The following is a 72,089-nucleotide window of genomic DNA, read 5'->3' on the forward strand; positions in this document are numbered from 1 at the left end:
ACCACAGGCACATAGACATAGGCAACAGAGCGTGCACAATGTCGGCACTAGTACAGTGTATATCCACCTTTCGCAGCAATGCAGGCTGCTATTCTCCCATGGAGACGATCGTAGAGATGCTGGATGTAGTCCTGTGGAACGGCTTGCCATGCCATTTCCACCTGGCGCCTCAGTTGGACCAGCGTTCGTGCTGGACGTGCAGACCGCGTGAGACGACGCTTCATCCAGTCCCAAACATGCTCAATGGGGGACAGATCCGGAGATCTTGCTGGCCAGGGTAGTTGACTTACACCTTCTAGAGCACGTTGGGTGGCACGGGATACATGCGGACGTGCATTGTCCTGTTGGAACAGCAAGTTCCCTTGCCGGTCTAGGAATGGTAGAACGATGGGTTCGATGACGGTTTGGATGTACCGTGCACTATTCAGTGTCCCCTCGACGATCACCAGTGGTGTACGGCCAGTGTAGGAGATCGCTCCCCACACCATGATGCCGGGTGTTGGCCCCGTGTGCCTCGGTCGTATGCAGTCCTGATTGTGGCGCTCACCTGCACTGCGCCAAACACGCATACGACCATCATTGGCACCAAGGCAGAAGCGACTCTCATCGCTGAAGACGACACGTCTCCATTCGTCCGTCCATTCACGCCTGTCGCGACACCACTGGAGGCGGGCTGCACGATGTTGGGGCGTGAGCGGAAGACGGCCTAACGGTGTGCGGGACCGTAGCCCAGCTTCATGGAGACGGTTGCGAATGGTCCTCGCCGATACCCCAGGTTCAACAGTGTCCCTAATTTGCTGGGAAGTGGCGGTGCGGTCCCCTACGGCACTGCGTAGGATCCTACGGTCTTGGCGTGCATCCGTGCGTCGCTGCAGTCCGGTCCCAGGTCGACGGGCACGAGCACCTTCCGCCGACCACTGGCGATAACATCGATGTACTGTGGAGACCTCACGCCCCACGTGTTGAGCAATTCGGCGGTACGTCCCCCCGGTCTCCCGCATGCCCACTATACGCCCTCGCTCAAAGTCCGTCAACTGCACATACGGTTCACGTCCACGCTGTCGCGGCATGCTACCAGTGTTAAAGACTGCGATGGAGCTCCGTATGCCACGGCAAACTGGCTGACACTGACGGCGGCGGTGCACAAATGCTGCGCAGCTAGCGCCATTCGACGGCCAACACCGCGGTTCCTGGTGTGTCCGCTGTGCCGTGCGTGTGATCATTGCTTGTACAGCCCTCTCGCAGTGTCCGGAGCAAGTATGGTGGGTCTGACACACCGGTGTCAATGTGTTCTTTTTTCCATTTCCAGGAGTGTATCTCTGGAACAACTATAGACACTGAAAACCGAACTTCACAGGTATGAATGTAAGGCAGTAACTCCTTAAAGTAAATACTACATGACATTCTATAAAGTAAGCAAATATTATTTTCAAAACTAACTCTCGCTCTTTCTTAAAGAGACGCACTGAATTATTTCTTACGCACTTAGTAACATGAAAAGTCATCAATGGTGGTAGTTGCTTCGCAATGCATCACTTACATCCCGATAAATTTCAAAGTGAAGTTGGTGCTTGAAATAAAGGAAACGCTCGACTATTGCACATCTCGATATGCAAGCGGAAACGCCACGTTGCTCGCAAACTTGATGTGATTGACGTACTACGACACAACAAACGTTGTACTTCTTGCTGTTTATACAGTTATTAATTGGACTGCAAATTATACATATGTCCCGTTCTTTTAAAACCGCTGACCGCGCTATTGCCCTTACGGCCACGGATACTCAAGACGACAGAGACGTTGATCGGTGGCAAAGAGCTATAACATGTGGATGAAATTAGATCTGTGGCTGATCGATCTATCCACAACGTGATATCGACGTATCACTGCGAGCTGCACCGTCGAGGCGTCTTTTTGAGTTTATAACGGAAAGTATCGGATTCCATGATTTTACCAAGCTGAAGCCGCTATCGTAATTAATGAAATTCACCGCCAACCGAATTTCTATTCCTCCTTTCACTACTGAGCCACAGAAAGATGAGATCAACGCTAAAATTTGGACACCATCGAACACAGTAGACTGCCCCGTGTCAATACAGTGCTGTGCCACCGCCTATTTATTAGGTAGAAAGATCCGAGTGTACCTGCGGTGCTCTGTTCATCTCTCATTGACTGTACATGTCATCTGTCAGATGTATGAATGGCCACACTCACAAGTGTTGTAAGCCCCAGGCTTCCTAGGCACCAAATCGTCTTTGACGGAACCCAGGAGAGCTGCTGTGGAATGGAAAAAGTTTCTTTCACTTCGTGTTTGCTGATGATCTGTCCTAACTTTGAAGAGAGGCTCCCAACGTATGGCAGGAATGCCATGGATTTAAAACTTTCCGTGTCTTCTTCTGCATTCCTTACGCCCACGGTTGGTTTCACTTGTAATGCCTTATGTACCTGCTGTGAAGAGTACGCTTTCGCTTAAAAACCTCTTCTTAAGCATGTAAATATAAATCCGTATAGGTCGGCTTTCTATATACTGCATGTCCCAAAGTGCCATCATCTTTGCGTCGTACCAAATCATCCAAAAATGGAAGGCACCCATCTTTTTCGATTTACATCGCGAACCGAATTTGTCTACGAACGGAATACACAGGATTTAAAAATTCTTTTAATTTATCTTCACCATGGGGCCACACTACAAACGTGTCATCAACACACCTCCAAAATACTGTGGGCTTCAAGATAGCAGATTCCAGCGCCACTTCGTCAAAGCCACCAAGAGCGACAAAGGACTGCCCATGGCGACACTGCCAGTCTGTTGATAAAATTCGTTTTTGAATAAAAAATATGTCGAGGTCAAAAGATGTTCAAAGAAAGCTAAAATCTATCAAAGATTTTGCCAATGAGAAATAATTATTCTGAAAGAGCAACCTTTGCGAACAACGACAGTACATCGATACTGACCAAACGTATCAGAAGTGTTTGGTTTGAGTTATTTTAGTTTGCCAAAGAAGTACACAGAGTTACGTGTGTGATAAGCGCATTTACCCACCACAGGCGTTAATACCATCGCTAAGTGTTTGGCACAGCCATAGGTTGGAGAGCCAATGTTACTCACTAACGGACGCAGAGGAACACTATTCTTATGGAGCTTTGAAAGTCGATAGAGCCTCGGAGGAACCGCACAACTTGGTTTCAATCTCCGCGCCACTTCTGGTGGAAAAGGGGAGGTCTTCAGAACCAAGCAGTCATCCTTACCACCTGGTTGGTGGGATCTTTACTGATCCTCCGGTACGTGCCGTCACTTAGTTCGTTTAGTTCCTTGTCGCCCTTGGTGGCCAACTTTTTTTTTTGGAGGATTTCGATTTCGAGAAGTCACTCCAATCTGCTAGCTTCAAGCCCTCAGTATTTTGGAGATATGTTGATGACACGATGGTAGTGTGGCCGCATGGTGAAGGCAAATTAAAAGAACTTTTTAATCATTTGTATTCCATGTGTATTCATGTTTTGCTAAGACGCATGGATTATGGCACTTTGGGGCATGCGGTATATCTAAAACCAACCATACGGATTTATATTTACATGCAGATAGCTGCAACCGTACTTCATAGACGATGAGTGTCCTCAGAACTCTGGTACACAGATCACACGTCACTGCTATCGAGAGCAGTCTGGAGGACGAGCTTCTTCACTTGCGAAGAGTTTTTGAAGCCAACGCGTACCCTCCACAGCAGATACGTAAGGCATTACATATGAAAGCAACAGTGCGCATGAGGAATGCAAATGAAGACACAGAAAGTTTTAGCTCCACGGCTTTTCTGCAATACATTGGTAGCCTCTCGTCAAAGATAGAACGGATAATTAGCAAACGGTAGGTGAAAGCGATTTTTCGCCCTCCACAGCTGCACTCCTGGTTTCCATCAAAGATGGTCTTGTGCTTAGAAAGCCTGGGGTTTGCAAGATCCCCTGTGAGTGTGGCCGTTCATACATCGGGCAAACGACATGTACAGCCCATGAGAGATGCACAGAGAATCTCAGGTACGCTCGGCTCTTCAACCTAACAAATCTGCGGTGGCACAGCAATGTATTGACACTGGGCACTATGTGATGTACGGTAGTGTCGAAATTAACTGCCTCTACTTCATATATCTAGGAGAAGAAGCAATTGAAATTCGGTTGGCGACGAATTTAATCAATGGAGATAGCGGCATCACCTTGAAAACTCACGGAATCCGGCGCTTTCTGTGATAAAATCAAAAAGACGTCGCGACGGTGCAGCTCGCAGTGATACAACGATATCACCGTGTCGATCGATCGCTCAGCCACAGATCTAATATCATGCACATGTCATAGTTCTTTGCCACCGATCAACGTATCTGGCGGCGTATGTATCCGTGGCCGCAAGCGCAGCTGCGCTGTCCATAGCTTTAAGAGGACGGAGCAAGTGCTGGAGCGTCAGTTACCGCGGCTCACTCTGAAGATGGCTGGAAGATAAACAGCTGAAATATTAGAAGAAGAAGTGCTGCTCGCCCGAAATTTTATGGGTCGTTGCACCGAAAAATATGAAGATGCACAATACAGTTGTGCAGTCACACACAATGAAAAATAAGGGAAGGGTGTACTCGTTCTAGCTTTATGGAGATACGGTACTAGAACGGACATAACAGTAACGAAAATGCCAGTGTCACTGGATGCGGTAAACACAATTAATGGCTGGCCAAGGATCAACCAGAGGTGTAAATGATAGCTGTAAGTAGTTTTGTGACACGACATCTGTAGTGTTTCCAGTCCACTTGATAACAGTGTAAACAGCAAGAGGTACATCATTTGTTGCATTATAATACGTCAGTTACATCACTATTACGAGCAACCTGTGGTTCAAGCTTGCATCTCTGGATGTGCAATAGCTGCGCATATCCTTTATTTCGAGGGTCACATTCACTTAGCCTCTTCTCAGGATGTAATTGACGTACCGCGATGCAACCAACGCCATTCATTTTGTGATTTTTCATGTAATTGATTGCATAAGAAACAAATCAGGGTGTCCTTGAAAAAAGATCCGTGAGTTGATACTGAAAATAGTATTTGGTAACGTTTTAGAATGTCTCACAGTAAGCCCCCGCCTTACATTCATAGCAGTCAAAATCGGTTCACAATACCTGTTGTTCTTCCACAAATATTTATGCAGAAACGCTTAAGTGGACCACCCTGTAAATATTTCAGTATTTCTATCCTTAATGCAAAAATATACGCAGCATAAATTTAGAAACTATCGTGTATGATAAAGCACTGAAACATATCATCATACGATTGTAGTGTACATAACAAAGTATGTTCTAGTATTACACACTGTTTCTTTCGTTTTAATTTTTGTACAGATACGGGCTCTGTGGTACACTTTACTGATTGCGCTCGTTCTATCCTCTACATAGATAATAACTACACTGCCAGAAGAAATGCAACACCCTCAAGGACAAGGCCATTTTCATTGTCAAATGGTATGACAGCTAGTTGTATGTGATAGCAAATTCAGACCTAATGAAACACACATGTCACATTTAAAGGTGACTATGCAATTGCAGTGTACAGACCACTGGTGGAAATGCACGTGCGTATTCTTAGATGCAAAATTTCGTTAACTTGCCGAATTCCATCCTGTGATACACTGCCCCAGGCACCTTGCACCTTTTGTAGCAAGGTCACAGTGAATCTTGAAGGCACTGAAGGACATGTTCGACTGGCGAGAGGTCCAATGATCTTGCTGACCAGGACAGAAACGCTGTGTTGTGGCAGCTGTACGTGGACGAACTTCGTCCTGCTGACGATGCGCATTATCTTCCTGTTGAAAAAATGGAAATAGCACAGGGGTTTGAACCTGTGCAATGTAACGGGCGCTGGCTACTTTACCCTGCAGAAACACCAAATGCGAGCATGAGCTTTAACTGGTAGCCCCATACCGCTTGACTTCTGGGATGGGACCTGGGTGTCGTGAGAAAATTGACCCCGGTACAGGCCACTCACAGTATACGCTTTACACGTGTGCGTCCATCACTCACGTACAGAAAGAGCGCAGTCTGATAGCTAATGACAGCAGAGTCTCATTCCACTCTCCAGTTGATTATTTCACAACACTGGAGTGGCCATGCTATGCGGTGTCATGGTATGAATCAGAAGTTCGCCGGATGCAAGCAGACGGTTCCTTGTGGTCCTTAGTGACATCCCAGGTTCAACATGTGCCCATATATCTTGCGTGGACGATGTATCATCGTCCACTGCCGCTCTTAGAATACGTCCATCTTGATGTGTGTCTGTACTACACGAACCTCCAGAACGTGATATGCATGATGGGTATGGGAATGTTCCACAGACCACAGCGTAAACCAGTGGTACACCACTGTTACCCTGTGAATGCCGATACCTCCATCAAGCTTCACAAAGCGACCTAGCTTGCGACGCTGTTCAAATGGCAGAAGATGATGTTCAGCTGCTGGACGCACTCGTTGGCGAGACACTGTTGTGCTCTAAAATGAATGCTGAGAACATTGTTATTGCTTGCATTGAAAAAAAAAGGGCGCAGAGACAGACCTCCAGAGCGCCATCTGATCGCCGCTGACCACGACAAACGCATCAGTTACATTACAGCCTCCCAGTATGTAGATATTTTTTCTGATGCCACTGAAATTTGGCAATGGCCGCCGCAATGGTAACACCGGATCCGTCAGATCACCGAGAATAAGCACTGTCGTGCTTGGCCAGCACGTCCGGGTCTACCGAGCGCTGTTGCCAAGCGCAGTGCTTTCAGCCCGTGTGGGACCAATTGAGGGACGACTTGATTAGGAAGTAGCGACCCCAGTCGAGAAAACTGACAACGTACAGGAGAGCGATGTGCTGACCATACGCCCCTCCATACCCTCAGCCAGTGACGCCTACAGGCTAAGGAAGATACGGTTGGTCAGTACCGTTTGGTCATATACGAGTTGTGTCTTAATTAATAGCGAAAACAAACACTGATGAAAATGTGATTCTTGAGTTTCTCCCGGCGTATTTGGTAATCAAAATATCCACGGGTATGCTGCCGGTCTATAGTGTCCAACGGGCACAATATTTCGGCGATCAAACATGTCGCCATCATCAGGTGAACTGACGGACTGAGCTCCTGTGAACGTGCCGGCACGGAGATCCGTACGCTATGGCTGCTCAGCGGGAACTGGGTTCGGTCGCGGCGGCAGCCGATTTAAATACCCTCCGCCCGCGGCGCGCTCCCTCCGCCGTCCGCGCCCAGCGCCACGGTCGCGCGGTGGAACAGATTGCGACGGCGTCTGAGATGACGTCGGTGTGATGGCTCTGTCCGCCGTGGTCGTCACAACTATACGTCTGCTCGATTTACTCTTGATTAACCCGATCGCTGGTTCCCAAGCCTTGCTAAGATTATAGCCACAGTCACGGTTTATGAGGTCGTCATTGGTGCGAATTTCGATGGCCTCTCTAACAACGCTGTCCCAGTATCTCGACGTCTGTACCAGAATCCTCGTGCGGTCATACTCCATGGCGTGATTTTCCGACAAACAATGTTCAGCGACCGCCGACTTGCTCGGATACATCAGTCGAGTGTGCCTCTGGTGTTCACGGCATCGATCCTCGACGGTACGCATCGTCTGACCAATATACGACTTGCCGCACTGACACGGAATCTGGTACACGCCGGCCTTCCTCAAACCGAGGTCATCTTTGGCGCTCCCCACCAGTGCACGAGTTTTATTTGGAGGACAAAACACAGTTCCGACCCGGTGTTTCTTCAGAATGCGGGCGATTTTCCCCGAGAGTGCGCCTGTGTATGGAATAAATGCAGTGCCTACCTCCTCCCTCGTGACTTCATCCATCTCAACAGGTTGTGCTGCAGTGGTTGGGCGGAGAGCACGTTGAATCTGCCACTCTGAGTACCCATTTTTCGAAATACAGTTCTCAGATGTTCCAATTCCTGGGGTAGACTCTCTGCGTCAGAGATAGTGCGCGCCCTATGTACTAGAGTTTTAAGTACCCCATTCCTCTGTGAAGGGTGGTGGCAGCTGTCTGCATGCAAATACAGATCAGTGTGCGTAGCTTTCCGATACACCCCATGACCTAGGGTGCCGTCAGCCCTTCTCTTGACCAAGACGTCAAGGAAAGGTAATTTACCCTCCGTTTCAGTCTCCATAGTGAATTTGATGTTGGGGTGTATGGAGTTTAGATGTGTAAGGAAGTCAAGGAGTTTATCCATACCATGTGGCCAGATGACGAACGTGTCGTCCACGTAACGGAAAAAGCAAGTGGGTTTCCATACGGATGACGACAGGGCTTCCTCCTCGAAGTTCTCCATGTATAAATTCGCTACCACCGGTGAGAGTGGGCTACCCATGTCGACTCCCTCCGTTTGTTCGTAGTATTCTCCATTAAAAAGAAAATACGTGGAAGTCAAGACATGCCTAAAAAGTTCAGTGGTCTTCTCGTCAAACTTCTGACTAATCAATTCTAGTGACTCTCGCAGGGGTACCCTCGTAAACAAGGAAACGACGTCAAAACTCACCATGATATCTGACTCATCCAACCTGAAGCTATCAAGGCGTTTAACAAAATCCACGGAATTACGGATGTGATGAGGGCATTTACCCACATAAGGACTTAATATTCCCGTCAGGAATTTGGCCAACAAATATGTAGGTGCCCTGATGTTGCTGTCAATGGGGCGTAATGGTACCCCCTCTTTGTGAACCTTCGGCAGTCCATATAGTCTAGGCGGTACCGGACCTTGGGGTAACAATTTCTTAGCGTCACCCTCCGGTAAATCTGCGTCCTTGAGAAGCGCCCTCGTCTTGTTCTCCACCTTCTTTGTAGGGTCAACGTTGATCTTCCGGTAGGAATCGTCATTTAGCAGGCTCTGCATCTTATCAGTGTAGTCCTTATGGGAGACAACAACTGTAGCATTGCCTTTGTCAGCCGGTAAGACAACAATTTCAGAGCGCTCCCTCAGATCACGAATGGCCGCCCTCTCTTTACTGCTGATATTTGACTTCATCGGCTTGGATTTCGTCAACGCACGACAAGTTTCACGACGTATTTCCTCGGCTGATTCTGGCGGAAGTCGAGCTGCAACCTGTTCAACAGCACTAACAATTTCTGCGACCGGAGTGAACTTGGGGGTGGGAGCGAAGTTGAGACCTTTCTGCAAAACCGACACCGCATCATCACTCAACACCGTGCCACTCAAATTGATGACAGTCTTGCACGGAACCTGCAGGGATGGTTTGTCAAGGAGACGTGAGAACTTAGCTGTTTGACGTCCTGTAGCCTTCTTATGGGCGCAATCAGCTGACACCCAGGTGACACCATCAATCCAATCCCAGGAACAAGAAGTGAACTTACTAGCCAGTTGTAAATGTAGTTTGAGTAATTCCTGTGAGATAAACTCAAGGCTCCGGCGGGTGAATTGCACTCTCTCACGTACCAATGCGAGGCTGGCACGTTTCTTGATTCTCTTAGCTGCTGCAGAATCGATGTGATGCATAACCTTAGCAAAATTTGGAACAACATTCTCGGAACGACATCTCTTTAGAAAGGCAAGAGTACTTAGCAAACGACATCTACGGCGGCGCAACTTTTCAAATTTCTTCATGCTGCGATACATCTCCTCCCCGTAAAGGTGTATGATGTGATTCTTGAGTTTCTCCCGGCGTATTTGGTAATCAAAATATCCACGGGTATGCTGCCGGTCTATAGTGTCCAACGGGCACAATATTTCGGCGATCAAACATGTCGCCATCATCAGGTGAACTGACGGACTGAGCTCCTGTGAACGTGCCGGCACGGAGATCCGTACGCTATGGCTGCTCAGCGGGAACTCCTTGACTTCCTTACACATCTAAACTCCATACACCCCAACATCAAATTCACTATGGAGACTGAAACGGAGGGTAAATTACCTTTCCTTGACGTCTTGGTCAAGAGAAGGGCTGACGGCACCCTAGGTCATGGGGTGTATCGGAAAGCTACGCACACTGATCTGTATTTGCATGCAGACAGCTGCCACCACCCTTCACAGAGGAATGGGGTACTTAAAACTCTAGTACATAGGGCGCGCACTATCTCTGACGCAGAGAGTCTACCCCAGGAATTGGAACATCTGAGAACTGTATTTCGAAAAATGGGTACTCAGAGTGGCAGATTCAACGTGCTCTCCGCCCAACCACTGCAGCACAACCTGTTGAGATGGATGAAGTCACGAGGGAGGAGGTAGGCACTGCATTTATTCCATACACAGGCGCACTCTCGGGGAAAATCGCCCGCATTCTGAAGAAACACCGGGTCGGAACTGTGTTTTGTCCTCCAAATAAAACTCGTGCACTGGTGGGGAGCGCCAAAGATGACCTCGGTTTGAGGAAGGCCGGCGTGTACCAGATTCCGTGTCAGTGCGGCAAGTCGTATATTGGTCAGACGATGCGTACCGTCGAGGATCGATGCCGTGAACACCAGAGGCACACTCGACTGATGTATCCGAGCAAGTCGGCGGTCGCTGAACATTGTTTGTCGGAAAATCACGCCATGGAGTATGACCGCACGAGGATTCTGGTACAGACGTCGAGATACTGGGACAGCGTTGTTAGAGAGGCCATCGAAATTCGCACCAATGACGACCTCATAAACCGTGACTGTGGCTATAATCTTAGCAAGGCTTGGGAACCAGCGATCGGGTTAATCAAGAGTAAATCGAGCAGACGTATAGTTGTGACGACCACGGCGGACAGAGCCATCACACCGACGTCATCTCAGACGCCGTCGCAATCTGTTCCACCGTGCGACCGTGGCGCTGGGCGCGGACGGCGGAGGGAGCGCGCCGCGGGCGGAGGGTATTTAAATCGGCCGCCGCCGCGACCGAACCCAGTTCCCGCTGAGCAGCCATAGCGTACGGATCTCCGTGCCGGCACGTTCACAGGAGCTCAGTCCGTCAGTTCACCTGATGATGGCGACATGTTTGATCGCAGAAATATTGTGCCCGTTGGACACTATAGACCGGCAGCATACCCGTGGATATTTTGATTACTGATGAAAATGTACGATATGGCAGGCGGAAACATTCCAATAGACAGTAATTCCCAAACGAGCCGTTTAGGAGATTATCGTGAATGTGTCGTTATGCCCCATCATTAAAAGCTGTATGAAGTATTGTCCTGGTTAGTAGAAATATATATGAAATGAAAACTTTTCGATTAAGTCACCACAGTTTTCGCTATCAAGAAATACAATACCACTTCAGCACCTAACATGTTAAAATTTACTGTACACTCGTACCTGTTACAGGAGGTATTCCATGTGTCATCCTCGTATATAGACTCAATACTCAATTTCGGTAAGCTGCGTTCCCTTAAAAAAAAATACTCCGCGATCATCTTAAAAATCTTGATAAAATTGTGTAGCTCACGGCTGACCGTGAAACGTGTCAACGCAGTATTACACACTCCAGACAGAAAAATGTAAACCTAAAATGATCTTTGAGGCGAAATTACAGGTCGGTTTGACGTATGCAAATTAGTCAATACTACGGTCTTACGTGCTGTGTTGGTGTCTCATGAAGCACCCACAACAGCCATCAACCCTGGATCGTGGATGATTTTTGAACACAGTGAAAGTTCTCTGTAAATAATAAAAATATGTCTAAAGTAGTCTGTTTCTGATTGTAAGCCTGAGCTGTAATAATAAATGAACTGTCGTAAAGTGAAAGCGAAGATGCACTGCCATAGTAATTATGTGTCGTAATGAAAGGGGAAGTCTTTCATACTGTAAAAGTTAGCAATCTGAGAGCTAGTATTTAGAACATTATATACTGCCAAAATAATTAAATTGGACATGAAACATACAGTCATTGACTTTGCGAAATTTGATCACAAAAACTGTCTCTGAATAACAGAAGTTCGCCCAGATTGAATAAATAAATGAATCATAATCACGTCTCCTTACCTCTATTCTGCGCAAATCTGGATAACGTGTTGCAGTACTGGTCTGTCTTGTGCGCCACTATGCTAACGCTGCAAATTACTGATCTACGCAGAGACACTCGAGAGGTGCAATGAGTTCTCTGTTAATTGCAAATCCAACTGTTTACCGAACATACTTGGTTGGATAATCCATTAAAAAGAATTGTAAGAGAACGGTTGGCGAAAAAATGAAATATCAGCAAAAATGACAACACTATGCTTCTTTTTTTTATATATAGAGAAAGTGAGCTGAAGGCATATTTTAAGTTTAATGAACTTCTCAACATCCAAACACTACACTTTCGTATCTCTCAAATGTGACAACTTTGTGTACAATAACCAAGTTAGTTCGATGGCGCAGCAATAGTGAGAAAAAGTAACATCATTATTGTATTTACCTGACATTCCATTCGATGTCTTGCTTCACAAATCAGTTTCACAATCATGTCCACTGAACAAAATAATAAACTGGAACGCTAAATTTGAATCATAATATTTCCATAGCTTTCTCACTAACACTGCTTAGCATTATCAGCCTGACTCTAACACAGCTGAACTTCGACTCTCTGTCCCCCCCAAAGCTAAACGGACTTTGCACCTCGCCCAGCCGTAAGATACTCACTTAACTTCTGCGATACAGCTTACAACATCGCTGCTCTCTCACAATCGATTCATATATCAAAATTATACATGACACCTATCAACAGTTACTTGAGAACTTAATCGAAAATTTTGTGTGTTGCGTATACACGTGTATCAACGAGGTCAACATATCACACAGGAGTCACTGGCGGCTAGCAATCAGACATCCCAATTACCTCTCAGACTGCTCTTTATGCGGACCCCTGTTTTTTGGCATTTTCTTGCCTCTATTTCGTATACATCCACACGTCAGTTTTGCAGTTAATTACGGTACGCCCACATATCTTATATGTTGTAGTGAAGACATTGTAATTTCCGTAATCATGTGCTTGTGTGCGGAATATTAATGGTCTTACAATTGATTAGCTATAGTCATAATGTCCGTCCCTTCGTGATTTTTGGATGTATCTCAAAAATATCTACATGCAACGATGTGGAAGTTTTATTTCTATAATTCACCACAGTCTCAAGACTACATTCAGAAACCGTCTCCTAGCAGCGAGCTCCGATTTCAAACACATTAGCTGCACAGGGGATTCCTGCCCGCTCACCCATAAGGCGAGACAACACACATCATGATTCAAGTGTTTGATTATGTTTTGTTGCTACTGATCAGTAACGGACAACTGTATGATGATGGAACTACTACGACTCCGTTAAGGCCGTCAGATATTTTCTTGCCACTCCAGCAAGGCAATTCGGACATGCAGCCTGAGCTGTCGCTAGAGCGTCAGCGAATCCGACACCATCCAAAGTTTCGCGCGAGCCGAGATATTTAACTCGTGTAGCATTGATGGTGGCTGTTTCTTTGTGATTAGTCGCAAATCATTAGCCTACAGTAAAAAAATTTCTTCTAGTCTAGTATCCGATTTTCAAGAACTTGGAGAATTCGGTTGGTGAAAAACATATCAGCATCTAATATATTCCAAAAATCATGTATTTGGAGTTTTGGTGTCAATGTGTCAACAAACAGCATGAATATGAGAGGTATAGGAGCATATGCCTGGTGCACACCTGCAATGGGAAAAATAATTTTTTTAAGCCCTCTAAAATGTCCTCCTCTCAAGCAATAAAAACTATAGCAACACTCAACTCGTCCACATTTTTGAACCTTTTCTGTAAATGAAAGTTTTTAACCATAATATCATATAACTTGTCCTGCAACCTTATCATATAATTTGTCCTGCAACCTCTAGTTATTGTTAGTATAGAAATTTTGCTGTTCCTTTTGTATATATTGCAGGTGAAAAACCAGCATGCTCCACTCCCTAACCCAGTGCTTCCTGCTGTTCCACTGGGTGTTCTCGTAAGGATGTCGATATTTCTGAAGGACTTTCGCTTACTTCACGAGCCTTGTTTCGACTTTCTGTCCTAGCAAAAATTATTTAGGTAGTATCGTTTTATTCTACTTTCAACTGTCATTTCTTTTCTAAGTACTGGCTATGTGTCAGAGCTCTTGATGTTGTTTCAGAGACCGTTATTTCTAAGACTAACTATATTGTGACCACCACCTACCTAACAGCAGGCATGTCTACCTTTGACAATAAAAGCGGCAACGCATCGTGGCGTAGAAGCAATGAGGCCTGGATAAGTTGCTGGAGTGAGTTTTCACCACATCTGCAAACGCAAGCCATCTAATTCCTGTAAATTGCTGGGAGGGAGGCGATGAGTTCTGACACCACTTTCAGTTAAATCCCAGATATGTTCGATCGGGTACAGATTCTGCGAGTTTGGCGGCCAGCACAAGAACTGGGAATCACTGCTGTGTTTCTCGAACTACTACATCACTCTTCTGGCCTTGTACGAGGCGCATTATCTTGCTGAAAACATGATTGTATACGATACTGCTTGGCCGTCATCATGCCTAGCATTAGCTCCACAGCATCCGTGAATGCTCACGTGAATGTTCCCCCGAGCATAATGGAGCCGACTCCATCTCGTCTCCGTCAAACACTGCAGGTGTGAAGGAGCCATTCCCCTAGAAGACTATGGATTCGCGGCTTCCCATTGACATGATGAAGAAGGTATCGGGATGCATTACACCATGAAACGCTCTGCCACTGCGCCAACGTCCAGTGCCAACGGTCACGTGCCCATTTCAGTTGTAGTTGCCTATTCGTGGCGTTAACATTGGCACATGCGTGCGTCATCTGCTGCGGAGACACCTCGTTAGGAGCATACGGTCCACTGAGTGTTCACACCCACGTTTATTCTGCCCGGCATTAAAGTCTAATATTAGTTCTACAACAGTTCGCGCCTGTCTTGTTTCACCAATCTGTCCAGCCTACGACGTCCGACGGCTGTAATTAGGGATAACCACCCAATCCCACGACGTCTGCACGTGGTTTCGTACTGGTTTCGCTACGTGTTGAAGACACTTACTCTACAGCACTCGTCAAACACCCGACAATTCGTGCGGTTTCCCAATTGCTCACACCGAGCCCCTGGGCCATCACAATCTGCCCTCGGTCAAACTCAGATAGATCGCACAGCTTCCCTATTCTACACACGGACAGCACACTCACTGATACTACACGCACCTTGCGTGTGTCTGACTAGCAGTCATTTATTGTCAAGTGACACCGCTATCGCCTGAATAGCATTATGTCGATAGTAGGTCGATGGCCATAATGTTCTGGCCGCTCAGTTTAGTTTAATATCTCAGTGATTATAACAAAATTTCATACGGACCTGGCCTTTGTGCTTACTTGCTCTGCTGCGGCGTTCACTATTGCATATTTAGCTGAAACAAAATAAAATTATTAGACTCCTGTATGTAATACTGAGTTACTGTCCAGTAGGGACATGAAAATTACTTCTGAAAGATAACGATAATAATCGTCGATTTCTAATGACATATCGCCTAACCGACACTTTTTAAGGAAACGTCACAAAATGAGCTATTCTCCCTTTTCCGGTATAAAAATCCAAACCTGAAAGCATCAGGTTGCTAATGTTCGTATCTTAAAGTTATTTAACGTTGAAACTGAAAATCTACTCTTACCTCAAGGCAGATGACGCAAGATGGATGTCGAATTTTTGTGCATTTTATCAATGGCAGATATACTTCTTAAATAATTCGATCCTACCACAATGTAAGGGCGATACTGAGATACATTTAATATCAAATTGACGTGCAATTTAAATAAATTGTTCAATTAATTACCACTCAACCCACCACCAACTCCCGAACCCCACTCCGAACCCGGATGACTTCTAGTATTCTCCAACCAACTCCCCCACCTACCCCTCCCCACCTTACCAATTGGCGAAAATTTCGAATTTTGGTGGGAGTTTCGAATTTTGTTAGGAATTTCTTTGTACTAGGGCTGTGTTGATATCCAACGCCACCACTCATAAGGCCATTGGCAGAAATTAAAAATTTTGATGCCCTTTCTGGCTGTCAAACCCTGGTCCATCAGGACATAGAGCCCAATTGCACCACCCAACTCACTGAAACTACCCACATGCAGGTGAAGGTTAGGTTAGTGTATTTTATTTATTTTCGTTGGGAAACAGAAGTGAATATCGGTCCCAGTTATCTTACTAACCGAAAATATCGGTAACAACTACACAACTATATGTGTAGTGCTCCTCAAGGAGCGCCTGAAATCGCAATACAACTCAAAAATTGACGTAGCCATAAAACTGGTGTTATCCTGCTGGGAAAAAGTTTCACAATTCCACTCGAAACTAGAGGCAGATGTAGTAAAACTCTATCCTCCAACTACAACCTAGTGGGAAAAAGGGAGGAGTGGAACCTACTATCATTATTTTTTGGTAGGAGTTGTGGTCAACTAATGAGATTCTGGTGTTGGACAGACAGGATTTTAATAAGTGTAGTACCTGCAAGCATACAGTTGAGGACAGTATCTGTCACTGTTTCATATCACAGTTCAAGAGATGCCTCCTCTTCATTGCTCAAAAATCACACTGCAACACACGTGATCAAAGCTGATACACGTTTCCACAGGTGAAGGAAAATGAATCACTGTTCTAATTACACAACGAAATTTTCATACAAAAGCCAGCACTCATAATAATAAACAAGTCTAAATGCAACACATGTATTTGGAAAATCATTATTCCAAAAGAATCCAAGAGGAGAGAGGAGGGGCAGTTGAACATGTGTTCTCGTCGATGCATGGTCAGGAACTAGCAAGATTATGGGCAATACTGCCTATCGTCATCAATACCCCTCCCTGCCTCCCCCATCCCTCTGCCTTTGGTGTGGACAAAGCCTTTTTCAAATACCAACTGCTGCGACACACTGCATTCTTAGCACCATTCTCCCATACCACCAGCAGACGAGCGGGCAGGCCACATGCAGCACCCAGACCACCTTGTGGCGACAGTCCACGCACCAGCCCTTCTTCAGCACAGCAGGATATTACATACACTAAACAATGTGACGTAAATCACATTAAAATTTAGCTGCACCATAGATAGAGCACAGTTGTGTCAGGCGACTGCACACAGGCACTCACAGTAAACCCGCCACAAAGCCTCTAGCTGCCAGCCATTTTGCTCGCAAATTATTCCACTGCAATAGTTGTATTTAATATCAATGCATCTCTTGTAAGCCTGCTTCTATTGAAATGGGAATCACAGTCATGACGATGATAAAAGTCATATTTCCACAGAAAACAAGCAGAGCGCATTTTGTTTTAGTTCTATAACCAAAACCAGTTAGTTTTTACGTTTGACTGGAGGCTACCATTCCTATCCCTCTCTGACCGGCCGGTGTGGCCGTGCGGTTCTAGGCGCTTCAGTCTGGAACCGTGTGACCGCTACGGTCGCAGGTTCGAATCCTGCCTCGGGCATGGATGTGTGTGAAGTCCTTAGGTTAGTTAGGTTTAAATAGTTCTACGTTCTAGGGAACTGATGACCACAGATGTTAAGTCCCATAGTGCTCAGAGCCATTTTTGAACCCATTCCTCTCTCCCCCGCGACTTCCTCTATTTTACCACGTCCAGCGAAGTGAAAAGGAAATTACAGTACCAATTACAGTAGACCAGACTGCAGAGGTCAGGCTATACACTCCCTGCACATGACCATACAGCATAAAATCGAAAAAATGAACCCTCACTATTAGTATGCGAAAACTACTGATCGCTACAGAATTCGTTATTTCGAAATCGTCACCAAAGTAAAGAAATACCAGGAATTTAAACTATGAAAAAAAGCCTTTGTTTTAAACGATTTCTTTCAGCTTGATGGAAAAAATTGCATGGTTTCAGAGTACCATTCTCGTTCAAATCAGTATCTGTAAACGTATTTTCATGTACTTGTGTATTAAAAACATATAAGATACATGAAATAGCATTACAGAATACAGCGTTTGACGAAATTTGATCACATGACCGAAAAAACTGAACCATTTTACGTTCGACAACAAGAAGTTTTCATTCAAGAACACATTGCTGTTTTCTACATTATGTAAGGTCCTATTCTACAAATGTGATGCTATAACACAGTGGCGTTTACGAAACAAACCATGAGAGCCTGTCATGTAATAGGACCTCCTATAAGATCTTAAGGTATCTCTCTCTTCTGGTGGATCAAAAACAAATACCACCTGTGTGATTACATTGGGCATTGTTGTTCCATAACTCCCTTCCACTGACCTGCCTGTAAAGTTTCCGTCATCCGGCAGACAGTCATTCACAATAGCAGCAGATTCTTCCGTTTTAGACTCTAAGGAATTTGATCATCACACCATCTTTCACATGATCTACTCACATGTTGAGAAAAACAGAATCATTTCTAGGTTCCACCACAAGCTATATTTCAAATGGTGTCTACTTTCTAATTAGAGTTTATAAAGTATGAAATAACACGGGACTGGAGGTAACACATACTTTTAAACATGCAGTCATGATGGTAATAATGGAAACAGTTATGATTCCATGTGAATAAACACAGCCAAATTATACTAGTTTAATGAGCAGAATTGGTGTAGTTTTGAGACAACTATCTGCTTCCAAAGTTTAACCAGTTATACCAGTCCTTGCAATAGAATCTAGTATGAAGAATTTACCATATCTCTCTCTTTTTATCTATCATAAATAAGAAATGAATGCCATCTTCGTGTTGACATCGAGCATATTACATATAAACACATATCTCTCCATTGGAGCTTGTGGCCTGTGGTTAAAGTTGTTGCACAGACCTGCATAAAGTTTTGTCAGTGGTACGGGAGGAATACCATATCCAGCAGACTATGAGACACAAAAGCAGTTCCTGTATTGCTCCTTCATAAGTAGTTTAATACCCTGTTTTTTCAGCAGTAAAACATCCGAGCAGTGTATGACTACACCTTTGTACACCGCAACACACTTCGTTTTTATGCCCTAACTTTGAGGTCTGTTTAGATCCTACACTGGCATTAACAAATTTCGATCCATTGGCTCTCACAGAAAGCTGAACATCGCATGATGTAAACTATGCAGCTCCTGTAACACACAGGATGGTAGAAATAGAACACAAAGGCGTTGCTACTCAGTGACAAAAATGTGGAAGACATCGCAACATATGCAAATAGGATGAGTTTGTAGCGTTGTAGAGTGTTTCCAAATAGCTATCTGAAGGTGATGACTTATAGAGTTAATTCCATCTCCCAGTGCTGGAATGGTAGGTGTCTTGATGTCCCATTTTGAAGAGCACTGTTTGTTCATTTTTCAGTCAAGAAAATTATTATTGTTCCAGTATTTACCCCCGCTGTAAGGTGTTGTTCACAACATGCACAAGGTAGTGGAAATAAAAAGAGGTACCACTCCCTCATTAGTGAAAAAAAAGATCGGAAGGGCAACACAGCAAATGGATATAGGACAAGTCTGTAGTATTGAGCAACGCTACAAAAATGGCTCTGAGCACTATGGGACTTAACATCTGTGGTCATCAGTCCCCTGGAACTTAGAACTACTTAAACCTAACTAACCTAAGGACATCACACACATCCATGCCCGAGGCAGAATTTGAACCTGCGACCGTAGCAGTCGAGCGGTTCCGGACTGAGCGCCTTAACCGCGAGACCACCGCGGCCGGCCAGCAACGCTACAATTCAGCTGTTTGGAGGCGATGACATCTATATCTTATATAATTTGCAACAGTGACAAGTAGCAGATATCCTGTGTTCCAACAAGGCTCTGTCCAGTCAATCATTACTTGTTAATTGACTGGCACAAGTAACCTGTAGGGATGGAAAACACACTGTTAACATGTGAGGATGTACTGTATGTGCACAACAGTTTGTAGATCTATCAATTTTGGTAATTTTACCTGTTGTTGAGCCGGCCGCGGTGGCCGTGCGATTCTAGGCGCTCCAATCCGGAGCCGCGCTGCTGCTACGGTCGCAGGTTCGAATCCTGCCTCGGGCATGGGTGTGTGTGATGTCCTTAGGTTAGTTAGGTTTAAGTAGTTCTAAGTTCTAGGGGACTAATGACCACAGCAGTTGAGTCCCATAGTGCTCAGAGCCATTTGAACCACTTTACCTGTTGTTGCATAAATGCAGCGCCAGCCAATGGCATAGCAATATGCTTCCAAGTTTCTGTATAATCGCTAAATCACTCCACCACTGCTTTTCCAGTAACATATACTAGACTGTGAATGCAGATATGTATCTGTTCAGTACGTCCATTTGGTCATATACACCAAAGTATACCAAACAGCGTCCTACACCGATACCACTGGTTTATCTACATACTTACAGCACACCAATCTTAGTGCAGAATTTATGATTACGACAGGCCACCTTTCCCTATGTGGGTGGGCATCAGGGAATATTCTCGCATTTGTAGTATAAAGTCGGAGATTGACAGAGTCCATCACCAAAAAATGTCACATCAGCCGCAGAAATCAAATCTGTACACATGTCAGTTCTCTGTTGTAGATCCCTACATGACTGAGTGCAAGTCAGATGAACCAATAGAACTGTGCCGTACATTGATGTTCCATCAAGCGCATTGCTGCATCAATCTGCAGACAACCTCTCTGATGTATCATAGTAGTAAACAGATTTGTTTCCAGACAATTAGTTTCCAATCTGCACCACTCACTGAAACTCATCTAGGTACTAGGCGAGTGTTACTGTAGTTTTCATGATCTTCCTATCCAATATCCATGCAAGCAGATTATCGATAAATGGGAATTCTTAGGATTTTTTAGTAGGCTGGTACGTAGGACACCCAAATATCCTCGTATAAAACCTTACTACGCATAGTTGCCAGCAGCATGACTATATTCAAACGGAAAACTATAAAAAAATAGGAAACAATGAAATAAAATCGTTAAACTTCAAGGAAAACATGGTACAATTACGATGAATTGATAGTGAATATAAAATCGAGGAAAAAACGACCAACTATATAAAAACGCAAAAAATTTGCAAAATTATTCAAATTGACTGAGAACACTTAAGTTGGAGAAAAAGTACCACGAAATGTGAGGTACCGAGATGGGTGGGGGGTACCTGGACACTCAAGACCGAGAAAAGCGGGTATAGTCTGACAATTCCTGCCTAGGGCACCAGAATAGTGTAGAAGGAATTAATTCTATCAATTTAAAGCTGTCACAATAGTGATTGGGCTAGGGAAACTTGCAGGGTTGGTTCTAAGTCTGATGTTGGACAAATATACCCCGCATCAGAGCGTTAAGGGCATTGCATTCTGCACGCTGATACTTTGGAAAACATATGGTTTTAAGAATACAGCATTTTTAGGTGCAGAACTCTGTAACCATAGTAGTTTGTGTTTCTCCATTATGATCGTTTCTCCCATAGAGGTACCTTCTGGGTGCTGACTCCAAACAGTGTAATAATACTTCTGAACTGATAGCACAGTTGATTTACATGATACATTTCAAATTCCACCTATTTGGAGCTCCATCATGTATAAAACACACATTTTTTATTAATCATCTGTTATATCTCCACAGCACTCTCATGCCTACAATACACTGATAAGGGGTGCAAACCTCCTCGATATGCACACATCAGGAGAGATCTTGTGCATTTGGATGGGTGCCGTGGGTGAGATTGGTACGAAACAGTCTTCGCTGAACAGCAGTTATGGACACAGTTTGCTCTGTTCCTACATAAGTTGTGGAATGTTCTGAGTGTAGGATCCAGGTTGAATTGGTGACTGTATTGCAGGAGGGATAAGTCAAGGACAATGTGGGGGGATCTGTCAACCTCTAACTTTATCCTAGGAAATTCTGCAATATGAATGATGTGCTGGAAGTATGCATACAACCTAATGGTATCGCTATAGGACGCCGTTTGGTATACTTTTCCTTATATGACCAAAGAGATGCACTGCACAGTCTTCTATCTGCATTTCATATTACTATATGGTACTCGCAAAGTAGTGGAGTGGTGCTTTAGCGATGATACAGAACCTGGGAAGCATTCTGCTGTGTCACTGGCTGGCGCTGAAATTACAGAACATATGGTACATTTCGGTGTATGTGACCAATTGGATGTACTGAACAGTCATCTATCTGCATTCACAATCTTGCATATAGTACTGGAAAAGCAGCAGCGAGATAATTTAGTTTGTGATATGAAAACTGAGAAGCATTCTGCTGTTTCACTGGCTGCCACTAAATTTACGGAACAACAGGTAAAATTGACAAAACTCATCATGGTATCAAATATGGTGCATATAATAGTACATCATTCCATACCAATAGTATTGTTTTCTATATGATTGTTCCACTGGTACCCTGTTAATTACCGTGTAGCGATTTACTGACACCTCTTGGTTTAGATGGAGACAGCCTTGGCAGAACACAGAATATCTGCTACTGGTCACTATGGAGCACTGGATTAAATGTAGACTTCACCACCTTCAGAGAGTAGTTTCAAGGTGTTCCTCAACGTTGCAGACTCTTCCTATTTCCATAAGCTGTGATACACTCCACTTTTTTTCCACCAATAAGATAACACTACCTCTTTTTATTTCTACTACCTTGTAAGTATTGTGGACAGCACCTTCTGGTGATGGTCAACACTGGAGCAGCAATCATGTTCATGACTGCAGTTTGAGGAGGCAATGCTCTTGGAAATTGAACAGTGAGTCAAGTGCTACCAAATCACTATGACGATTTGATTGACTCAATAGGTCATCACCTTCAGATGGCTGTTTGGAAAAGCTCAACAATGCCACATACTCATCTGGTGTCCCTACGTTGCAATGTCTTCCACATTTTTTGGCAGTGAGAAATATTACGTTTGTGTTTTATTTCTACCATCCTGTGTGTTATAGCAGCTGTGTAGCTTTCTGTGAGAGCCAAACGATCGAAATTTGTTAATGTCGGTTTAATACCAGACACAGGCCTCGAAGCCATAGTAGAAAAACAAAGTGTGTGGCAGTGTACAAAGCTGTAGTCATACACTGCTTGGATGTGTTACTGCTTAGAAAACAGTGTATTACACTGCTTCTGAAAGTATAATACAGGAACCCTCTCTTGTGATTGATAGTCTGTTGGATATGGTCTTTCCCCAGTACAGGCGACTAAACTTTAAGGATGTCTGTGTAATGACTTCAACCACTGGCCACCTTTTCCAGTGGGTCAATGTGTGTAAATAATAAAACCGATGTCAACATTCAGATGGTATTAGTTTTTCATTTTCAATATATTGGAAGAGAGAGACTTGCTAAAATCTTATAGGAGATTCTATTACCAGGAGTGGTATAACTGTTTAAAGTTTGGATGCAGACTGTCTCAAAACTATACAGACGTTGCTCACAAAACTAATATAAATCGGCTCTATCTATTCTCATGGAACCATGACGGTTTTTAATATTATCATCATGATTCCTTGTTTAAAAGTAGGTGTTACCACAAGTTCTGTGTTGTTTCATATTTCATAAGCTCTAATTATAGAGTGGACACCAATTGAAGAATAGCTTGTGGTGGAACACAGAAGTGATAGTCTTTTTCTTGACATGTGAGTGAATTGTGTGATGATCAAATTTCTCACAAGACTAGAAATCAAGAAACTGCTGCTATTGCGAATAATTGTCTGCTGGATGATGGAAACTTTACAGGCAGGTCAGTACATCTGAGTTACAAGGAAAAACATCAAATGTAAGCATTCAGGTCGTATTTGTTGTCGATGTAGCGGAAGAGAGGGAATGGGGAAAATCTTATAGGAGGTTATATTACGTGACAGTCTCTGAAGATTTTTTTTGTAAACGCCAGTGTGATAAAGCATTACACTTGTAAAACTGTAAAATTGTCCTCATAAATTATAGATTGTTGTTGTCGAACGAAAAATGAATTTCTTTTTTCCACAAATGGCTTCAAAGGTCGTATTCTGTAATGTTATTTCACGTGTCTTAAATGTTTGTAATGAGCATGTGCATGAAAGCTAATTTACAGACATTGATTTCAATATGAGGGTTGCTCTGAAACCATGTAATTTTTCAATCAAACTGAAAGAAATAGCTTAACATAGATTTTCTTTTTTCTTTGGAGTGTAAATTCTCGCTTTTTCTTTACACAGACGATGATTTTAAAATAATGAGGATATTCTGCAGTGACTGGGAGTTTTGGCAGCAAAATAGCGTAAGTATTTTTTTTTTATTTTGTTGTCATGCGGGGTAATGTCTACAGGGCGTGAAGCCTAATGCCAGATTTTTGGTCATCTCCACTTGGTGGCGTCACTGTTCACTTTGTTTGATGTTGCAAAAGAACGAGAAGCGAGGGGCAGAGAGAGATGTTAACTGTATCCTGAATCTGAACATGAAAACTATACAGAAAATGCACTGCACCTATTTTTGTGGAAAGAAAACATTTATTATCATCGCAATTGTATTTTCCTTTTCGATAGATGCTCTCTTATAAGAGATGGAATGTTGTTAAATTTGTTACTGTGAAGTGTTTTCCTTGCAGAGCCGCTGGGTGCTGGAGGCTTTGGGGTGGTCCTGCTGGATTTGTCAGAGGGTGGTCACAATACTCAGCTGTGCTCTGACTTGGGTGCAGCTACATTTGAATGTCATTTATCTCACATTGTTTAAGGGATGGTACATACTTTTGTGTTGGTGAAGGTCTGATACCTGGACTGTTACCTGAAGGTGGAGTGGGTGCTGCATGTGACGTGAATGCTCGTACACTGGAGGTATCGCTGTATGCTCCAAAGTGCATGGTGGGAGATAGCTGTTGGCCATTTGAAAACGCCTTTGTCCCATCATGGGTAGAGGGAGAGAGAGAACGAGGGAGAGAGGGAACGAGGGAGAGAGAGCATTTATGTGATTTAGGAATAGCTATAAATTAGCTTATTCCCGTCCATACGTAGAGGAGAACACATGTTCAATTCCCACCCGTCTCTCCTTCTGCAGTGCTTTTGGGCGACGATTTTCCACAGAACGTGTGTTGCATCAATACCTGTTGATTAGGAGTCCTGGCTTTTTTACGACAATTATGTTGTGTAATTAGGACAGTGAACTATTTCTCATCAGTTGCGGTAGTGTATATTGGTTCTGATTATCTGGGCTTCAGGGTGATTGTCGAGCAATGCAGGGGAGAGTGTCTGTAGTGAACTCTGACATGAAACAGCAATATATAGTATCTTCAGCTGCATGCTTACAGGTAATACACCTATTAAACTCCTCTCTGTTTAACACCAGCATCTCGTAATATGAACACATGTACTAACAAAAATATAGTACCTTAGATGCCCACCCTTATCTCCAGTTTGTAGTTGAAGGGTAGTGTTTAAATATGTTTGGCCCTAGTTTCGAGTGGTATTATGAATCTTTTTCCTATCAGGATAGCACCTGTTGTATGGAATCGTCAATTTTTCAGCTGTATTGCGATTTTAAGCGCTCCTTGTGTAGCACTATGCACTTAGTTGAGTAGTTAGGACCAAAATTTAAGATATTTAAGATCTTTACTTCAGTTTCCCAAACAAAATAAATAAATATACCTCCCCTGCATCTGGATAGCTTCTATCTGTTGAGAGGTGCAGAAGGATCAGGATTCGAGTGCTAGAAACAGCACTGCCAATTTTAGCTTCTGCAAATTCCCAGGTGAGGGGTGGAGTGTGGTGTGGAACGTCAGAACAACTCTGGGGCAAATAAATTCCGGCCAAAATTGAAATTCCCACCAGTAGAGTAGGTAGGGGAAGAGAAGAGGGAAGGGGAGTTCAAAAATGGTTCAAATGGCACTGAGCACTATGGGACTTAACTTCTGAGGTCATCAGTCCCCTAGAACTTCGAAGTACTTCAACATAACTAACCTAAGAATATCACAAACATCCATGCCCGAGGCAGGATTCGAAACTGTGACCGTTGCGGTCGCGCGGTTCCAGATTGTAGCGCCTAGAACCAATCGGCCATCCCGACTGGCGAAGGGGAGTGGTGGGGAGGGGGAGGGTTGCGGGGACCCAGATGCAAGCTGAGGAAAACACATGATGTCTTCCAGGGTTGCGTTTAGGAGTAGGGATGGGTTGGTCCATGGGGATGTTGGGCTAATTAATTGACCAATTTAATTAATTTCTGCCAATTTGATATCAACATTTTCTCAGAGCCATACTTACCCTACTACTAATGTAACACTTCAGCTGACTGAGACGGTAGTGAGAAACGTGCCAGATGTGAAAGATAACTTCTGTCACATTTTATGTGAACACACCATTGTTACTCCGTAAAGCTGAGTTACAAATACATGTCGGTTCATGTGAGTAAGAGAACATTAATATGTGATAGCTTAATGTTTCATTAGTACATTTGAATACATAAGTAGTACAGCACTGTGGGTTGTGGTGAAGGATGTGGTGACAGCAGTATCAGCGCTTTATTATCTGCGGCTTCATATTACAGCTGAGAGTACTGCATATAAGATCTTTCGCTGCCAACAGCATCAGAACTTCCTTACCAGAAAGGTCATTCAAGGAATGATGATACGTGCTGAGCTCAAGGAGGGGAGGTTCGAAGTGGAGAGGAGGGGGAGGGAGAGTGGTTGGGGGGGAATGGTGGGGAAGAGAGGGGAGGGTAGGAAGTGATGACCCAGTGCTTCTGAATATTTTGCGTGAAACAACAACCCTCCCAGAGAAAACCCTTCCCACCAGCCCGCTCCTCATGCTGTAACTATTTCTGCATCACTGAGTTCCAAACATTAGTTGAAGAATTGCGATTAGAGGCTATGTATAAGTCGCCATCGATTGTTGTAGTGAGTAGACAGCATATTTCTCTGTAAATAATTAAAAATCATCATTGATTATAAAATAGAGCTAACAAAATCGGCCTTTGTATTTTATGGATATGAGGTTTTTACCTTATATACTCTTCCATATACTCTGATAACACAAATAAAAACAAGTACACTCTCACTTCCCACTTGCTCCTGTCACCAGCACATTTCTGCACTGTAGAGAACGAGAGCTGAGCGTCACAACCAGAAGTTTCCTTTGTAAAACAAGAAAGTTCATTTTGAGCCATAATTGCATATAACCACCGACTGAGTGCTGCACAGTTAGAATAAGCAGCAGAGTCGTAAATCATTGTTTCCCACACTTAAGATATTTAAAAATATTTAAAGTTCCTACCAAATACGATAGAAACGCGAAAAATTTTATATTTACATAATTAGTTGAGGGGAATTCGATCTTTAGCCCACGACTTTGTACTACCACCGTGCTTGATGGTTTAAAAAAGCAACAGAGGTATAAATTAATTGTTTTTTTCAGTATCTAAGATGCCAAAAAATTCTAAAATATCTGCAAAATATGTAAGCAGTGTGGAAAAACGCGATGGTTACACTGATGGTTTAGGTTAAAACATGAAAAACGATGTCTGACTTCCCAATATTGCAAATAATGTTTGCAAGAAAAAAGAAAGCATGAGTTGACTTCCACATATACACATATATGCGGAACTGGTGCCCAAAATTCTGAAGTATGGACAGCAATGGTAGATTTTAGTACCCATTAACAGATGACATTTTAGAAGCTAGGCTAAAAACTCTTTATGGTGAAACTTCCATCACATAAAATATTTATAAGGCAGCACAAAAGGTACAATGTTTACATTGGTTGAGGTTAGTACATGTTAAATGGCTGTAAGACTCAGTTAAAGTGACATAACATTATCTTCAATTTAAAAGAAAGTATAGGATAATTTTCACACATACCACAAATTCTTGAAGTAGTGCCCTAAAATTGTAAGGCATGTGTCCTAATAGTAGGTTTCAATGCCTAATAACCACTCAGAGTTTACAAGCTTAAAAATGTGATGTACCCTGACAACGTTTATAATTAATAAAAAAAAATACATGTTTTGAGTAGTTCTAATTAGCTGTATTAAGTCTATTTGATGTAAGCGATTAGACCTACTCACAACACACCCTCGAATTACATAGTCCAACATATAAAAAGTTTTCAAGCAATTTTTTAGGAGGGCTGAAGATAATGCATCGTGTTAATCACTGGAAACATTTATTGCCAGTTATTGCTGTTATTACAAATTACACAGACCTACCCAAGGCTATGCAAATAACAGCAGTTTGTAGTTAGAAGACTCCATAAAAGATCTATAGAATGTATCTATCCAGTATTATTGCTCAAGATATCCTAAAAATACCTCAAAAACACGAGAAGACCGGTGTCCACATACATATACAAGTAAAGTGTGCATTGAATCTGTGCAGTTGCATTTACTTAAACCATGGTCTTCGAAAATAATATCCTGTAACGAACTACACCACCCCATACAAGTACAAACACATAAAACAATTTTCTAATTAGGAAACGAAGGAAAGAATAATACGACTTTCTCCCCAACAATATTACATAGAAAGCAGGAGAACATGTAACCTACAGATTGTAGGCATGTGGCCAAAGACGATAATAGTTAAAGATGTGACATTTCCAAGATCAATGGATCAATCAGTGTCTTGGAAAAACTACTTGTCATGTATTACGATATGTTTCACATGTTGCATGCACAAATTAAATTTTACTGCATCTAAAGTGTCTGTCTAACTCATTAAAATCCATGTTTATCTTAATATAATCAAAATCGCTACGAATATTCGATTTTGTACACCTTGCAGAAACAAAGACCCATCATAATACACCTAAAGCTTAACACAACACTTTGCATGATCATTCTCCGTTGCTGTAAATGCAAAACAGATGCCACAACACGTATTTGTTTAATCACAACCAGAAATAGTGTTAGAGATACTATCAGTCCTTGATGCTGCCTCAGCTACAATATATTCTTAATATCAAGCCCGTCTGTATTAGAAATTCCAAGACGCAAATCTCATATCAGCTGGCTGCAAATACTACGACGTAAGGTACGTCAGCTGTTTAGTGTAACAGCATGACACTGCTGATTTACAGAGACAGAGATATCGACATCGTAACAAACAGGATACGGATATGTAGTAAAGTAAATAGCATCAATCGCTGTATTGGATTTCTAATTATTCCTGAAGTGATATAATTACATTCCATAACTGCGTACTTGAGAATAAAGATTGAAGACATCAGGTATACGCCTAAACAGTCTTGCACAGAGATCAAACACGCAATCCATTCTGCAGTCGTCACCAGCCTGATAACACAATCTCCTTTAGTTATACAAAATGTAAAAAGTTTCCTGTAGTCACATGTGTGGATACTTTATCAAAAGCAACAGGCACAGAGTAGAGGGGAGCAGATTATAAATACTGTTAGGTGGTGTTCAATACACTTAAGGGGTCTTGCACAAGGTCTAAGCACATGGACGCGCTTGCAACTGTAATTTGGAAGTGCTGCATAGCAGCCTGCTGTCATCTTGCGATGGCGAGCCTCTGTGCATACAGGATAAAAGTGTGGACCTGTGTATGGTGTTCTGGAGTTTGTACGCAAAAATAGTAAGTCCGCTATGTACAGTTAGTGTGTTTCATATTGAAAAAGAAAAAAAAACTGACACTGTTGGCCCTCGAAGTCATATAGGGAGTCACTACCCTCTCTACTTCGTAGTGCGGCTACTTTTCAAGGTCATACAATTACCGACATCCCACACACATAGATCATAGTAAATGGGAGACTTCTTCGGATTTTTTTCAGGGCAGCGATAAGGAAGCATAATAAACTCCCAAAAACTATTAATCCTTTCCTGTACATCACACACACAGTAAACAACTCACTCTTCGTTTATATTTGGTGTGATTTTAATAACATGCAGATTGTAAGGTGTCAGGCAAATGCAACACCTTCCATGAAAACCCTGACATGATAAGCAAATCCAGTAGTATGTCACATAGCTCCGAATAAATCGTGACATTAAATTAACCAAAGTAATACGAGTAACGAGTGAGCAAATGGAATACCACAGACTAACACAAGAATGCCTAAATGCATGTCATACCTTCCCATCGTGGGACAGACGCAGTTCCGAAGGGAGAAACGAGAGCAAAAGCCGAGAGCTGAACCGTGTTAAGCTGGAAGGCCCTACGATAAGGGACAGACACCCACGTCGCCAGGTAACCGCTAGGACCACCCCCAGCCCATGTTAAAAGCTAGAGCCCTCAAGAAGAACAGTATAGATCTTACGATAACACTAAAAGGACCACACTAGCTGCAAATTTTAGCGTGAGAATTTTTCGCTTCTCTGTTACGTTGCAAACTTTAAAAACATTGCCCCACCACGAAAAGTATAACGTTTCTCATTGGATAGACATAATTTTTGTAGGCGGAGCTTAAGGTTAACATTGAGACCCTGATTGGTCAGATGAAAACACAGACAGATAGTTTTTTTAAACCAACTTCGGTAAATTGTAGTAAGGAGAAGTTAGGAGAGAGTTGCTTCCGAGACGGCGAGGTGAGCGGAGCTGTGTTCCCCACCACCCCCTGACGAACACCGACAAGGTAATGAACGCACGCGATGCCGCATAACAGCGCATAAAGCTCCACTCAGAACTGCAGAAGTCTCATCTGTTGCACCCTCTTTTTGCATAATATTAGTGTCGATCATCAATTAAAGCTCATGGTGTTCACATTTGCCACTTGAAGTAAAAATCTGAAACGCGATGATTTTTCTGTTATATAGTTATTGAGAAGCCACATCAGCCACTGTAATTTACAACAAGTTAGATAAGTAATTAAAGATTATTGAAGGTCACTGTAGACCATTTTGATAGTTTTCTCTTTTGTCAAACTTAATTTAAACCTAGATTATATATGTGATATGGCATAGGTCATCCTTCGATCCATTGTATAACTTGGAAACCCATTCAGGGAATATACGTTCACATTTTTGTTGAACGCAGTTGGTTTTTACCATCCTGTATTAAAACGTTTCCTTTTATCAATAGTGCAATTTATAAACAATGTTTTGTGAGTAGAATAAATTTTCAAATGGTATACTTAACTGCGTTTTCGACGTTATTTCACCAGCTAACTAAAAATAGGAAAGCCTTGAACCCCTTCCACTAAATTTGGTTAGTATTAAGATTCTTTTACAGGGAATGTAGTGGAGCTGACGCTGAAATCATTAAGTATTTGGTTATATCATCGCTAGTCTCACTGAACTCTTCTGAACTCTTAATGTCATGTGTGGTCTGGCGTCTCCTTACCAGCAACAGGTCCCAGGTTCAAACTAGTCAATTCCCTAAAAAACACGCTCAGAGCGTCGTTGCGCGAAAGTGGTAGGGAGACACAATATCAAACAAACAGACACCACGCAGAATGTTAGAAAATGGTGACCCTGCCAGGATGGTAAAATACCATGATTAAAGGTCTTCCACATGCCTAACTAGGTCAGAAAAATACCCTGTTAAAAAAATTTTCAAAAAAAAATAATTTTTTTGAAAGGCATACATGGTCGAAAACAGTAGCTGCAGCGATAGTTAGTAAGAAAGTATTCAATAAAAGTGAGACATTGTGGCAGAAACAATTGCATAATTAAGTTATGAATTTTAATATTGTTAGAATTAAGTTTTCTCTCCAATGCAACCGCACTGGTGGCGGATACATCGTTGACAAGTTGGTTCTGACCCAACAAGTAAGTGAATGGTATATCAAGTCGTGTGAACAAGAAGTTTATGAAACGCGTGAGATCGTATGAGCGCATGTTGACGCGAAGTAGGGCGCGTGAATTGCTTTTAAAACAGAGAATAAGGGATTCGGAAAGTTTACCAATGACAGATCGAGACCTTGACCGAATTGAGGTAGAGACCCAGCATGAAGATGGATAGAGAATAGAGGACAGTACAACAGACGATGCAGTATCGCCAGAAATAGGACAGATGACACACCATAACGAGGATAATGTACGTCAAGGCATAGAAAACGTAAGTCAGCATACGACAGAGGGGCAGGAAAGCAGAGAGACAGTCTATGAGGATTCCAACTGGCGTCTTGAATACGTAGAACCCATAGTACAAGTAATCAGAGCTCACTCACAACAGAGTACAAGGAATGCGAGCAGAAACGTGTCACAGCACAGTTCAATGCAATCGGTTGCGAACCAACACTTGGGCGAAAACACAGAGCGTAAGACGTCGGAAGAAAACGCAATAGGACCCACCAATATGGCAGAATTATTACAACAAATTTCGGAAACCATGACAAGGAAAAATAAAGACATAGCGAACCAAATTCAAATTCAGAATGCAGAAATCACGAGACAAATGCGTGCGATTAAAGAACAAAACAAAAAAATTCAGCTACACCTAAGTCATATTGAAGACGAGGCAAAAGAATATTGAGAACTGATAAGAAACTTAATAACTGGTCACAATCAATTGAGAACAGACATTGACAAGGTACAAGCGGACGTACAAACATTGCGTAATGACATTCAGGACGAGATCAAAACATTTCGTAACAACACCCAGGGAGAAGTCAAGAAACTTGAGAAACAGATAAACGAAATTACTAGACAAGCAGCAGGTATTGCGCGTGAAGTTGTTGAAAACAGTGTGTTACACAAACGTATCAGAAAAGCAGCGCTGAAAAGAAATGATAACCGCATAGTCAAAATAGAAGCGCAAACGAAACGACTATTTCAGAAATTGCCAACAGAGTTGTTGCAAACCATTGAAGAGCGTAGTGAACAGGATCAACCAAACACAGAGTCCGCAACCACATCCGTATCTGTAACAGCACCCGAAAAACAAGCAATTAACGAAGATATTACACATTTGCGATTCCAATCGCAGGCGGAAAGTAACATACGTGAAATAAGACAGCCTGCACATCAACAAACACGTTTCGAAATTGTTGATGTACAAACGTCATCACAACACATGCGGAACCACAAATGTATGTTTCAAGACAGTTTGGATCGTGCAATGAAACAGCAAGGTTAGCCAGACAAGATACCGAACCAATACCTGACAATGGAAAACCAGATCGCGAAGAGTACAGTGCAATGCGTTCAGCTATACGTTCACAATCGATGGAAGAAAATTATTGCGTACCACACCAACGATACTACGCAAGGGTAGGCGAAATTTACAGTGGACAATATCCAATGGATCTACCACAACCGGAAAGAACGACGGGAGAAATGATCAGAAACAAAAGTGGCGAAGAATCGCGAATTTCATATGGAAATATGACGAAGTACGACAACGATCATTTCCACACAGTCAGAAAATTTCAACACTTTCGAGAAGGAAACTCATTACATCCACGAACTTTTATTGATCAACTCCGAACAGGATTACGAGAACACCGGACGCTAGCACACAAATTAGACTTCATATGTGCACACAAGTCAGGAACAGTCGCAGAAACCATGCAGAATGTTGCAGTGACATGCCGATCGTACGAAGATTTCAGAGAGAAGTTTCTCTCACGATATTGGTCCAGCGAAGCACAGAACAGAGTGAAGTACGAATTATTACAGAACCCATATTTTGAAAATTCAGGAGAGAAGTGTCCCGTGAAATTTATCGAATTAATGGCAAAGAAAATTCAATGCTTAGATGTACCATACAGTGGATAAAATTATGCGCGATGAAGCTACTATTGAAATACCAGCAATCATTAGTAGGTCGCGGAGGCAATGACGTCGAAGCATTTAAAGGTATTCTAAGGGAACTAGAGTTTATATTTTCGGAAGATGACGCAAGAAAAAGACGAAGCGCACGTGAAAACGAAAGCAAAAAGCAGTGGAATCCACAAGACACAGTACGAAGAAACAACAATTACGAACCATGTGATAACTTCGCACCAAGAAACGACAATAGATATCAACAAAGAACCGGTTATGGATTTAGAAGAGAATATGGCAATAACTATAATTAACCAGGAACGGCAACAACTATTACAGAGGGAATAACGACAACCGGAACGGGTACTGGAGAACCAATAGACCGACAAGTTATCGACAAAGAAACCACCATCAACAAGCTGAACAAGAAAAGAGAATAAAGATAGAAGAGGTGGAGGTAAGACCACCAAACCCCGATAAACGTTCGAATTGACAGCTAAGCGCCCATGCCAAAGAGAATGACGCCCCGACCAAGGCAATTCCAGCACCTTGAACAGAGAAGTAAAAATCTTATAACGAGAAGAGAAGAAGGAAGAAACAAATCCGCAGGGACCAGATGACAACGAAGACAAGAAAATAACAATATCATGTTGGGAGGAAATTAATTGGGAGAAAACTGAGGAGGAAGATGAATTACCAGAGGCATGCACAGCGAATGTATGTGGAAAGGACGAAGTAATGAGTATTGCAGAGCTATTTGAGATTGAAACCATGGAAAGCGAGTTCAATGAGGATAACGCGCAGTCGACAGAAGTTGAAAATAAGTTACGAGTGGGCACACAACCCAACGTATATATTGAAGGAAGTTATGAAGCTATTTAGATGCGATTATGTGGAAGTAGCGATGAAGAAGGAGAAGACAGACGAGGATGAGGAAAAAGTAGAGGATATTGAAGAAAGCGTAAATGAAGGAAGAAATAGAGAAGAGGAAATAAAAGAGAGAGAAGTAGGAGTCGAAGCTTATCCTACAGAAAGTTCGAATTCGCAAGGGAAATTCCTAAAAAGACTCATGTATGATTCAGTGGAGGATTCGTTGATCCAAGAAGAAGAAGAACAGAACCAACCCTTTCCAATTCAACCAATTGTGAAGGCCATGGTAAAGCGTATCCCAGTCAATATTGTAATTGATAGCGGAAGTGAACTGACTGCGATCTCAGAAAATTTATTCATGCAGTGTAATGCCAATGAGGAATTGCCAGTTCTGAAAACTCGTAAGATTAAAGTAAGAGGTCCTATTAGAAACAATGCTGCGGAAGTGACGAGACAAACAAGGTTAACTCTTTCGTGTCAAGGTCAAAAGATCGAAGCCAACTTCGTGATTATATCTAAACTAACTGTAGATTTGATGATAGGTGCAGAATTTTTAAATGAGAGACGAGCGATAATAGATTTGGGGAAAGGTAGCGTAACATTCGGGAATGTCACACTTATCTTTGAGCAAAAGCTAAAATTAGAAGAAATACCAGTTATAAACAAACAATTAAGAATGACGCGAGATAAAGAGGAAGAAGAATTAGAATGGTATGCACAAAAGGGGTAATCGCCTCAACCCATGTTAAAAGTCCATAAAGAAATCGACGAAAAATTGCAAGAAGTTCAAGGTATTACGGAACACAGTAAAAGAGAATTAGAGGGTATTTTACGAGATAAAGCAGAGGCATTTTTACCTAAGACTGGCAGTATTAAACACTTTCAGTACAAGTTTGAAGTAAAACAGCACAAACCATTTAGAGTGCCACCCTATACAATCCCATTAAGCTACAGGAATAAAGTATTCCAGGAGATATCTAAAATGTTAGATGACGATATTATTGAACCAGCTACCTCCACATATAACAGCCCGCTCCATATTGTACAAAAGCGAGATGGGAGCATCAGGTTAGTGCTTGATTCCAGACAGATCAACACAATCATAATCACTGAGACTGATCACCTACAAAAATTAGAGGAATTGATACAAAACTTCCACGGTGCTAAGATATTTTCATCAATTGATCTACGGAGTAGTTTCTGGCAAATAGAATTGGCCCCAGAATGTAGAAAATTTACAGCATTTATCGTATTCGGTAGATGTTACCAGTTTAAACGATTGCCATTTGGTTTAAACATATCATCAGCAGCGTTTATTACGGGATTTAACATTATACTCAGTCCCGAAATTTTACAAAAAGTTACTTGTTATGTTGATGATGTAACTATAGCAGAACCCTCTTGAGAACATCACAACGACACATTAAATCAGTTTTCACAGATCATGAAAGAGCATGGGGTCACAGTAAATATAACAAATTCCAAATTTGGAAAACGAGAGGTCAAATTTCTAGGACACATAATTTCGGAGAAAGGGGTAATGCCCAACCCAGAAAAACTAACGGCAATCAAAGAATTCTATACTCCATATAACAAGAAAACTCTCAGAGGATTTCTAGGTCTCACCGGATTCTATAAAAAATTTATTAGGATCGACTCTCTCGCAACACCACGCCTATGTGCATTGACCGGAAAAAACACGCCATGGGTATGGGATCAACAAACCAATGAAGAATTTTTAAAAGTGAAAAACGCACTAACAACGGCACCGATTTTAGCACATCCTGATCTAACACAAAATTTTTGTATGGCCGCTGATAGCGCGAAAACAGGTTTAGGAGTTGTTTTATTCCAAGAATACGAACAGGCAGTGCTACGATCATATAGAACAATTGCATTTGCCAGTCGTGTACTCACAAAAAGCGAGAAAAACTATTCAGTCACGGAGCTGGAAGCATTGGCCATTGTATGGGGCTTCCAACGTTTTCGATACTGCCTATTTGGAAGAAAAACAAAAGTATACACTGACCACAAAGCATTAGAATTTCTGTTATCCGTCAAACTAACTCATGGGCGGTTAGCCAGATGGATGTTAATACTACAAGAATTAGACTTCACTATTACACACATACCAGGACCAGCGGAAGTATTAGCAGATGCTTTATCACGATGTCCTCAGGGTGCATCCAATAACATAGGTTTGGAAGCAGCAGAAGACTAGTTTACAATGTACTATATGAAACAAGTACCTTTCGAAAACTACATTACGACACAATTGAAAAACATAGGCAAAGAACAGGACAAGGATCCCGAAATACTAGGAATCAAACACAAGTGGAGAAGTAAGGATTTTCCAGACATTCGACAGCACTATCTCGTAAAAAACAATGTTTTATTTTTTAGACGAAATGTTGCAACGAATGAATGGTTAATTTATATCCCAGATGAACTAATTAATAAGTACATATGGTATACACATTTAAGTAATAGCCACTTTGGACCAAAGAAATGCGTTTTAAAAATAATACAAACGAGCAATTTTCCTAATATGGAAAGACGAATTAGAACAGTATTAGTCAAATGCAAAAAATTTAGGAGGGCTAAACATGTCACTTTCCAAACCAAACCACCTATGCTTCCAATAAACCCTAAAAGATTAAAACAAATAGCTGCAACAGATATGATGGGGCCCCTCCCACGCACAAAAATGGATATATTTTCATATTTGTTGTTTTGGAACTTACCTCTAAATATGTTACCTTGACACCATTAAAACGGGCAACAGGTCTTGCTTTAAGTAAAGCACTTAGACAAGACTTTCTCAGACAAGTAGGTCGAGTGGAAAGAATAATTTCGGATAATGGCCCACAATACAAACCAGTGCAATGGCAGAACACGTTAAAACAACACAAAATAAAGCCCGTCTACATATCTAAGTACAAACCTAGCGTAAATCCAGCAGAATGATCTATGAAGGACATAGACACTTTATGCCGATTATATGCAGGCAAGAGACACAACACTTGGATATACCTTTAAGATTTTCAAGAAGTAATAAATGAAATGCCACGTAGCACTACACTTTTACCTCCAGTTACTGTACTTAAAAATATTGAACCCCCAAACATAACGAGAGAAAATGTTAGATTTCCTATTGTACCATGTAGACAGCACAAACAAGTCATAGCAACAGCACTCTCCAACATTAGAAAGGCAGCCATTAAAAGAAAAGAAAGAGGAGATAGAACAGCAATTAAAAGAACATTCTCAGTAGCCCAGAATGTATTTGTAAAAACACATCATCTCTCCAGCAAACAGAAACAAAAATACATAAATTTTACGCTGCATACAAAGGACCTGTCATAATTAGCCAAATTGCTCATGATAATGCTGTGGAACTAATGAACCCAAAAACAGGCAAAACCTTAGGACTTCACCATGCGAGACATATCAAAAAGTTTGAAGATTAATTTTATTACTGATAAATAATCAGCACAATATTTCAAGATTATGTTCCAGATAAGATTGTCAGGAGAAAGAAGAATGAAGAGAGAGGAAGGTGGGAAAAAGAAAGTAGTTTCAATAAAAACAAAAACAAATATAAGACCAATAGTACCATAGATTAAGGTGAAGGGATAAAGCATAGATAGTCTAACAGCATGAAATACTAAAATGCTATACACCACGACACAACACAAAAATAAAAAATGAATTTGAGGATTCTAGTAGACATTAAGACTCAAAATATCTTAGAATTGTAACACGGAAAGGGCGCTGAAATTTGTAAAGCTTTTAAGAAGGCGTAAAACAATGTAGTTACTAGATATATGTTAGATGATTATAATTAAAACTTTTTGTAAGAACCATTGTAAAAACTCCAGCAAGGACGAAATGCAACGACCCACAAGTTGCAACATGAGAAGTATCAAGAAAGGAAAGGACGTAATTAGCAAGACACGATTCCTACAAGGCAGAAGCGTTGAGAGAAAGGAAAAGACAGTGAGACCAACAGAAGGCCCTTGTATCGGAAGTGGGCCGTAAATCTGCCCGCTAAGCAGAACCCTCCAGAGACACGACAGGACACCAAACGCCAGAAGGGACCGGTGCAGGGACTGACAATCAAACACCGGACTTTCACCGCTTGTAAACCCCTGAACGCCCAACTCAGCGGAGTGAGCAAAAGACCGCCTGGCGAGAAGACGGCTTGGGCACGCCACCATTGGCAAAAATTATGTGTAAAAATCACACTATCGCTATTAAACAGCATGCTGATGCACGAAACTGAAGAAAACGTCCCCAAAGTAGAAATGACATGCCCAAACAATTTATCAAACTGTAGCTAAGAGGAGAACTTCAAAGCGACTAGTTATCAATAAATATTTCCATATCCTGCCCGGAGAAGAACCAAGAGGCAAGTAAGAAGCAGAGAAAAATCAGGAAGAACAGAAGTTGAAGATTCGCAAGATTGAGACCGAGAAAGAAGATGGGTGAAGAATAGACGACATACCTTCCCAAATCCCTGTCCTATTGTAAACTAGTCGTCTGTGATGTATTACAACGAAAAACGACCGCTTTCAGCGACACATAACGATGACTTTCACACATACAAAGCCAGTAAACCACGAGATTCTGCACTCACAGCTCCATTCCATTATGGGACTTCCACAACAGCAACACACAACTTGCAATGTCAACAAGAAACGACGAATGAAGCTGTACATCAAATACATGCTCACATCCATCTCGCTCAAGTCCATCACCTTCGTGCAAAAAACATTCGCCAACCTCATGCTTAAACATTCATAGGAGTGTGTGAATGTGTGAAATCAAATTATATTATGTAGGAATTGTACAAAAGAAACGTGTGAAAAACTAAATAAGTTAAGCATACCAGACAGCTAATAAACTACAAAATAACATTTATTGACTATGGACTTAAGTAAAAAACAGACTATCGATGGAAATAAGTCATTAGGTCTGAAATGGACAGTATATAAAGAAAAAAAGTAAGGCATCACTAAAAATAAAGATAAAAGAATAACTATATTTTACTTATTTTCTCCTTATAAAAACAGAGAATAAAAAATTATCTTGTTGGATGTTTCCCCCTTTTTTTAACATTTGTACAAGTATCTCAATACTTGTGTATGTATATTTCATTGTCAAAGCAATTCTTGGAAATAATTCTTATTTGTTAGTGTAACAATGTTGAAATGAGTGTCTAGAAACAAAAACATTTTACTTGTACATGATATTTAGAAAACGTGTTAGGAATAGATTTTACTTAGTACTGCATTTATAAAAACAATATTTCTAAGAATATGGATGTGAAAGACTCCTCACTTTCGATAACAAACTTCTTAAAAAACAAACTTTACATTTAAATAAATAAAGAAAGTAACTAAAAATTAATAATAGGATAAAAATATTCTTCTCTTGTCAATATAAACATATATTGAGAATAATGAGAAAGAAAATATAAATATTAATTAGTAATACAAACTAGCATAGAACAGAATAATGTGGCTGAACAGTAGGCAACAGAATTTAGATAACGGAATAATTTTTGACTGACTTAGACAACGATTCAACCGCTGCCTAACTTCAGTGCAAAAATTAAGTTTGGAGGGTGGTGATATGTAAGGTGTCAGGTAAATGCAACACCTTCCATGAAAAACCTGACATGATAAGCAAATCCAGTAGTATGTCACATAGCTCCGAATAAATCGTGACATTAAATTAACCAAACTAATATGAGTAACGAGTGAGCAAATGGAATACCACAGACTAACACAAGAATGCCTAAATGCATGTCATACCTTCCCACCGTGAGACAGACGCAGTTCCGAGGGGAAAAACGAGAACAGATGCCGAGAGCAGAACCATGTTAAGCTGGAAGGTCCTACGATAAGGGACGGATACCCACGTTGCCAGCTAACCGCTAGGACCACCCCCAGCCCATGTTAAAAGCTAGAGCCCTCCAGAAGAACAGTATAGATCTTACGATAACACAAAAGGGCCACAGCACCCGCAAGTTTTAGCGTGAGACTTTTTCGTGTCACTGTTACGTCAGGACCACCCTCCAGCCCATGTTACAAGATAGAGCTCTCCAGAAGAACAGTATAGATCTTACGATAACACTAAAAGGATCACACCAGCTGCAAGATTTAGCGTGAGACTTTTTCGCATCTCTGTTACGTTGCAAGCTTTAAAAACATAGCCACACTGCGAAAAGTACAGGGTTATTACAAATGATTGAAGCGATTTCACAGCTCTACAATAACTTTATTATTTGAGATATTTTCACAATGCTTTGCACACACATATAAAAACTCAAAAAGTTTATTTAGGCATTCACAGATGTTCGATATGGGCCCCTTTAGTGATTCGGCAGACATCAAGCCGATAATCAAGTTCCTCCCACACTCGGCGCAGCATGTCCCCATCAATGAGTCCGAAAGCATCGTTGATTCGAGCTCGCAGTTATGGCACGTTTCTTGGTAGAGGAGGTTTAAACACAATCTTTCACATAACCCCACAGAAGGAAATCGCATGGGGTTAAGCCGGGAGAGCGTGGAGGTCATGACATGAATTGCTGATCATCATCTCCACCCCGACCGATCCATCGGTTTTCCAATCTCCTGTTTAAGAAATGCCGAACATCCTGATGGAAGTGCAGTGGAGCACCATCCTGTTGAAAGATGAAGTCGGCGCTGTCGGTCTCCAGTTGTGGCATGAGCCAATTTTCCAGCATATCCAGATACACGTGTCCTGTAACGTTTTTTTCGCAGAATAAATAGGGGCCGTAAACTTTAAACCGCGAGATTGCACAAACCACATTAACTTTTGGTGAATTGCGAATTTGCTGCACGAATGCGTGAGGATTCTCTACCGCCCAGATTCATTGTGTTTGTTCACTTCACCATTAAGAAAAAATGTTGCTTCATCACTGAAAACAAGTTTCGCACTGAACGCATCCTCTTCCATGAGCTGTTGCAACCGCGCCGAAAATTCAAAGCGTTTGACTTTGTCATGGGGTGTCGGGCTTGTAGCAATTGTAAACGGTAAGGCTTCTGCTTTAGCCTTTTCCGTAAGATTTTCCAAACCGTCGGCTGTGGTACGTTTAGCTCCCTGCTTGCTTTATTCGTCGACTTCCGAGGGCTACGCGTGAAACTTGGCCGCACGCGTGCAACCGTTTCTTCGCTCACTGCAGGCCGACCCGTTGATTTCTCCTTACAGAGGCATCCAGAAGCTTTAAACTGCGCATACCATCGCCGAATGGAGTTAGCAGTTGGTGGATCTTTGTTTAACTTCGTCCTGAAGTGTCGTTGCACTTTTATGGCTGACTGATGTGAGTGCATTTCAAGCACGACATACGCTTTCTCGGCTCCTGTCGCCATTTTGTCTCACTGCGTTCTCGAGCGCTCTGGCGGCAGAAGCCTGAAGTGCGGCTTCAGCCAAACAAAACTTTATGAGTTTTTCTACGTATCTGTAGTGTGTCGTGACCATATGTCAAGGAATGGAGCTACAGTGAATTTATGAAATCGCTTCAATCATTTGTAATTGCCCTGTATAACGTTTCTCATTGGATAGACAGAATTTTTGTAGGCGGAGCTTCAGGTTAACATTGAGACCCCGATTGGTCAGATGAAAACACAGCCAGATAGTTTTTTTAAACCAACTTCGGTAAATTGTAGTAATTAGAAGTTAGGAGAGAGTTGTTTCCGAGACGGTGGGGTGAGTGGAGCTGTGCTGACCGCCGCCCTCTGACGAACACCGACAAGGTAATGAACGCAAACGATGCCGCATAACAGCGCATAAAACTTCACTCAGAACTGCAGAAGTCTCATCTGCTACACCCCCTTTTTGCGTAATACTAATGTCGATCGTCAATTAAAGCTCATGGTGTTCACATTTGCCACTTGAAGTAAAAATCTGAAACGCGATGATTTTTCTGTTATACAGTTATTGAGAAGCCACATCAGCCACTGTAATTTACGACAAGTTAGATAAGTAATTAAAGATTATTGAGGGCCACTGTAGACCATTTTGATAGTTTTGTCTTTTGTCAAACTTAATTTAAACCTAGATTATAGATGTGATATGGAAAAGGTCATCCTTCGATCCATTGTATAACTTGGAAACCCATTCAGGGAATATTCGTTCATATTTGTTGAACGCAGTTGGTTTTTACCATCCTGTATTAAAACATTTCCTTTTATCAATAGTGTAATTAATAAACAACGTTTTGTGAGTAGAATAAAATTTCCAATGGTAAACGTAACTGCTTTTTCGACGTTATTTTAGCAGGTAACTAAAAATAGGGAACCTTGAACCCCTTCCACTAAGTTTAGTTAGTATTAAGATTCTTTTACAGGGAGTGCAGTGGAGCTGACGCTGAAATCATTAAGTATTTGGTTACATCATCGCTAGTCTCACTGAACTCTTCTGAACTCTTAATGGCATGTGTGGTCTGGCGTCCCCTTACCAGAAACAGGTCCCAGGTTCAAACTAGTCAATTCCCTAAAAGACACGCTCAGAGCGTCGTTGGGCGAAAGTGGTAGGGAGACACGATACAGAACAAACAGACACCACGCAGAATGTTAGTAGATTAATTCTGAACTTGTACTTTAAATCCTCATTGGATTCTTCTAATTCTTTCTCCAGCCAATAATTTGGCAGGTACAAAGAAAATATGTTGTCCATTTGCAATATATATATATATATATATATATATATATATATATATATATATATATATCTGTTTCCTTCTGTGAACTGTCTCCTTTGTGGGCAGACATTTTCTCTGTTCTTCCCAGCAGATTTCTAGGCTAGACCATTTAGGGATTCTAATTTTCCTTTTTTATCCTGCTTAACCCTGTTGTTATAAAACTACACATCTTCCTGGATGCTGCACATACTTGTGGAATTTTCTTATAGAGCTTTACGTCTGCAGCTTTCGCATACAAGCAGACATTAAATGTTATTCAGGTGGTTTCAAGCTGTGCGAATAGTTATTCTATTGCTATGTGCACAATATTCAGTCTAGAACATTGAGATAGAATGTAACCATCCTTCGTGTGTAGGTCCAGGTCCGAATGCAGTTTTGTAAACACATTTTTCTTGTTTCTTTTGGTGTAACAAATATGCTCCAATCCATTATTTTCGGCTAGGGCTCCAATATACGGCCACTTACCAGTGCTCTTTACCATCAATGCAGATAATTTGTATTTCCCAGTCACGACAATATTCCGCCATACACTGTGTTAAAAGCAGTATGTAAGTTTTCCTGCATGTATGCAGACGCTTTTTCTTTTTCCAATTGCAGTTCTCTTCGCCGTGTACTACAATTTTCGTTTTTGGGCTCCGATCTCCTCCATTTAAAGTTTTCTTTTTGGTATAAAAACCAGAATATCTGTGCACAAAGGCGTAATTCCTATAATCGGGCATGGTTTAAGTCTGTGTGATACATTTACTGTTTTTCTTCGGACTTGCGGAATGACAGTGCGTGTGTGGGCAGCAGTCACGGTCCGGCGATATTCATTTCAGACGGTATTGTGAAGGACAATGTCCTGAATTAAGGGAATACGTTTCCCTCGCTGTAATATAGCACTTGTGTGCGATATTTGTGTTTGACGGAATCAGTGTTAAGAAACTCCCAGTAATTTACATGTAGATAATTAAAACTGTATGGTGGCAGGGCATAATCTATTAGCTTCTCTCTGTCTTGACTGTCAGAAATGGTCATTTGTCAAAATTGAATTTTTGGGTATTCTTATTATCCCAGTAGACAAACAGCAGAATGTTGTGAAACACCAAACAGCAGTTGCTGTGTACATTATTACTTAGCTGACAACACGTGTACGTGACTAGTACAAAGTACAGTGGGGTACTTTGTAAATACCATTTGTAGAGTCTAACGCATTTAAACAGTCTTACACAGGGTCAAACACACGATAAATTCTGTAGTTGTTTATTGTAGTCTCCAGCCTGATAATAGCACGTTCCTTAGCCAAGGAAAACAGTAGTAGTTTCACATAGTCACGTGTCCAGACACATTATAAAATCCATAGGTTGTTGACAACTTTGTTTACTCCCACTTGTTTCTTGACATATATATATTTATTATATATCTTTACAGTGGGAGGTCATAAAAGCTCAGCAGTCCATTCCAACTGCCTTATCGTTGTCCACAGTCATATTTCTGTCTCCCTGGCAGTCTACTTCCATAAAAAATTAGTTTGGAATTAGGTAGTCAATCGTTTTCACTTTCTAAAAAATTCAGCAAAGATCTTTCATTATATCCAAATACAAACGGTAATCGTCGTCTATATTAAGCTGCTGCAATATTCCATTTGATCTTCCGTTCGGACACCTATTTTATTATTGCCTAATTCCATTTTATGTTGCATAGCAATAGGAATACGTTTATATTTTCTAGAAATGATTTACAGTACTTCTTTCCCGATTTCCTCCAGTGCTCCTCTTTCTGTCACACAGTCGTTCCCCTTCTACTAGATAAGGTAGCTAATAACTGACACCATGCTTTACAGTGACGAACATGCAGAATTAACTCTGTAGATAACAATTAAATGATGTAAACATGTCCTTTCTTAATATTACAGACTGCCCATTCTCTGATTGCTCCTGACACTCCACTTGATCTCAGATTTTAACAACCATAGTGTTATCGCAAAACGGTTCTGTAAGGTATGTAAGCATACATAAATTCTTCTTCGTAAGTAGTTTGCCATCTTTGGTGTAATTTTAAGTAACAATATCAAAGACAAGATTGTCCATGTATTCCATTATCAACCACAAACCAAAGTATTTGTCGATTGTTGTCTTCTTCCTCCATAAATCTAAGCGATGTTTATGACGTTGGTGGAAGACACTTTCCACAGCCACAGAAGAGTCGCAGCTGCGACTATCCAGCCACTTTTTGTACCCTGAAGATTAAAGAGGCGGTATTTCCAATCACGTGATCTTTTGCTCATTCCTTCATAATTTTCTTGTACTTGTGATCTAGTCGTAACTGTAAACATCTTGCTCAATTGCTGCACAGTCGTGTGTGCACATGTATCATTCTCTCACAGGGCTGTCTAGAGTCGGATATTGGGAGACATTCTTCAGGCATCAGGCGTTAGGGGTCTGGCAACCAGCACACCAGCTCCAATCTATGTTCTGTTAATTGTAGATAGTAAAGCAACAATTCATCTTGGCGTACTGGTACACCACGTTATAACCAATGGCGCAGCAACAAAGGTGTGAAGTGCGCAGAGAAGCAAAACAATTGATACCATACAGAGGTAGGAAGCACCACCTAGGTAATTCCGTGTTAATGATCGCGTAACCAATGTAGTAGTTTTAAACTCAGGAAACGGTGCTTATGTTTCTACCGCCAGAACTATACTAGCAACTTGTATCTATTGGGACATAATACCATCGAATTCAGAATTGGAATAAAGGGTAAATCAGACCCTTATAGCTGAGAGTGGGATGAATCCTGTACTTTGACGCTGTGCAAGAGTGATTAAGCGCATTAAACACCATCTAACAGTATTTACGATGTTCTGTACTTTACTCTGTGCCAATTGTATTTGATAAGGTATCAGGACATGTGACTACAGGGAATATTTTACGCCCTCCTTGGGTAAAAGCATGAGACCACTCAAAAATCGATCGTTTGTTTCATCCTTTTGCCAGATAGTTTAGGTATGAACTACACTCCTGGAAATTGAAATAAGAACACCGTGAATTCATTGTTCCAGGAAGGGGAAACTTTATTGACACATTCCTGGGGTCAGATACATCACATGATCACACTGACAGAACCACAGGCACATAGACACAGGCAACAGAGCATGCACAATGTCGGCACCAGTACAGTGTATATCCACCTTTCGCAGCAATGCAGGCTGCTATTCTCCCATGGAGACGATAGTAGAGATGCTGGATGTAGTCCTGTGGAACGGCTTGCCATGCCATTTCCACCTGGCGCCTCAGTTGGACCAGCGTTCGTGCTGGACGTGCAGACCGCGTGAGACGACGCTTCATCCAGTCCCAAACATGCTCAATGGGGGACAGATCCGGAGATCTTGCTGGCCAGGGTAGTTGACTTACACCTTCTAGAGCACGTTGGGTGGCACGGGATACATGCGGACGTGCATTGTCCTGTTGGAACAGCAAGTTCCCTTGCCGGTCTAGGAATGGTAGAACGATGGGTTCGACGACGGTTTGGATGTACTGTGCACTATTCAGTGTCCCCTCGACGATCACCAGTGGTGTACGGCCAGTGTAGGAGATCGCTCCCCACACCATGATGCCGGGTGTTGGCCCTGTGTGCCTCGGTCGTATGCAGTCCTGATTGTGGCGCTCACCTGCACGGCGCCAAACACGCATACGACCATCATTGGCACCGAGGCAGAAGCGACTCTCATCGCTGAAGACGACACGTCTCCATTCGACCCTCCATTCATGCCTGTCGCGACACCACTGGAGGCGGGCTGCACGATGTTGGGGCGTGAGCGGAAGACGGCCTAACGGTGTGCGGGACCGTAGCCCAGCTTCATGGAGACGGTTGCGAATGGTCCTCGCCGATACCCCAGGAGCAACAGTGTCCCTAATTTGCTGGGAAGTGGCGGTGCAGTCCCCTATGGCACTGCGTAGGATCCTACGGTCTTGGCGTGCATCCGTGCGTCGCTGCGGTCCGGTCCCAGGTCGACGGGAACGTGCACCTTCCGCCGACCACTGGCGACAACATCGATGTACTGTGGAGACCTCACGCCCCACGTGTTGAGCAATTCGGCGGTACATCCACCCGGCCTCCCGCATGCCCGCTATATGCCATCGCTCAAAGTCCGTCAGCTGCACATACGGTTCACGTCCACGCTGTCGCGGCATGCTACCAGTGTTAAAGACTGCGATGGAGCTCCGTATGCCACGGCAAACTGGCCGACACTGACGGCGGCGGTGCACAAATGCTGCGCAGCTAGCGCCATTCGACGGCCAACACCGCGGTTCCTGGTGTGTCCGCTGTGCCGTGCGTGTGATCATTGGTTGTACAGCCCTCTCGCAGTGTCCGGAGCAAGTATGGTGGGTCTGACACATCGGTGTCAATGTGTTCTTTTTTCCATTTCCAGGAGTGTATAATGACTTATATTTTTCTTTTCAACTACTATTCTGTCATTAAGTATAAAATATAACTTCGGGAGTTATTGGAAACACAACTGCACAGATTGAACGCAAGCTTTACTTATTTGAGTCTGTGAACATCGATCCTTTCTCAGTTCTGAAATACGTTTTACAACATTTGGAGCAATAATATCGGATAAATACAGTCTATAAATATTTTAGGGAGCCTTCTGACTGCAAGATGCTGCTATTCACACAGTCTTCAGTACGCCTGAGCAATTTTCAATAAAACCAACAATTGGCTATGATATCTCCATATATAACGTTTATAGTGAATTAAATGACAGTTTACTTTTTCCTGTTAAAATGGTGCTTGAGAACATTTTTAAATGCTGAAATATATATATGTGGTGTGCGTACTGTAAGACCTTCAGTACACACACAATAAGGATATTTGACTTGTCGCTCTAACGAAGTTGACGAGTGTCAGCAATATGTCTCGTGGTCTTATCGTGTCGTGTTTATCTTCTGCCATTAGGTCAGACGATAGAAATACCACTAGCAAGTTTAGAGTAGCAGATTGACAGTGACCAACTTTAAACAGAACTTGATTAATTTTCACACACATTTATTAAAATAATAACAAGCATAAAAATTACTTAACTTGGTTCTGGATGCTATTTACAATTGACAATCTGAAGTTCCTTTGGTATTGGTACGTTAATCTTATTCTCACATATATCTCTGATACTTCACGAAAGTGTCTATACATTTATCTTCATGGATATGTACAGGAATATGGTAATCTTATTAGGCGCAGACTGAAACTGTACTATAGACTGGTACAGACAAATGTAGAACTCGTACATACTGGTACAGACTAATGCAGACTGGTGCAGAGAAACGCAGACTGACTAATCGGAGGTCTGTACACTCGTTATAATACCTCGCTCGTTCATGTATCACTGTGCGAGTGTGATCCGAAAGGAGGAAAGGTTCTACGTAAGCAGCAATCTCATTGGCTGCGTTACATATTAATACACGGGTGCACGGAAGCAGACTTTGGTCCGTCTCTATGGCAGAGCCATCTCGTATTGCGGAGACGGACGAGCGCTGTGCCTGCGCTGTTGTGATTAGCAGGCCGTGCTCTTGTGGGAAAGTTGTGTACGCACTGACTACGCGGAACTATGTACACAACAATATACTTTGAGGGAATGTTGTGAGCAGGCCTTATTGCTTACACTCAGACTGTCTATTTTCCTGCTTAGTTAAGGCGCATTTTTCTGAAGCTGTAAGCCTAATCAGGGAAGTTTTATGACATCGAATTACTAGGCTTAACTTCTAACATGTCAACTGCAATCAGGCATTGAAACCTACCACTGGGGCACATACTTCTGAATATTGGAGCACAAATTTGATGAATATGTATAAGCATGGAAATTAACTCACAATTTCACTTCACTGGAGATGTAGATAATGTCACTTTCATTGAACTTAGTCTTACAATATTTATTTTCATATATTTATTCATGTATTCGTGAATGTAATCCAAATTACTAATGTAGACACCGTACTTTTTCCACTGCCACGGAAATTTGGTATCGTATGTGTGTCTTGAGTATGTGTAACCAGATTAACTCAGATTGCCTGTTTGCCTCCTTAGCTTATACTTATATTTATGCAATTATATGCCCGGTCAGGTGCGTTTTATAATGTAGATTTTGTAGGCTTTAGTTCTAAAATGTCAGCTGTCATTAGAAGTTGAAATCTACCATTGTGGTACATATTTTACGATTTTGGACACTAATTAGGTTAATATGTGCATAGGTGGAAATTAGATCAGGCTTTCTTTAGCATAGCAGACAATTTCTTGCAATATTGTGACATCAAACAGTGTTTTTCATATGCTAATCTCAACCAGAAGTGTAAAAGTAGCGCTTTTTCACAGTGCTGACGTAATTTGTAGACGTTTTAGAATTTTTCAACATCTTGCATCTGAAAAATAATCAGTTTGTAGCTCTCTTACTTTCATTATCTGTACATCAATTTATCGGTGGCCATATAAAAAGGTGGTCTAAGGATCAAATTCCCCTCAACAAACTATGTAACCATCGCATTTCTCACGTAGTTCTCTATTGGAGACATTCTAGAACTTTCAACATTTTAAATCGTAAAAACTATTAATTTAAGACTCTGTTACGTTTTTTATCTGTGCTATCAATAAACCGTCAACATTACGGCCAACGCTGACGTTCGTTTTAAAATTCAAATTTCTTGCAAAATATTCATCCTGCATATTTTATGATACTTTTCCTAGCTATTGGTGATAGTATGAAATCGTTATGCAACAAACCTGCTTCCATGTTTTACAGTGAAGCAATCTGCTGGTGGCGCTAGGCACTCATTCTCTACAGTGTAGGAATCTGCTGGTGACAGGAGTAAGTAGGGTAAAAGCAGCCTGGTTTTCATTGATGTTAGCAGGGTTTACGGGACGGTACTTAAGGGGAAAAAAATCTCATTTTCAACAAATAAGACTTCCAGTTTTGTTATTTACATTTTATAAGTATATGTTGGTCTCTAATTATTTATAAACAAATGTGTTTCCAACTCGTTGCAATATAACATGTTGAATGAATTTTTCATTTTTTTTTAAATCAGTACACTGTTTGACGCCGCCCATCATGAATTCCATTTCTGTGCCAACCTTTTCATTTCAGAGAAGCACTTGCAACATATGTCCTCAATTATTTACTTGACGTACTCCTTTTCTCAGTCTTCCTCTACAGATTTTACGCCCTTCTTCTTGTCCGTGTTTTCATATATTCCTTCCCTCGACGATCATGGGGGAAAACCTCCTCATCGCATACCTTATCAGTCCACCTAATTTTTGACATTCTTCTGTAGCATCGTATCTCAAATACTTCGAATCTCTCCAGTTTCGGTTTTCCTACCGTCCTTGTTTCACGATCATACAGTCCTGTGTTCCTAAGTACATTCTCAGAATTTCTTCCTCAAAATAAGTCCTGTGTTCGATATTATCGGGCCTCTCGTGGACAGCAATGCACTTTCTGCCAGAGCTAGTCTGCTTTTTATGTCCACCTTGCTCTGTCCATCACTGGTTATTTTGCTGCTAAGTAAGCAGAATTCCTTAACTTCATCTATTTCCTGACCACCAGTCCTGATACTAAGTTTCTCATCGTTCTGATGTCTCACGCTTCTCATTTCTTTCGTCTTTCTTCGATTTACTCTGAATCAGTCATCTGTACTCATTACACTTTCCATTTAATTCAGCACATACAGTAATCCTTCTTCACTTTCACTGAAAATTCCCTAGTGAAGCCAACTGAGGAGCTACTTCACTGAGAAGTACGACTCCGGTCTCATACACTGACATACTGCCGGGAGAGCGGTGTGCTGCCCACATGGCTCTTCATATCTGCATCTAGTGCCGCCTTCGGGCTGAGGATGACACGACCACCGGTCGGTACCGTTGGGCCTTCGTGGTCTGTAAGGGCGGAGATTTCACTGAAGATAGTAAATTCATCAGTGCACCTTATCATTGACATCCTTCCAAGTTGAATTTTAATTCCACTGTTGAATCTGTCTATTATTTCCGTCATTGCTTCTTCGATGTATAGATTGAACTGTAGATGCTAAAGACTAAACCGCTTCCTACACTCTTTATAATCCGAGCACATCGTTCTTGGTTTTCCACTCTTATTGTTCTCTTTTGGTTCTTGTACAACTTTTCCATGTCGACACATCCTATAAGGGTATCTTCATTTTTCTTTAACCTTGCTACCATTATCAACTGCTACGTCATGATTGCCTCTCTCGTGGCCTTCCCTTTCCTAAAGCCAAACTGATAGTCATCTAACACATCCTCAGTTTTCTTTTACTTTGTTCTCTATATTATTCCTGTCAACATTTTGGTTGCATTAGCTGTAAAACTGATTGTGTGATAATTCTCGTACTTACCGGCTATTGCAGTCTTCGGAATTGTGTCAAGATGATGTTTTTCCGAAAGTCAGGTATCGTTTCTCCAGACTCATACTGTTACACAACAACGTGAGTAGTCTTTGTGTTGCCAATTCACTCAATGATTTTATAATTTCTGGATGAATACTGTCAATCCTTTCTGCCTTAATCGATCTTAGGTCTTTCGAAGCTCTTCTAAATTATGATTCTAATACAGTATCCCTTATCGCTTCTATATTGACTCCTGTTTCTTCCTCTATGACGTCATCAGGCAAGTATTCCCCTCCGTAGAGACCTTTGGTTAACTCTTTTCACCTATCCGGTCCCTCCTCAGGATTTAACAGTCGAATTTCTGTTGCACACTTAATGTTACCTCCCTTGCTTTTAATCTCACCGAAGGTTGTTTTGAGACTTCTACACGCTGAGTGAGCCTTTGCTACAGTTATTTCATCCTCGATTTCTTCACATTTCTCATGCTGCCATTTCAACTTAGATTCCCTGCACTTCATATTTATCTGTTTATTTCATTCCTAAGTGCCTTACATTTCTGTATTCCTAAATGTCCCTGATCATTTTTGCATTTCCTTCCTTCATTGATCAAGTAAAGTATTTCTTCTGTTACCCACGGTTGCAGTTGCCTTCTTTGTAGGTATGTTATTCTTCCCAGAGTTAGTGAGTGCCCTTTTCAGAGATGTCTATTCCTCTTCAACTGAACTGCCTACTGAGCTGTTGCTTATTGCAGTGTCTATAGCCTCACAGAACTTCAAGCGTATCTGTTCATTTCTTAGTATTTCCATATCGCAACTTCTTTGCGGACAGATTCTTCCTGGCTAGTCTCTTAAACTTCAGCCTACTCATCATCATTACTAAATTATGATCTGAGTGTCTATTTGATCATGGGTACACCTAATAATCCAGTATGTGATTTCGGTCTGTCTGCCTGACCGTGATGTAACGTAAAACTTTCACTTATTTCCCTGCACTTGTTGATGAACAGTGCAAATGGTTCAAATGGCTCTGAGCACTATGGGACTTAACATCTATGGTCATCAGTCCCCTAGAACTTATAACTACTTAAACCTAACTAACCTAAGGACATCACACACATCCATGCCCGAGGCAGGATTCGAACCTGCGACCGTAACAATCGCGCGGCTCCGGACTGAGCGCCTAGAACCGCTACACCTCCGCGGCCGGCTGAACAGTGCATTCTCTATGAAATATTGCGGAATTCAGTTAGTCTCTCTCATATCTCATTCGTAGTATCAAGCCCATATTATCTCATAGAAATTTCTTTTACTCCTTCCACTACAACCGCATTCCAGTGCTCCTTGACTATCAGATTTTCATCTCCCTCTACGTACTGTGGTACCTATTCGGTCTCTCATATAATTTCTCTTTCTGCAACGTCTACTTGAGATATAGGCATGTAAATGTCACCTATCGTTGTCGGTATTGGTTAGCTGCCGGTCATGGTGACAACAACCCTATCCCTAAACTGTTAACACTAACTCACTCTCTGCCCTACGTTCCTATTAATAACGAATCCTACTCCCTTTATACCCTTTTCTGCTGCTGGTGATTTTGTCCTGTACTCATTTGACCAGAAATTCTTGTCTACTTTCCACTTCACTGGCACCCAATGTTGTTTGTGCCTCATGTTTAAGAATTTCTAGATTCCCTTCTATATTCACATTCTGACATACCATTCCCCGACTCATAGAACATTACCTTTTCGTCGTTTAATCAATATTTTTCTGATTGTAACCTCCCCTTTGGAAGTCCTTTCGTAGAGATCCAGACTGGGGAGTACACCGAAACCTTTCCCCACTGGAGCGATCATCACGACACACATTATATGCCTTTAATGCAGTCATTTACATTGCCTCACTCCGCTGATCATTGCTGATTCTTCTACCTTTAGGGGCAGATTGCCACCCCAAAGACAAGGCAGTTTCGTGAACCTCTGTCTGCTCCCTCACCCTCCTTGACAAGGCCGTTGGCTGAATGAGTATTACTTATTCAGCCACCACTGTTGATGATTTTTATTCAGAATTAGCTAACTTCGAATCCACGACTGATGACGTTTTGATTGCTAAACAAAGACATGTTCCCTAGACCATGGATGCACGACGTGAACGATATATGGCTTCAAATCAAAGATACCAATTTGCGTGGAGAGCCAATCCTCAAATGAATTTTTGGAAGGAAAAGGTAGTTGTAGAACAGGGGGGAGGTGGTCTTGGGATTCGTGCACTATGCAAAATTTACAAAGGGCTCTTCTCTCTCCTCCCCTCGACTCCCCTACCCTCCTTGACCTGCGCACGTGTTAGGATGACGTAATTCTTGTAAGGAGGTTAGTGATAAGGAAGTACTGATGCTGCTTTCAGCGAAATATAACATTAGCATTTGCTTTAGCTGTAGCATAAAGTCATAGATAAGAATGTTCTGATGCTGATGTCAGCACATTCTTTGCCACAACCCCAGTGTTCTACGACTTACATACATGTTTCTGCACCTCGGTTAGGCAGTTCTGAATCTGTGGTGACAGTCCCCATGACGGTTGAGTAATTGTATAATATTGTTGTTAGTAAAAGCTATAAAAATCATCTCCAGAGGTCACTGCTTGATTTTCACATCTACACCAATACACTCGGAAATCCACCTGCGGTGTATGGAGGGGGATGCTTCTGGTACTCCTATCTGATCCCCCTTCATTGTTCCATTTGCATATGGCACGTAGCTCGAATGACTGTTGGTAGTTCTTATTAGCAAAACTTTCTCAGATTTTGGAGCTGTAGTCCCACGCGTGACGTATGTTGAAGGAAGTAATACATGGAAGTAATATATAGTCCTGCTCTTCCCGGAAAGTTTTCACTCGGAATGTTAACAGTAAACCTCTCCGTGACACCCAAAGCCTCTTTTGCAGTGTTCCACCCTGGAGTTCTCAGTAACGTTGGCGTGTTAATTTCTGACGAAACGTGCCTTTCTTCTTTCAATGTTCCTTATCTCTCTAATAATCCAACCCAATCCTTTCCATACTGATAAACAGTATTCAAAAATATGTCGAACAAGCGATTTGTAATCTACTTCCTTCTTGGAAGAGTTATATTTCCTTAAGATTATTCTTATGAATCTCTCTGGCAATAGCTTTTCCTAAATTTCGTTTTATGTGGTCATCCTTCTTGAGATTGCTCGAGATGGTTGCTCCCAAATACTTTACCGTACAGTTCTAGCAACTTGTCGCCAATAGAGTAATTGTACAGTACTGTACGATGTGTTATATTTATTTACATTCAGGGGCAAATGCCAGTAAATGCACAACTCTTCTGTCCTCTGCAGGTCTTCCTACAGTTCCTCAAAGAGCTTCCTACGTTATTCATTAGATCAGTGGTTTCCAGTATGTAGGTAATGACCCTCTAGGGAAATAAAATGTGAATTTCTGAAGGGTAAAAACAAGTAACGAAAGTAAATTATTTTTAAAATATCATTACTACCTTCCCCTTTTTTGTAATACTGTAATATCGATTACATAAGTTCAAAAAATAACATTATTTTCGAGAACAGTAGAGTTCCGATATTTCGATTCTCGGAATTGCGAGTGTCCCATAAATTCGAGTTACGTTTAAACAAAAAACAAAGAAACAAACAATTAAGGAAAACGTACTGTACAGCTTATTGATACTAGATCTGTTTTCCCCAGCCTCTACTGGCACAACCCCTGTGCAACACCACACATATGCATCTCCTTGTTTTTAATTGTTTATATAATCATATCTTTTGGTGAAAGTGGTGTTTAAGGTTTATCATCATCGGTGAAGTACAGTGTTATGTTTCGTTTCCTTTGTTGACCGTTGCTGCAACATAGAAAAGCAATTTTTTTTTCTTAGGTGTGAAGTTAGAAGCATTGGAATGAGCTGACAAAGAGGAAACAGTAAAAACAAACTTGCTCTCGAATATGGTGTCAACGAAATGACTGTTGTTAACTGGCCAGTTTTCTTGAAAGAAATGTTGTGAAGAATCTCTTAACCAAAAAACTACAAAGAAGTCAGCGTTTGAAAGAAAAAAAAGGAGCAAGTCAGATGTTGCCCACGTGGTTTATTCTTTTAAACATAGTTTTATTTCTTTCCCCACAAACATTTTTATAGTCCTATTTCCAATAGTTCGTAATTGTAGGTGTCCCATTCACCTCAGTTATCAAGACTATACTGTGTTTGCACTAATGTATGACAATATTGTGGAAGTTACAGCTTGTGAAAGTAACATATGAACATCTTCCACACACAGACCACCCACTACACACGTAGTTTGTGCCGTGCATCTATGAGACAGGTGCATCACATATGCTTAAATATCTCACGAAAATGCCTTCTCCGTGTTGTAAGTGTAAAGGGCAGTCAAGTGAAAACGAGACGGATGGCAAAAACGTAAATAAACTGTTTATAATCTCAAAAATCTTCCCTCTGTGGGACAAGGCGGTCAATGCCTTCATGGTAAAACGTTTGCGATTGCCTGTGAAATTAACTATTGTAACCAGGTATGACCTTTTTCATTCTAGGCAAATCGGAAGTCACGAATGCCTTTTTCGAGGGCTTCAAAAATAAGTAAATCGCATTGTGAGAGATCGGGCCTGTATGAAGGATGTGTGAATACTTTCCAGTGAAACGTTTGCATCGTAGTCGAAACCACCTTGACAACATGTGGGCGGGCATTATCCTGCAACAGAGTTATGCAGACCGTAAACATTCCTGGGGGTCTGGACTCGACGGGAAGCTTCAATTTTTCAAAGTTCTCACGTACTGCTGTGCCTTAATTATGGTGCATTGTTCCAGAAAATCAAGGAGCAGCAGACGGCCCTTGCTGTCAAAGAGACATGTCATCAGGCCTCCCGGGAGCTGGCGTGCCTGTTGTTTCGATTAAGCTGATGAAATTCCTCCTGGATGCTGAGTCACATCCTCTGTACAGCCCTGATTTCTCTCCACGCGATCACGCAGAATTGCCGCAAAACGACGTGACATGGACTCCTCTAATGTGTGAAGTAGAGCTGGATGGAACTGACACCATGAGTCCTGCAGAGAAGTGTATAAATCCGTAAGAGTACGAGGGGGTGCAGATCTCTTCTGAACGGTATGTTGCAAGGCATGCTTGATGTGCTCAATAATGTTCATGTCTGGGGAGTCCGGTGGCCAGCCGAGGTGTTTAAACTGATAAGATAGTTCCTAGACCCACTGTGCAGTAATCCTGGAAGTGTGAGGTGTCGCAATCTCCTGCTGGAGTTGCCCAAGTCCGTCAGAATGGACGGTGGACATAAATAGATGCAGGTGATCAGACAGGATGCTTATGTATGTATTAACTGCCAGAGATATATCAGAGGCCCCATATCACACCATCTGCACACGCCCCATGCCACTACAGAGCCGCCACCAGCTTCAACAATACCCTCATGACGTACAGGGTCCACGTATTGATAAGGTTGTCTCCATATCCGTACACGTCCATCTGCTCGATACAGTTTCAAACACGACTGGTCCGACCAGGCAACATGTTTCCAGTCATCAACAGACCAATGTCGGTGTTGGCGGTCCCAGGCGAAGGCGTAAAGCTTTGTGACGTGCAGTCATCGAGGATACACCAGTGGGCCTTCGGCTTCGGAAGTCCATATCTACAATGTTTCGTGGAATGGTTCACGCCGCGTGGGGTAGCGTGCGGTCTAGGGGCCTTGCCGCGGTTCGCGTGGCTCTCCCCGTCGGAGATTCGATTCCTTTCTCGGGCATGGGTGTGTTTGTTATCCTTAGCATAAGTTAGTTTAATTACATTAAGTAGTGTATAAGCCTAGAGACCAATGACCTTAGCAGTTTGGTCCTATGGAACTTACCACAAAAATTGAATGTTTCACACGCTGACACTTTTTGATCGCCCAGCATTGAAATCTGCAGCAATTTGCGGAAGGGTGGCACTTCTGTCACGCTGAATGATTCTCATCATTCGTCGTGGTCCCTGCAGGATCATTTCCGGCAGCATCGATGTCGGAGATTTGATGTTTTACCTGATTCCTGATATTCACGGTAGACTCATGAAATAGTCGCACGGGAAACTCCCCATTTTACGGCTAAATCTAAGATGCTGGGTCCCATTGTTCGTGCACCAACTACAACACCACGTTCAAACTCACTTAAATCTTGATAACGTGCCATAGTAGCAGCAATAACCGATCTCGCAATTGCGACATACAATTGTCAAATATCGGCGTTGCCGACCGTAGCGCCGTATCCTGCCCGTTTATATACTGTATCTCCGTATCTGAATACGGGTGCCTATACCAGTTTTCTTTGACGCTTCAGTGTATATTTCAGTACCTCTTTGTACCATTCACAGGTTTTCACCTGATGCCCAAAATTAAAACTAACTTTCTTCCAGCGTAATTGGGTTGCACGTTAACGCATTAGCATATGTACTAAGCTTCGTTGCCATACGCTTATTACAGCCCATACTGGACCTCTGTGAGTAACTGCACATTAATTACAACTACCCGGTATTTGATGGTCTTTATTCCAACGCAACGTTATGTCTCCCCACACCACAACTCCTGTGATCCGTGTGGATTTGAATTAATCTTTTCTTCCCTCTCCATTTGCTGGCGCCCCGCTAGGTGGCATGATTTACTCTCAGCCTTCTGTGTGTCTTCGCTGGCGCTCAATTTTGAAAACACTCTGGAACGTTTGGAGTTGGGAAGTGTCTGGGTACTTGGCAAGAGTTCAACATGAACAGTGGTTGGCCCGTGGTTGTGTGGGCCGTTGGCTCTGTTTGCGAGGAGACTGATTGTTTACGAGTGTACTAATAGCTGCATCGAAGTTTTTACCAAGCCCTTCAGTGCGCTTCAGGTGAATTGTCTTCCCGTATGTGCCTGCTGCGCACTTTTGGATGCTGGCGTTTTGCGTTGAACCTAAGTCATGGAATAACGACTTCTTGATGTAGCAATGGTTTCTACCGCTAGCATTATGTTATGCCCACCTGTGTGACTCTCCCTTTATGGATCTTTAAAAAATTGTTCACCCATTGTACTTATTGTTAGCTACAACTTGTCTGTTTCAGTTTGATCCATTTAATGGTTATTGCTTGTGTCACATGTATGACGGTGGCTGCTTGTTATTATATGCGGTACATGAAATTTTGCCCTACGGTTACTTGTGTCCGCCCCCGGTAGCTGAGTGGTCAGAGCGACAGAATGTCAATCCAAAGGGCACGGGCTGGATTCACGTAGGGGTCGGAGATTTTCTCCGCTCGGGGAGTGGGTGTTGTGTTGTCCTAATCATCATCATTTCATCCCCATCGACGCGCAAGTTGCCGAAATGGAATCAAATCGAAAGACTTGCACCAGGCGAACGGTCTACCCGACGGGAGGCCCTCGTCACACGACCAAAAAAAAGAAGGAACTGTTACTTGTTTACGCCACAAGCTGTCTAGTAGTTACAGCCGTCTCTTTTAGTTTTTGGTCCTTTGTACATAGCATTTAGGGGACAAAAAAATAAGCTTTATTTTCAATTCAGCTACGAATTTCTGTATGGTATTACCTGTTAATGTCTTCTCTACACATATACTTGAGATGAGCTTCATAATTTTGCGACTTGCTTTTCCAGAATCTGCTTAAATAGGCGAAACAAGCCTGGAAATCAGTGATGTTCGTCTCCCTTGTAATTGAGAGCAGCCAGAATCGTAGACCTCCCTCAGTAATGGTGCATTGACTCTCACTGGCAGTTCTAAACCTTTCGAATATTTGCGAGTTTCATATTTTTCCCGGATGTTGTACTTCATATGAAGCCTTCTTCCATTCACACAATTCATGTTGAGATTTTACGAAACGGAAAGACATTATGGCAGGAAACGTTCGCAGTATGTTGTGTGTCAGTTTTCTCCAAGCACACTAACAACTATTTCGATCCCATTTCGCAATTCTTGAATATCATGCTGTCATTAGTATAAAATTCCTTAGAAAGTCAGAAACAGAACGCAGTACACTGCAGCCTGTTGTAGTGTGAAGCAAGTGACTCAAAACGGAAGCAGACAAACTCGACTGCTGGTCAGCGAGGAGAAGTGATACGGGCGACTCCATAGTAGATGCGATCGAAGATTGGAAAGAGCATTATTTATTTTCTGCACCCAAATACGGTTATACGATGCCATAGGATGTAGGAAAATCATACTAAAGGCCCAGAGCAGAAGTAAAATTCCAGAGCAAACAGTGGGACAGAGCAGCAGATGTGATGATCCGTCGGTGGCCACAAAATGAAAGCAAAGCGAGCGACGGCAGGCTGCGTGCCGGGACACGGCTCCCCCTGCAGGGAGAGACGTTTGTTGGTCAAAGGGCAAGGCGGGGTGAGGCCGGTCCAGAGCAGGAGCGCTGGCGCGGTTGTCTTTGTGCGGTGCAGCCGCCGGCCACATCCTCCCTTCATGCCAGGCCGCTCGGGCTCATCCGGGGAATTCATGAAAGGAGGACACGCTGTTTTTTGACGGTGGGCCGCCTCTGCAAGTTTCATACAGGTATTGACGGCAGTGGCTGAGATGACGTGTAGTCGTATAACGTCAGGTAAGTGAACCTGAAATAAAGAAATATATTTTATTAAGTTACTGAAACGGCGGCTACTATTTTACCGCTACGGTCGCAGGTTCGAATCCTGCCTCGGGCATGGATGTTTGTGATGTCCTTAGGTTAGTTAGGTTGAAGTAGTTCTAAGTTCTAGGGGACTGATGACCACAGCAGTTAAGTTCCATAGTGCTCAGAGCCATTTGAACCATACTATTTTACAGATTCCTCTGCAATACTAAAGCTGTGGCGTTATTCATTAATATACTAACGTGGCATAATGCCTAATGTATTCTCCTTTGGTGGTGTGTTTTTTCTTAATGTATTACTTTGTGATTGTTGAGATCTGGTTAGTATCCTAAATATATGTTGGCACAAACTGGACCTTGTTATTCACAAGGAAATGTTCAGCAATGGAGATGTAGGGCTTACAGGTTACCAAAATCATTCATAAATAGTGAAGTACGTACAGCATTGTAAGCGAGGAGCATCATTTAGTAGTTACTGTCCACATGGGAATGGGTTCACAATAAGTAATCATTCGTCTGGTATATTCTCTGACACATAGTGAGGTATACAGTTTTTCAAGATAGACAGGAAACATGTTTCTTTTTTTAAAAAAAGGTTTCGACATGGTTAATATTCCCATGTGAGAAGTCGTTTCATTGTCTTTATTTGTCCTTTTGCGTGCGGTAATATTTTGGGGGTCATCGTGTTTGACTGACGACTGTGCAAACGTAATTAGAGAGGTTGCTCAGGCCACCATGATTCGAAAGGAATGATGTATTATGCTTTCTTGAGTGTACCCTGTCACTGAGTTTTCGACACGGAAATTCAGGTGAAGTTTCCACAAGACTAGAAACCCAATGACCGGTAGCTTTCGCAATGGTGCACCCACTTACACACTGTATTCGTGACTCATCGTTCAAGGCCACTGGCTATGAAATAACTGCTGACTGTTATAAATGAAAAGCATATATTATTGGATGTTTTGCGATATTAATTGATTCATTTTACTGCTTTTCGGATTACACGGTCTCTGTTGTATTCCAACAGAACACGGTACTGGTGAACAATTTCGAAGAAGGCATTGCACATGGAAAATTAATATTACCTCTAACATATCAATAGTGACTTCCTATCCTAAACTTCACTCAAGTACTACATTTCTCGAGTCCTTCCCAAACTGTTTGCCACATTATATTCCTCCGTTTGTCTCGTATTTACCAAATTCTTATGTATTCCACTATCATTTCATACATGCGTATTTTCAGACGTGGAATCGTGTTCAAAAGTATCCGAACGACCTGAATTTCATTTCGATTGATTCGCATGCAACCCAAATAACGCAGCTGTCTAGCAGGTCCACCAATCGCTGCTTGGTACAGTCGTTTGACTATTGAAAATGATTCCAAGTCACCACTAGAAAACACGGCTCTGTATCGCAATAACTCAATATGTAAAGTAATACCACGATACTAGATATATCAGAGAACACCTTATCACAGATAAGACTGTCCTTAAGGCTTGTAAGCTCACATTTATTACAATAAATGACATACCTGAAATGTTACCACTCTCGTTATTACGGCGGATAGGTAATGCAAGTAGTAGGTTCGTCGTATTCATGATTTCCTCTTCAAAGTAACATACCGAACTTGTTATTTAACACAAAATGACATTAAAAATTTAAGTTATTCACGAGCAACTAGTTGAGAATATGTATGAACTTCAAATGACACGACGAACCGCCCCGCTGTGCAAAGGGATTCAAACCCTGGTCATGCAGACTAAGATTTCGTGACCGACGAAAACTAACAACCATTCCTGAATAGGCATACAGAGTGTAGACAGTATCAGTTAGCAAATATCAACTTTAAATTACATAACGTAAACATTTTTAACGGACGCGAATTCCTACCCAGCATCTATTGTTCCTGTTAACGAACTACGAGAGATGTAAAATATTGCTTCTTCACAAGTAACTTACTTGAAATGCCGTGAGGTAAAGCTTTGTGTTGGACAGGGATTCGAACCCATAACCGAATAGGATTGTTATCGAAGCACAATCAACTGTGACATATCGAATTTCTTCGGCAGTACCTACATGTTTTCAGTGAAATGACGAGACGAAACATTAACTTTTTCCCTTCCCAGGACTCCAACCCGGCACCTATTGCTGTTGTATTCTAGAGATAACTAACGTTAAATATGGGTTTGTTACACCAGCAGCGACATGTGAGCATGTTTGAACTCGAAATATTATAACGAAGAGTTCAGTGCTGACTGGGAATCGAACCCCACACATATCGTTGTTGACTACACACTAAGAGATGTCAGCTACCGAATTTTTCTCCACCAGCAGCTCGGAATAACATCCATGAACTTACAATGATCTCCCAAACAGTTCTGTGTCTCACTGGGAGTCAAAAACGTCAGATATCGTTAGTGTTGACATCGAATGAAAATGCATTAAAAATCAAAATTAATATCCTAAAGCAGATAGGGTTTCTCATGATACAGCTTGATAATACATAACGAAAAGTTTAGTGCCGGCCCAGGATTCGAACCCATTCACGTGCAGTATGTGGAGGTGTTGAGGAATCTGCAGTTTTGAACAAACAACAAATAGTAGTCGAGCTGTATTGTCACAGAGGGATCAAATTCCGCGTTAAAGGCGGTATGACTTGCATTCCCAGTTCAGAACCAATTTTATTGACATCCTGAAGCTCAAATAAATGATGTAACAAGTGTTCTGTGACCCTACATAGCGTTTGTTTCGTCACTAAAAATAAATACCTAGCATAAGAAAGGTTACGGGTGATCGAGTTCCCACATTTCGCCACTCCTGACGTTATTGTGGTTCAACCTAACGTCTACTTGGTACAGAAGGAATATCATGTTTAATGTGAATTTCGGACCACAAAGCCATTATACCTTCTTCACTTGGCTTGACCAGAAGAGAATAGAATCTGTCTCTCCCTATTAAAAATCATTAGTAGAAGTTGAAATCGAACCCAGACCATCATCATAGGAATCTATCATCAAGCCAACAGACCTCCAACTCCTCTTCTCTGACACTCATTTTTCTATTATAACACCATTGCGGCCCACTCGATGAGAATTCTGACAGTGGTTTGCAGCATGTTCACTACATTCATTTACTTGGTTGACCGAATCGCCATGAACTGGCTGCCTCGGCTACCCGGTGCATACATTCGACTCCATTTTGTAATCACCGAAATAAAATCACGTAACTGCCACATACACAGAACTGCCAACAGTGAAGGATGCAGAAATTTAAATAGGAAACGTTCCTTTCGATTTGAGGTACTCTACTGCGCTATCTGATTGTTGAAAACGTCGTGCAGTGCAAAAGAAAAGCTGTAACTGTCCGTCTCTCAGAAGTCTATATCCGGCCATATGCATTAACTCACATCACTGTGGATAGCGGAAGCTCTGGAGGAACTGTAGTTGACTTCTAGAGCCACTGTCACTACATGACAGCCAGTAGCGTGATGGTAATTGTCGCGCACTGTAGATAAGACCTCCAGAGTTCTATTACATTCGCTGCTATATTATTTTAAATGCAGTTCTGCTGTTTGCTGAAGTTATCAATTTAATGGAACTTTGAACATAATTCCCTTCACTTCTCAACCCAAAATAGCCGCTTGTGGAAAAAGGTCTAACTTCTGTGACATTTTGTTGTTGTCAGGTTTAATAGATGGCCAGGCAGCAGATGCATCTCGGAGTTTTGTATTATGTATGGGGAGAGCACATGGTTCCAAAATAGTCAGAAAAGTAATTTCTACATTAGCTGTCGTCTGGTAGTGGAGCAAAATGGTTCAAATGGCTCTGAACACTATGGGACTTGACATCTATGGTCATCAGTCCCCTAGAACTTAGAACTACCTAAAACCTAAATAACCTAAGGACATCAGACAACACCCAGTCATCACGAGGCAGAGAAAATCCTTGACCCCGCCGGCAATCGAACCCGGGAACCCAGGCGCGAGGAGCGAGAACGCTACCGCAGGAGCACGAGCTGCGGACTCTGGTAGTGGCATTGAATTGTTCTTCAAACCTTGGTTGACAGCTTTCTCTCAGAACAAGTTTTCTACATGCATGTAATCAATAAACTGCATGTGCATGGTCACACTGTTATAGATAGCATCAGAGATTTCGCATATGTCGTTGATGATTAATTAATCTCTCATGTTTAGTATTATTTTAACAACACAAAAGAAAACCTTACGAAAATTGTGCACTGTATTATAAGAAATGAAATAAAAGTATCCACGAAAACCTTATGACGAAAGTCTGTGTTAATAAAATAGAGTATCTGCACACAAGCGTGCCTCTGTCGTAACGAATTAGTAAAATACTGCTCACTAAGATTTCGATTGGGTCTGTGTTTAATTGGTATACTGTCTCACACTCAACAGGTATGCAAATGTGTATTCCTAGAAACCCAAAATTTGCTTGTCAGCAGCGGAAAGAGGCGTTACCTGTTGTGCAGCTTGGTAAGTTTTCCAACATTGCACTATGAGCTGAAAGTATTTTCTTGCGATTTCCTTATCGATGTTTGATCTGACTGCTTGTAGCTCTTTTACAGAAGGGATAAAAACTTTACAGTTAGCGGAACTGGAACCATGAAAGATAACGGACGGATTTTTGCATGTCAGCACGTCACCACAAAGCTAGCGAAGAGGTACGTATTGTGCCTTCCTCTCACGAGACCAGTAGTGGCTAGAACTCGTAAACCGCTATTTAGAGGACGAGATTGGTTGCTATTTCCACGTGAAACGACTTTCCTGGGCTGAAAACAGTGAATTTACAATCTTTTGGTACACCTCAAGGGATAATAACTGAGATTATTCAGTGGAAATGACAGGAAAAATTAAGAGGACTTTGAGGCTTGATTCCATGCACACCAGGAAGTAACTCGTCGATCACAGAGTTGCCAAACATACCTTGCCTTCTTGCCAAATCTCAGTTACGGTACCAGCAGGAAGAAGACGAACTGATGTGGTCCTACAGTGGGCTGGGATTTGAGCATAGCTGGCATCTCAAAGATGCGGCTGCTACGGCCTGGAATACGTAATGCGTCTGATTCGCATTTTTGTAACTAGGTTTAGGGACTGGAGCGTAGTTGCTAATAATACTCAGAACTGACTGCAAACTAAGCATCATAAGTCAGTAACTCTCATAGTTGCCTTTATATTTCTTTCGTAACTTTACTCAAAACTAAGAAAATCATTCACGGACGTTTTCGTGCTTCGCCGATAGTCGAGCACACCAAACGAATAAAAATAAAAAATGAACATGTGTGGGTGTGTGTGCGTGTGTGAGAGAGAGAGAGAGAGAGAGAGAAGAGAGAGAGAGAGAGAGAGAGAGAGAGAGAGAGAGATAGAAAGAGAGGGAGAGATAAAAATAAAAAAGAATGTGAGAGAGGGTAAAAAACTGATGTAAAGAAATTGGATACCGGTTAGTAAAAAAATCTTTCATTAAAATTACACGGTCCACATCATTACAAAATGTCGTATTCATGATCTATGGAACAAGTATTAATCTAATCTAATCTAATCATATAATCATATCATATTGCTGACTAGCCGTGAAGAGTCATGAATTACCGAAATTTTCGCCTATATCAGTAACCAAATCTAAATTTGAAAAAAAAAAGAAGACCGTTTTTGCAATAAACCGTGACTAATATCAAGAACCTTTCATCCCTGTTAACTAACCATGAAAGATGTCTAATATACCTCCATTATGAAGTAACAAAGTATGTATGCATTTAAAGATGAAGCGCATGATGTGAAGTTCTGTAACAGAGATACGAACCCAACACGTATTCGGATTGTTAACTAAGTAAAATCAAATGTTACGTATCGGTCTTCTTACCAGCTGCTAGGTGTTTGAATCTAAAACAAGAAACAAATTTTTGTGTCTGAGCGACAATCGATCCGCACAGCTAGCGTTCTTATTTATCGTCCACGATTGATCGATAGTGTTCAGAGAGATTCAGATCCTCAAAAGAGGAGATACGAACTCGAATCACAGTCCAGCACCAAATATTTCAACGTCTCTAGTTCAATCAAGTACAAGTAAAATAAGAGCCTTGTTCCTTTAAATGGCCATCGGTTCAACAAGTAAAATAAAATGTTCTAATGCAAGTAAGTTTACTGGCGACAGTGTTTCTGTTTGTTATGACCTCCACCTATGTCATTTCCCAAAGTAAAACGGCTCTGTCCAGTTGGGAATGAAAGAACGTGATGTTTAATGCGGATTCTGGATTATAACATCTTTCTCTTGGGGTTACCAGAAGTAAAGTAAATCTATTTGTGCCACTTAAAAGTAAATGCTTGAACCCACGCATTGCACTTGTGATAGTTCGATAAACCAGATCATTGTGGCCACATTTCCCAGCCCCAGGAGTGTGCTGTAACGGATGATGTGCTTAGCTTACAGAATTAGTCACAGTGGAAAAAAGCGAGTCTATTAAATGGTTAAGTCGAAGCAAGTTTGTGACGAGGAGATTATGCTATTCTCACGTCAGCAGGATTTAAAGTCTCTTCTAGGCATCATAGCCTCGATGTGAAGCCATTTTGAAATTTTCACTAATTAAAGAAATTTCTTAGCTCGAGAGAATCCACTGTGAAGTGTGAAGTTACCGGATAATTCGATTATTACCGTCATTATTACTATCATATCCTTCATACCGCTGCTGGAACACATTTGCTTGAAGATCATTTAAGGCCTTTTGGTCATTACAAAACTTTTACTTTACATGACGAGTCGAATATGGCGTCACCGAGCTGATATTTGAAATAAATTTCTGTTTTCTCTCTCTGTCTGTCTCTTTCTGTCTTTATTTTAATTTTTTGAAGTGGCCGAGTGGTTCTGGGCGCTACAGTCTGGAACCGCGTGACCGCTAAAGTCGCAGGTTCGAATCCTGCCTCGGGCATGGATGTGTGTGATGTCCTTAGCTTAGTTAGGTTTAAGTAGTTCTAAGTGCTAGGGAACTGATGACCTCAGAAGTTAATTCCCATAGTGCTCAGAGCCATTTGAACCATTTGATTTTTTGAGGAAAGCAGCGAGAAGCGTGAATAATACACAAGTAGGCATATAACCTGTTTACAATTATTTTCATTGGGATGCATAATGCGAAAATACAACTTTTAAGTGTATTATTGCGTAATTCCAGTTATGGAAAAGCTATTCGTGAGATTTCTCGCATTCAGTGAGGTGAAACCTTTCACAGAAGGAAGCAAAATGCTTGAAGATCATTTAAGGCCTTCTGTTCATTACAGAAGTTGTTGCCCAAGAACACGTTCTTTCCCTGTCTACGGAATCCTTTTCATGTTAATATCAAACATGAGCAATTACTCGTAGATTACATTAAAACTAAAGTAATTGATGAAGACGTTACTTGATAACAAAAACGAGCTGCCTTTCTTCATTTATTTGCGCCTAGAAATGGCTTTCGAATACTGCCAAACCAAAAGCCAAGCAAGCAAAATGCAAATATTTCTTGCACCATGCGCAACACACAAACGAAATCTAGCTGCACTGACGTGTTGTCCGGTATATTGCACGGAGAACATATCTGATTCATGTTGCTAAATACAGCTCTATCAGATATCAATTTGGATGCGTACCAAGTGTATAAAAGTATATCTTGAAATACGCAGAAACTCACATAGAGGTATTCGACTGAAACATAGCAAGACCAAGATTGTAACTGGGTCGACAGAATCGTCGACTACCACCTTGATATCTCGAACGGTGACAGCGCTCGGCCGGTTACTTACGTTTACTGGTATCAAAGCTACAGCATGAAAGTACAAACATGTTAATAACCCGAAGATCATTGACTTTGGAACTCATAACAAGTAAAACAGTCATCAGTCGGAAGAGTGGTTTGAACAGCACAGTGCTTTAATAGGCACGGTCTTGTTGGAGGTGGTATGCCATTGCTTTCCTCCGATGTTAATAGGGGAACCTACAGCTTAACGTGGCTTTCGGACCACAGTGCAACTAGGCATTTTTCACATCAACAAACACTGCCCGAGGGGAAATAAGTGTAAAATTACACATAAAAATCGTGGGCCCGATGATTGGTTGAACCTGCGACCTTGGCATCCGTAGTCTTGCCCTGCATCACAGTGCCACCAGGCAGCAGCTACTGTGGTTTCTGCTTGGCACTAAAATTAATGATCTCCCATTTGTGCCTGCGTTGGCACGTGCGTGTCCCTTAGGAGACCTTACATTTGGGATTACCCTCGTATACATGTGTGTAAACGTCTTCCGATGCCCACTCTAGGAAGACACGAATACACAGTCTAGCTTCAATATTATAAATACGCCTCAGTTTGTGGATGAACTCAGGTTGATAATCATTTTGAATATTTAGCAGTGCTGTACCCATTGGTGTTAAACTCGTTTTCAACCAATCATTCCCACAGCTACAGGAACACTACTTGTGATACCTCTTAGACAAAATGCTATCAAACGAAAAGATCAACCTGACACAAACTGTGGGAAGTTTGTTTTACAGCCTTCGTACCTGGATAAAGAGCTTTTCCTATTTGAGATATCTCTGAACGTTGCTGCATAATACGATTTAAGAAGAAAGTTAATTCCTTCAGCTACGCCAATGTTTAAAGAAATTGTCTTAATGGCACTAAATCGTGGTTTGTGAATCGTTTACTGGCCGTACTCTGCCGCATTTTACTGGTTGGAAGGCAAAAAGGTTACCGACAATTTCACAGAAGGAAAAGGGGGACGAAATGTCTCCCACTGAAAGGTCATTTTGTTTTATTTAAATGATTACAAAATCAGGTAAAACGAACAGTGAGGTTGTCAATACAAGCACATTACTGTTGTCAGTATGATGTTGCACCGCCGAGGGACTGTAATGATAAAGGGCCCGTTTAGGTCTGGCATATTGTATACAGAAGTGGGAGAGAGAGCACCACTAAATTCTACAATCCGTTTGCATTGCATAAACACAGAAATTACTGTTACAGTGTACTTATGGAGCCCAATGAGTGAAATGCGTATTTTACGGTGGGAAAGAGCACTGGTAAACGGTCTTCGCTACATTAAGTTACTTAAACTGGTGTCACTCTGAGCTAGAATTTATCGTCAGCGACTAACTGTAAGGACAATGAGTCGGATGCGGGTTTTGCAACTGTGATACACTTTCCTACATTATAGAAGCGAATTTTAAATTTGAACTAAAATTGCGAAAATTTTGAACTTGAATAGCTTAGAATGAAATTCTTCCAGTCTATTGCAATGGAAAACAATTCATTTTCTAAAAGATTCTCTGTCATTTACAACTTGAAACAGGTCATGTCGACCAAATCATATGGAAGAACTAACAGCGAGGTATATCGGAAGGCAGTAAAATCCCACGGATTTTATTTTGGCAGTATTCGACAGCCATTTCTAGGCGCAAGTAAATGACGAAAGGCAGCTCGTTTTTGTTATCAAGTAATGTCTTCATCAATTACTTTAGTTTTAGTTTAATCTACGAGTATTTCCTGATGTTTGATATTAACATGAAACCGATTCCCTAGACAGGGAAAGAACCTGTTCTTGGGCGACAACTTCTGTAATGGCCAAAAGGCCTTAAATGATCTTCAAGCACATGTGTTCCAGCAGCAGTATGAAGGAAATGATAGTAATAATGAGGATAATAATCGAATTATCAGGTAACTTCACACTTCACAGTGGATTTTCTCGAACTAAGAAATTTATTTAATTAGTGAAAATTTCAAAATGGCTTCACATCGAGGCTATGATGCCTAGAAGAGTCTTTAAATCCTGCTGACGTGAGAATAGCATAATCTCCCCGTCACAAGCTTGCTTCTACTTAACGATTTAATAGACTCGTTTTTTTTCCACTGTGACAAATACTGTAAGCTAAGCACATCATTCGTTACAGCACACTTCTGGGGCTGGGAAATGTGGCCAAAATGGTCTGGTATAACGAACTATCACAAGTGCAATGCGTGGGTTCAGGCATTTACTTTTAAGTGGCACAAATAGATTTACTTTACTTCTGGTAACCCCAAGAGAAAGATGTTATAATCCAGAATCCGCATTAAACATCACGTTCCTTCATTCCCAACTGGACAGAGCCGGTTTACTTTGGGAAATGACATAGTGGAGGTCATAACAAACAGAAATACTGTCGCCAGTAAACTTACTTGCATTAGAACATTTTATTTTACTTGTTGAACCGATGGACATTTAAAGGAACAGGGCTCTTATTTTACTTGTACTTGATTGAACTAGAGACGTTGAAATATTTGGCGCTGGACTGTGATTCGAGTTCGTATCTCCTCTTTTGAGGATCTGAATCTCTCCGAACACTATAGTTCAATCGTGGACGATAAATAAGAACGCAGCAGTGCGGTTCGATTGTCGCTCAGGCACAAAAATTTGTATTCTTATTTTAGATTCAAACACCTAGCAGCTGGTAAGAAAATCATACGTAACATTTGATTTTACTTAGTTAACAATCCGATTACGTGTTGGGTTCGTATGTCTGTCACAGAACTTCACGTCATGCGCTTCATCTTTAAATGCATACATACTTTGTTACTTCATAATGGAGGTATATTAGACACCTTTCATGGTTAGTTAACAGGGATCAAAGGTTCTTGATATTAGTCACGGTTTATTACAAAAACGGTCGTCTTTTATTTTCAAATTTAGATTTGGTTACTGATATTGGCGAAAATTTCGGTAATTCATGAGTCTTCACGGCTAGTCAGCAATATGATATGATTAGATTAGATTAATACTTGTTCCATAGATCATGAATACGACATTTTGTAATGATGTGGACCGTGCCATTTTAATGAAAGATTTTTTTACATACTGGTCTTCAATTTCTTTACACCAGTTTTTTACCCTCTCTCTCATTCTTTTTTATTTTTATCTATTCATCTCTCTGTCTCTCTCACTCTCTCTCTCTTCTCTCTTCTCTCTCCGTCTCTATCTCTCTCTCACACACAACACACACACACACACACACACACACACACACACACACACACACATATATATATATATATATATATATATATATATATATATATATATATATATTCTTTTTCTTATTTTTATTCGTTTTTTGTGCTCGACCATCGGCGAAGCACGAAAACGTCCGTGAATGACTTTCTTAGTTTGAGTACAACTACGAAAGAAATATAAAAGCAACTATGAGAGTTACTGATTTATGATACTTAGTTAGCAGTCAGTTCTGAGTATTATTAGTAACTAAGCTCCAGTACCTATACCTAATTACAGAAATGCGAATCAGACGCATTACGTATTCCAGGCCGTAGTGCCGCTCACTTCCCAGCTATGCTCACTTCCCAGCCCACTGTAGGATCACATCAGTTCGTCTTCTTCCTGCTGGTACCGTAACTGAGATTTGGCAAGAAGGCAAGGTATGTTTGGCAACTCTGTGATCGACGAGTTACTTCCTGGTGTGCACGGAATTAAGCCTCAAAGTCCACTTGATTTTTCCTGTCACTTCCATTGAATAATCTGAGTTATTATCCCTTGAGGTGTACCAAAAGATTCTAAATTTACGGTTTTCAGCCCAGGAAAGTCGTTTCACGTGGAAATAGCAACCAATCTCGTCCTCTAAATAGCGGTTTACGAGTTCTAGCCACTACTGGTCTCGTGAGAGGAAGGCACAATACGTACCTCTTCGCTAGCTTTGTGGTGACGTGCTGACATGTAAAAAACCGTCCGTTATGGTTCATGGTTCCAGTTCCGCTAACTGTAACGTTTTTATCCCTTCTGTAAAAGAGCTACAAGCAGTCACATCAAACATCGATAAGGAAATCGCAAGATAATACATTCAGCTTGTAAGGTGTATGCTTCGCCGGCGATGGGCGAGGCATGACAGAATCTCTGACC

This window comes from Schistocerca americana, chromosome 5 (genome assembly GCF_021461395.2).
Source record: "Schistocerca americana isolate TAMUIC-IGC-003095 chromosome 5, iqSchAmer2.1, whole genome shotgun sequence".
Lineage (NCBI taxonomy): Eukaryota > Metazoa > Arthropoda > Insecta > Orthoptera > Acrididae > Schistocerca > Schistocerca americana.